This window comes from Sceloporus occidentalis, unplaced genomic scaffold (assembly GCF_023333645.1).
Source record: "Sceloporus occidentalis isolate IW3139 unplaced genomic scaffold, rSceOcc1.0.p SCAF_15, whole genome shotgun sequence".
In the NCBI taxonomy this organism is placed as follows: Eukaryota; Metazoa; Chordata; class Lepidosauria; order Squamata; family Phrynosomatidae; genus Sceloporus; species Sceloporus occidentalis.
In genome coordinates, this window is record NW_028316995.1 from 6,006,820 (window position 1) to 6,078,908 (window position 72,089).

Below are 72,089 nucleotides of genomic sequence, written 5' to 3' on the forward strand. Positions count from 1 at the left end.
AGTACTAGATTCAGTTTTTGGTTTCTACCAAATCGATCTGTACTCAGAAGCCCTCCATAGACTTATCATTAAACTTCACCAAGTCTCTGCCCTGAGGGATCAAATACATGTTCTTTAGAGCAGTGACAATGAATCATGCAACCTGTCGCACTGACTCATACGGAGCACTGCGTAAGAACGTTGTACAGAAATAATTGGAATGGGTTTCTATACCCTACCTCAAAGCCTTATTATATAAAAGCAGATGTTTTTATTATTTTTTTTTAAAATGTAACTAACTAGCAATACCAAACCTTTTGAATACAAAATATAAAATTTGCAAATTTGGAATATATTTTTTACAGCTGTAGTACTAACAAAGCACAAACAAGAAATAAGAATAGCCCAAATGTTTAAAAACCACTTGTTAGCCTTTATTTAAGCATGATGGCAAAATCCAAACGGAACCCCCTTCTCCCACGCAACACACATATACCGACAGCATTTGTAATGACAGACCCCAGCAGGACCCTGTATGATCTCTCTCACATTTAATTTTGACACCAAAGGAAGGCAATGTCAGAAGCAATTTTTATACCAATTATTGCGTGAAAATTGTGTTTTATCATTCTAATTTCCATAACCAAGTAAAAAATGTGCAAGTGTAAAATGTACGTTTTACGTGTGAGATGATTAAAAATGGCAATACAAATGACACCAGTTTATAAGATATATTGATGAGCAGAATTATTGAACAGCGGTATAAATCCTGCTGTGTATTTCTACGTCTGTCTGTGCTTACTTTAAGTCTCTAAGCTGTCTTTTAAGGCCATCAGAAGTGATGCTGCAGAACATGTCATATTACTCAGGCTTAGGTATACATGACAAAAATCAGGTTATTAGTACAGGTTTTATGTTCTATCTTGGAATTATGAAACAGCTGTTGCTGTTCTATTGGATATGCTATATGTCATCTTAAACATCTGATCTCAGTAGGTTTCTACAGTTTGCTCAATAAGTTATTGCTCCTACCCTCTGTGCTGTGTTTAACACAATGCATATGGATGATCTGTGCATTGAGTAAAGAAAAACATAGGAATAATATGCAGATACAGTATGTTGTAGTGTAAATTCACGTATTTAGTCAACTTTTCAAAAATGCTTTTTGGTTAATGTAAGAAAATATGACTGATTTGGTTTAATACCCATGTGAAAATAGTGCTAGAACTGTTAATGTGTAGGATAAACACGTCTAGTCAACAAAGGGCCAGTGCTTGTGAATTGACTAAAATTGTGGGTTTGCAACAGTAAACTAGCAAGAATTTACTTAAATTTGTGTGTGTATTAGCCTTTCATAGGCTTCATCATATTATTAAATCCTCTATTTTCTTATCAACAAAGCAATTTCTTGTTATTATTTGAGCCAGGTAGATTTAAACAATTTACCCCTGGACTAAGGTGTGTCGGCACCTGGAAGCCCCTAATTTCCCCAAAATAGATGGACCCATTTCTGACCCCATACTCATCTTTGGCGATCATGGCAACCTAGGATACCTATGATCAGCGACAAAGTCTTTGTTTGTCTTTGCACATGGTCCTTATTTTTTTCCCATTTCCAGATGCAGATCACTTACCGTCCTTGCTCCAAAGGATGCCCTCCCTTCATGAAGGATCCACATTCCTTGCTTCATTATTTAGAAGCTATCCTTAGCTCAAAATTCCCTAAACTCATGCTTGTACCTCAACTATGATTCAAAGCCCAGGCCCTTGCATTCCCCTGACATCGTCTCGGATTTTGACTTTTTGTACCGCACTACTTGACTTGAATTATTTGCCCTTGTGCACCCACTAACTATCGTTGAAGTTGTTGCTATCTCCCACTATTCTACGTTTGCATGCGTTGTTATTCTTGTTGTTTTCCTTTTGCCATGTATCTCAGCATCCCTACAATGAAACAATCTCTTACTTTAAAACTTACTGTATCCAAAACAATTGTACAACCTATATGCATATTTTACAAATTCAAGTATGCTTATTACTGCTTTTGCAGTTTATAGCTGTACAGCGGCTGTGGATTTAAGCGGCTTTCTGAAAAATTTAGTGGTTGTCAGTCGAAGAATTCTGTTTATCGAAATAAATAAATAAGTAATTGAGCTAGCTAAATAAATAAATGGATAATGCTGCAAACATTTCCATACTTTTGTGATTTTGCTGGAGCAGAATAAACCAAACAGTTTTTCTAAATATTTAACATCAATAAATATTAATGTAAAATAGTTGAACTGAGAAATGAATACATACAACGCAATCAATAATAAGTAAACAAAACAATCACTAGTGACGTGTGGTATCGGGACAGAGGCTGATAAAATGCCATATGTACCAATTACAATACTTAAAATATCGTGCAAGGCAAAAAATATGAAAATGAATTTATAAACTAAAATATGCCGATCCAAAGGATACGTGGTAGTAAAACCGATTGTTAAGATGCAGAATATATTTAATAGGGCAGATATCGCCAGGCAGGGACTATTAATAGGGACAAAAGTCGACTTGTGCCCACAGATCAAAATGATTTAAATGTATTATATACATATATATAATTTTTTTTCAGTTTGGACAAAATTCTGAGGGCTTTTCATATTCATAAATGAAAATTCCAGTTTAACGATATATGAGCATCGCTTCTGCTTTTTCATTGGTATTGCGGAGTTGAGATCTCTGCTTGATCACAGGTGCCTTAACTATGATTACCTTCACCTCTCAGGAAGAAGGAGTGTTTAGTCCAAGTTAATATTGTATAGCAAACAGAAACTGCATTATTGTTCCATCTGGGGAAGAGACCACTGAGGTCCCTACAGCTGAGGTGACTTTTAATTTTTTTTCTTTGGCGGCACAAAAAATGAGCCAACTTTGACTAAAGACGGCTATTTCTATATTCCTCTTCTTAGGAAACAATGGTTTTCGTAAGGGTTCATAACTTGAACCATTTGGTTGGTATTTGAAGAGTCCTAGGATCAGCACACTTGAAATGTTTCCATGTATGTAGACTGTCTTTATAATTGGCAGCTTTTATCAGTAAATCATGAGCCATTGGAAGGTTTATACATAATATAGACTAGTAAGGACCAACAACCTAGCCTTTAATAAAGGTTATCATTACTATACCAGCTGCCAGAGACTAAGGGTTCATACATTTCCATGTTATATTCAACTGTACCAGGGAAGACAAGATTTGAAAATTTCACAGTATTAAAAAATGTTGGCACTTTATAAGTAAAGCAAAATAATGACAGTAATACCGAAAAATTTCAATGTGTCTATTTCATTTTAAAAGTAAAGTCCACTGTGAGTTTATTTCTCATATAGATTACAATTCTCAGTATTTCTATTTTTCATATAGAATAAAATTCTCATTCTGTGTAATTCTCACATAAGATAAGGCTTTTGATCTGTGTTCTTTTCATAAAGTACAAAGCTTTTTATCAGTCTATTTCTTATATAAAATAAATCCCCGGATCTATCTTCCTTGTATAGAATAAGGCCTTCAATCAAAGCACTTCCTGCCTTAATCAGTTCAGTAACTACTTTCTGTGGTTTCTTAACAGACGAGAAGGATGGTTACCCAAGCTTTTCCATACACTATTTTATTTCATTTGTTTTGCTTTTGTACAAACATATTTTTTTTAGCATGGGTATTTGTGTTTTTTCTTTATGTTGGACAATCATAACTGTAGTTCGGTAGTAGTAGTTTAGGTATTATTTTGCTAATGGTTTTCAATGGCCAACCCAGTAATCATGGTCTAAGATGGCCAATAGAGTTAAATTGGTGACATGACTTTTATGACACCTACCCACATTAACTGAGCATTATGAGGGGCTCATTGAGAAACTCACTGAGATTGGAAGCCCGGTTTAAGAAATACTCCCCCAACTAACATATTCATAAAGTTTGAGGAAAGATTAAAACCCTTAAACATTCCATTTCAAATAAGTCGCATACGAGTCTACCCCCTTTTGAAAGATCATCACTTACCTTTCCTGGGTCCATCCAGCGATGATCAGTGAAGCTATTGATCCTCATTTTCAGAAAGAACGCGGACATCCAAAAAAATAAAATAAAAAAAATGAATAAAAAAAGGATGCACAAAATCACATTAAAGTAATATATCTATGCCCTCCTGTTCACCGGTGGCCCCACTGTTTCAATGATGCGTTGCACCTTCCATAGACTCGAGTGGCTCCCTGTTATTAGTTATGACCTTGAACTTAGTAATATGTATTGTTAAATTAGAACAATGCCCTATAAACCATGACCTTTGTTGAAAATATGGAAACCTCAACTGTATTGCACTCAACTGTATTGAATTTAAAACTGTCTATTTTATCTTTCCATCTAAATTTTATCATAGTATCTAACAGTAAGATACTTTTGAACATTTTACATTGTACATTGTACATAAATGCACATTCTATCTGTTCTGCTATGAAGGCACAACTCTTTAGGGGAAGGCACTAGAATTGTTGAATGGTTTTCTCTAAATGAAATCATTAATTTGTTTTTTTTACTTTTAATGCAATACTTCATTTGTTGATAATAGCTTATAATGTATTTTCAGTATTTAGTTTTAAAAACATATAAATATAGTTCTTCCTTTGCTTGTTTAATATGTTTTGTATCTAATGTTTTATGATGATCCGGGTTCACAGAACCTGGTTCACATGTTTTCTTATTTTACTAAGCATGGTTGTCTGCAATTTTGTATTGTCATTAAGTCATTAAGACATCTCATCATATACCTGTCAGTCACCTTCTTTAATATTAATTCTCGCATATGATTTTTCTAGGGTTTCATCTCAGCGGAGAGCCATGTACATCCAGATGTCAAGCTTATGCAAATCTAGCCAAAACTTTCATGTGTGAGATCTGAAAGCAACAAAGCTAGTATTGATACAAGTCAAAGGCAGGACCCACATACTGCTCCTTAGTAACAAGATGGAACTCTATATTTTCTGAGGAAAGTGACTATTTGTTCTGACATGCTTTCACCCAAGAGTATTTACATATTCAAAAAAACTCTTTGAAAAAAGTCATAGTTTGACAAGAACAAAAACTTGAATCTTGAGTGTGCAACAATGTGTTCTGGGTGAACAAACAAAGTAAGCCATCATATAATAGACTTGTGCATTCAGATCCGTATAAATTGCAAATTTGTTGAATTTTGGTAAATTTTGTGATTTGTACGAAGCCACAAAAACGAGGCCAGACCCACGATGTATTGAATGAAAACAAAGCTTTTTGCTCAGAATTTTCATCCGCAACACGTGGGCCCATTTTCACTCACGCTCTCACACACTCTGATTCTCTTACACTCTCTCGATTGGAGGATTGGGGAGAGGATGTCACTGGACGTGCCAATATGTTGTCCTGAGTTCAAGTTTGGGCAAATCTGATTGGAAGATGTGGTAACCTTCTCTCCCCTAAGTGCCACCATTTTGGCAGAAGATTCCGCTGGGTTATGTCACTTTTTCTGTGATAAATAGAGTATAATTAGTAATAACAGTATCATAACAAGAATAACCGAGTATGAAGGATATTCTTCACATTCTAACAAATCACCAAACAACAGAAAGGTTACATTTTATATTTAAACAGTGCAAACTTCATTTGAGAAAGCAAATTAATGCCAACTGACTTCAAGGTGAGATGAATATGTCATAAATGTGCTAAACAACAATGGAAGGCCTGTCATGGATTTTTAATGTACAGGATGTGAAGAAATATGTGAAAAACACAATTTGCAAGGTGTCCTAATTAGCTCAAATATTTTATTTTAGATTTTTAAAGGCTCAGCTATTATTCTAGCTTTTATAGAACACAGTGTTATTTTATTTTGTGTTTTATTTTTATATAGTACCTGTACTTGGAAATATAGACAGTTAAAACCCCGTATATCCTTCCCAGACCTCCACTGATAACAAGAAGTCACATATTATTATAGGACATTTTCACTTTAAGGGAACAGTAAGGTCATGGACACTTGTTCTATTAAGAATCAACTGAAACTGATTTTTGTTTTCAAGAAAGAAAATCCACTGCTTGATATTATACTTTAATATATGTTGATATTATGGACAAATCTGACTGCCAGTGGAGTAATATCCAACTTTCCCCTCCTCCTCCTTGTGGGCAAAAAGTGTCATGTGGTCAATTAGAGATATCTTGGAAAATGAACTCAAATGAATGATGTATTTTTACGAATATTAACTAGCTTACTAGTTACTTCCCCCGAAGGGAAGACCCAGACAAAATTCCTTCCCTGCCCCAAAGGGTGAGACTCCTTTATACTTCGGGTCGATCCTCGAAAGGAAGGACCCCTTTTTTTGATGGAGGGAAGGTCCATAAGGCTCCCTACACCTCCTCCAACTGAACAAGCTTCACTGCAAAAAAAAAGTGATCCAAAAAAACATGGTACCAAAATCATGATCAAAAGCAAAGTGGTGGCCTCGCTGTGGGTTTGATAACGTGAATTTCAGTCCAAATTAACAGGCACTCGTGCAAAAGTGAGTAAATATATTTACTTATTTTTGAGTGAATAAATAAATAAGGGCCAGCCATTTCTGGCCTGGCCAGATTAAAAAAAAATGTAGCTTCACCCTGAGCCCATAAGGGTCAGGGGGAAAAGCGTGCATATTAGCAAAGGAAAAACCGCCAAGTGAGATTGTGCGCTCACGATGCACAGTGGCGTGCAGGCTGTGCACGTCGGGACTCCGGCATTTAGCCGTGGCAAATAAACACCTCACGCTACTTGCTATCCCGGCCCTAAGGCCCAAGGATCAAACATTTCCCCCTCTACCCATAGGGTACTATACTTGATCTTAGCCAAAAAAACAAGAAGCAGCCAAGACTTGTGTTTAAGCAAAACTAGGGCAATACACGTTACAGCATGCCTTCAGTTACAGAAAGCTCTGCTGCTTTGGCCTTAATGGGACTCCTCAGCATGAAGTTGGGATACTGACTTAATAGTTGAGGCTTTGAGTCTTGGGGTAGTCAAGAAATACCATTATATAAGTTATGGTGGGTAAAGGTGATGGAAAGCCCTTCCCCTTATATTTAAGGGGTAGTAGAAGTATTATTAAACACTCGTCTACAGACACCAGACAAGCCAGAAGGCTGGTTTTTCCTCAGAAACCTCATGGTGCTGCCACAACCACAAGGGATCCATGTATAAAGTGGATATAGAGGCAAAGGTGATAATTGTTAACTTTATTTGCATGCACCTACCCAGAATCCCTTGTGGTTGTGGCAGCACTATGAGATTTCTGAGGGAAAATCAAGCCTTCTGGCTTGTCTGTTGTCTGTAGATGAGTGTTTAATAATACTTCTACTACCCCCTTAATTTTAAGTGGAAGGGTTTTCCATCACCTTTACCCGCCATAACTTATGTAAGGGTATTTCTCATGCTACCCCAAGCCTCAAGTATTAAGCTAGTATCATAACCTTGTAAGTGGTGATCTGGCTATTGTATTTTTTAACCTGAGTTTTGTTTAACGGTTACAGTGGGCAATTACTTTCAAGGGATCCGTGTATAAAGCAGATGGCTAATGTGGCTGTTGGTCTATCGGATGCTAAGATACTTTAATAAATGGTATGTGGCTAGGCAAAGGTACAGCACACCAAAGTTCCTTTGTTGAAACACCAAAACAGGAATTACCTTTATAGTTACAAATGCTTCTATCCCCATAATATAGTTTAAATTTTATTAATGGGCCAGCCCCTGTTGGTTTTGAATTTGTTCCTGACCGTGATATAGTGGAGAAAAGGTTTAGATATTTCCAAACTTATCAGAATTCTATTATGGAGGCAAAAACAGCAAATATGGATAATCATATATTTGTTTAATTCAAATACATTACAGCGGACACTTAACTATTCTGCAGAAAGAAAATTGAATATGTCAAATAACATGCAAATTAATATATTTCCTTTAATAAAATTAAAGTACATGAGAATAACTTTCATTTTAGAATAGTTTAATTAATTGTCAGATGTTTTCATACCTCCAAACCAACCTCTATGACAGCTCCCACATGGCCAAGGCACAACATATCAAAACTGGTCATCGAAAGGTGATAAGATGGGTAAAGTAGGCAACTGGTCCTTCTCTCAGCTCCGAAAACTAACCCTGCCCTGGTCCTATACGTCTCTCCCAACAAAGATATCCCAGTTTGGATAACTAAAATGCTAGTAGGTATGTGTTATGTTATTCATTGCAACAAATGGCAGATCATGTAGTGGATATAATCTTTTTGGTTGGTTTATTAAATATTCTTTTGAATTCTGTAGAATCAAATTTGGTTTCTATATAGACATATAGTTAAGAAATCGATCAAAATAATTTGGTATGCTGACAAAAAAAATCAAATTTTCTCTAACCTTAAAGGAGCCTTCTGTATAGCTGTACAATTTATGTATCCAAAAACCCCCGAAAGATATTGACCTTGACCCTATAATCTATAATATGTTTCTTATGAACTTGTGCTGAAACATCTACTGGAAATCCAAGGGAAGCATATTATGTCCCAATGCTTGCAGGATAATGCTGTGCAAGAGAAATGTTGGCAAGCAGGTCTATGCAAGCAGAGGCAAAAGATCTCACTCTAGCTCATGCCGACAGACTGGTATGAGGAATACTAATGATCACATCACCAAGTCCTTCAGAGACTTTAGACAGAATTATCAGCCCAAAGACAAATTAATATAAGAACCATATATCACAGACTTGGGAGCCAGCTTAACAATAATTGATACCTGTTTGCACAAAATATGAAAATTGGATTAATTATAAACAATAAAAAATATTCTATGTATATGAATAGCAAACGGTTATATGTTATATATTCACACTTCCCTTAAATAAAAAAAATGTATATAACATATGTTGTGTGAAAATCTTGATCGTTTGCTTTTACTTACCTAATGGCTCTTTGCAGCTTGTATAAACAAACATACTGGTCTAGAATCTGGTTTTCCCTTTGGATTCACTCCACACCTACTTGACAATGCAACATTTGTACACATACATATGGTTCTCTGCTCGGCACTGACAACTGGATAAGAGAAGGCACTTTTGAAAATTATACGATTCTAAAATTTTAATTAAAAGAAAGAGCGAGACACAAAATTAGCTTTATGATGAAAATGCAATATGGTGTAATAAGACAGCAAAAAAATGTGCTACATAAAAGTGCTACCCTCCTGGCATCAAGGGATCTTGGGGTGTAAAATTCATAAGTGTCTGAACACCATCTGCCAAGATATTAAAAATGTAGTTTCAGACATAAAAGGAAGCATAACAAATTAATGAACATTCTAAGCGTGAATATGAAAAATGCCTTTGCTTAAAAATCACACAAGGATACTTTGTGTGGTGTACAACCAATATTTTAAATAAGCTCATCACAGAACATTGGGCCAAGAGATCTATGAAGAACAAGAGCTAAGGATACTCTGTGCAAAGACAAAAGACAGAAATTCACTAAGCAGTGCTATTTTGTATTACTTAATCTTGAGTTCTAAAATGTGGAGTCACATTAGCTTTTCTCGTAGTCCACTAAAATGTATTCTAAGTGTCTTTGGGCTAATACAGCAATATCTGTTTTTGTGTACGATAACTAGAAGAAGCTGTATTCGACACCTAATTGGCATTGCAAAATGTTTTAGCTGTAATACCTGATGTATGGATGGTCCCCATTACCCCATTCTGTAACAGTTACAACCCAACAATGCCTTACATAACAAAGGAATATAGTCTGAAAATATATTTTAAAACAGATTAAAATAATTCTCAAAAGAGGGAGAAATTGTTTAAAAAAAATGATAAATCAAGATTCTGTAGAAACCTCAGCTGAATCCCAAATGTTAAGGGAATAGTTGGCAGTATTCAATCCAAAAGACAATCCAGCCAAAGGGTAACTTACATCAAACACCAAGCAATAGACAAGGAGACAATCAGGATCAAGATCTAATTCATATAAATAGTAATTTTGGAATGTCAATGACCTTAAAAAGGAATGTACCTGACACAGCATTAACATGCCTTAACAGAAATACCATTACATAAGTTATGGTGGGTAAAGGTGATGGAAAACCCTTCCACTTAAAATTAAGGGGGTAGTAGAAGTATTATTAAACATTCATCTACAGACACCAGACGGCTTGTTTTTCCCTCAGAAATCTCATGGTGCTGCCACAACCACAAGGGATTCTGGGTAGGCGCATGCAAATAAGGTCAACAACGATCACCTATATCCACTTTATACATGGATCCCTTGAAAGTAATTGTCTGCTGTACAAGACAGCCTTTAGACAAAACTCAGGAAGTGGTGCAGTAACCAGATCGACTGAAATCGTCGTTTGGAGAAGGGGGGCTGCTCAGAAGAGCTGCCTAACTGCCAGACCTTTAGGGAACCCGGCTCCACCATGGCTTTTCAGTGTTGTGTCCTGTATCAATAAACTTTTAATACAAAAAATATATCAAAAAGTAAAAACACACGTGCGCTGTGAAAAAAACAGCGCAATTACGTGACAAAACTATTTACAAAATGCTCCCAGTGGAAGCCCCAGCCTTACCAGCTGGTCTGAGAAGAAATTGTCTGTATGCACCGCACACCGAGCCAGAAGGCTGGGGCTAGTGCATACAAAAATAAAAGTGCATGTAGGGGTCCAAGGTGCTAAAGGTGCTTACCAGCATGCAACACATGAAAAGGTGTAATGTGCTTAACCTCACACTTACACCCAGTGTACAGCACCCAGTCCTGGACTGGGGACCTAAAAACAGCCCCAGGGCTTCATGCATTCCCAGCCCTAAGACCAAAGCACCTAGCTTTCCATAGACCGACTGTTTTTCTTTTCTTATTTTGCTTTATCAAATGAGATGATTTGTAAAATAAGTTAAAATCACTTTGTACATAAATTATAGGATGCACACCAAAATAAAAGTTTTTTTACTGTAGCAGAATCTGTACATAAATTATAGGACGCACACCAAAATAAAAGTTTTTTGTTTTTTTTTACTGTAGCAGAATCTGAGGTAATCTGTTACGCCAAGGTTTTTTTCATATTTCATGACAAACAGATTTGGTTTATTGCTTTAAAGTGATCAAATATGTTTTTTATGATATACTTTTGAAAAATGCTTCAGCACAGTAAATAAATCCAAGGTAACCTGTAATCAGGTTCCCCTTCTGTATCTATTTATCTCTAAAATAACTCTTTAAGGCAGAATTTAGTTTATATCATAATAAAAACTCTATTTTAAAACCCTTTATTTTTGCACTTTACACTTGAATACTTCTAAAATTGTAAATCCAGCCACAAACCGGATTATGCAAATCAAATTTATCTACAGTCTCTAAATACAAGCATTTTTGCTATGACTGCATTAAGGCTGTATTTTAATCAGTTAGGGATCTGTTAAGTAAACTAGTAATACCCTTACATAAGTTATGGTGGGTAAAGCTGATGGAAAACCCTTACACTTAAATTAAGGGGTATGTCGAAGCATTATTAAACACTAATCTACCACCAGACAAGCCAGAAGGCATGTTTTTTCCTCAGAAATCTCATGGTGCTGCCATAACCACAGGGGATTCTGGGTAGGCACATGCAAATAAGGTCAACAATTATATTTTGCCTCCATATCCATGTATAAAGTGGATGTAGAGGCAAAAGGTGATAATTGTCAACCTTATTTGCATGTGCCTACCCAGAATCCCTTGTGGTTGTGAAAGCACCATGAGATTTCTGAGGAAAAAACATGCCTTCTGGTTGTCTGGTGGTAGATTAGTGTTTAATAATACTTCGACAAATACCCCTTAATTGTTGTGGCAGCACCATGAGATTTCTGAGGGAAAAACAAGTGTTGTGGCTTGTCTGGTGTCTGTAGGTGAGTGTTTAATAATATTCCTATATACCGTATTTGCTCGATTATAAGACAAGGTTTTTTCCAGAGCAAATGCTAAGTACTAAGTACCGGGGACTCAGAAGTACCGGTAAGTTTGCCCAGAGGGAGGGGGAGGGAGTGTTAAACGGGGGGCATAAGGCATTTCTGGAGGCAGAGTGCTCTGTGAAATGCCTTTTAACCCCCTTAATGCCACTCTGCCTCCAGAAATGCCTTTTAACCCTCTATACGCCACTCTGCCTCCTGACATGCCTTATACCTCCCTATATGCCTTTTAACCCCCCTAAATGCCTGTAACGTTTCACCCTTCGCTGTCTGGAATTGTTTGAACTCTGTGCTGGTCATTTTCATTTGCCAACCACTAGTGGCCGCCCTTGTCACTCTGCAGCACTCAGACCTGATTGATAAGTCCAACTGCACTAAGACTTGATTGCCATGTCCAGGTGCACCTTATTTCCTGGATTACACAGACTTTATAAACCTGCCCAGCCCTTTAGTCTGGGCCTTGACATTAATGTTAGAAGGCTGCCTGTTTTGGTTCCTGACCTGCTCCTGTTTTGGTTCCTGACCTGCTCCTGTTTTGGTTCCTGACCTGCTCCTGTTTTGGTTCCTGACCTGCTCCTGTTTTGGTTCCTGACCTGCTCCTGTTTTGGTTCCTGACCTGCTCCTGTTTTGGTTCCTGACCTGCTCCTGTTTTGGTTCCTGTATTGTTCCTGAAGTTTGCCAGCGTCCCACTAGTGGACTCCTAAATTGAGTGCCTGCATCGTGACTCCCAGGATGAGTGCCCTGCAAGTGGGCAACCTGCCGTGTGCCCTGCAAGTGGGCTTCCTGCCGTGTGCCCTGCAAGTGGGCTTCCTGCCGTGTGCCCTGCAAGTGGGCTTCCTGCCGTGTGCGCCCCAATCCCGAGGGCTTCCTGCCGTGTGCGCCCCAATCCCGAGGGCTTCCTGCCGTGTGCGCCCCAATCCCGAGGGCTTCCTGCCGTGTGCGCCCCAATCCCGAGGGCTTCCTGCCGTGTGCGCCCCAATCCCGAGGGCTTCCTGCCGTGTGCGCCCCAATCCCGAGGGCTTCCTGCCGTGTGCGCCCCAATCCCGAGGGCTTCCTGCCGTGTGCGCCCCAATCCCGAGGGCTTCCAGCCATGAGACTTTCCTTGTTTATATGTTGTACCATCCTTTGCAATACAATTATTATCAGCATCATCTGTCTGTGGTTTATTTCCTGCGCCTGTCTGTACCAACCCCAAACCATCATGTATCGTGGGGTACAGACAGAGCCCTCGTATCCCCTGCACTTGGGCTCCTATTAGACCTGCTCACCCGGTCCGTGACAATGCCAGAGTGGCATATAGAGGGTTCAAAGGCGTATCATGGGGCACAGTGGCATTTAGAGGGTTAAAAGGCATATCATGGGGCACAGTGGGATATAGGGGGTATAAAGCATTTCTGGGGAAGAGTGGCAAGCCAGGGGGCAGATGTGCAAAACTGGGGGGGGGGCAGGTTGGAAAAAATGGAAATAAAACCAAAATATTTTTCTCAATCATAGGTTTTATTAAAAAAAAAAATTGTTTACATGAACATTTACTGGTAAAACGTTTTTCCTATAGGGTCGTCTTATATTCAGGCTTTTTCTTTTTTTCCTAAATTAATATTCTGATTTTGGGGGGTCGTCTTATAATCAGGGTCGTCATATAATTGAGCAAATACGGTGTATATGTGTGTGTGTGTGTGTGTGTGTATATATATATATATATATATATATACACCTGTGTGTGATCTCATGCACTTCAGGAACACACTATGAATGGCAGAGATAAAATGTAGTCACCCTATTAGAGTAACTTGTATTTTTCAATTGCTGTCAGTATTATTTATATATATATGGCGAGTGGTAAAAGAACCGTTTGGCTCATCTAGTCTGCCCATTTTACCTGTTGTAAAACTCTTAATAAATCCTTAATCTCATTTTAGATTCTGGATAGCTTTATGCCTATCCCATGCATTTTTTAATTCCCTTAATGTATTAGCTTCTACCATTTCTGATGAGGGGCTGTCCATGTATCTACTCTTGGTAAACTAAAACTACCCTACATTACATCTAAACCTTTCGCTCTCTGGTTTTAAACTATGAATTCCTTTTCGAACATTTCTCCTCCTTTGAAAAAAAGAAAAAAAAAAAACTTCCCTTCTTTACTTTGTTAGTTGCAGGTTTATCAAATCCTGCTTAATTACACAAGATTTCAGTATGATTATTTGAAGCTCCCAGCTTTTGGGTCTGGAGGTCACCATGGTCGGACATAACAGAGCACTTCTGGGGCTTCAGAGAATATTGAATTTGATGCAGGCAAATATTTTCTTTTTTTTTTTTTTTTTTAAATATTAGCAGCTGGGGTGATATGGGTATATACTGTGTCTATAAATGTTTCAAAAGTATAAAAAATCCAATTGCATGATTCTTCCTATACAGTTTGCAATAAAAAAATAGCAATAAACTTCAAACACGATAGCTAGATGGGCTATGCACATCGGCCCACAATAATCTTTTTCGTGGTATTTTACTCTGTGTGAGATCAGAAAGCATCATGATCATTTACAGGTGATTGTAAAGCAAGCTCGAATGTCTGGCACACTTCCAGTAAGTATATGTTTTTTATATTCATTTGTAAGCAATCTTTCTAGCAAACATGTAGCTAGAATTTTACACTTTAGCACAGATCCATAATTAATACCATGACAAGGCAATGTAGGCAAAGGCAATTCCATTTTATTGATAGAGTCACTTCATTGCATCATATTGTGGTCAAGAATGGACCAGACTAAAATGTATGGCTTCTTGACTGCACCTGATTGTTGCCTTTTGAAAAAGAAGAAAAAAAGAATATCAGGTCATTGGCTTGAAAACACTTGGGTTCAATAAAGAAATAACATAAATATATGCAAAATAAAAATATTTCAAGTTTTCTGTGAAAATCATATCAAAAAAAATCTCTGTATGTCTTTTTTAACTTGGTTTGTTAAAGATGTCTCCTTTGTATTTTGTGGCCCCCCTCTTCCAAGTTCAAATTTCTTAAAGATAACTTTATAATCGCATAAAGTAAATGCATTAAAACTCAAATATCCTGAAGCAAGGAAAATGATTGTAGAGATGACATGCTGCCCAATGAAGACACAATAATTATGTTGAAATTAATGAATTGTACCTCTCCTTATCCCCCTAACCACTCATGTTCATGGTGATTAACGACTTGCCACTTTGTTCTGTAAAATCAAAGGACATTATTCAAGTTATTGTTGAATGCTCCTAAATTGTGATTAACATCTTTAATTTGACTAACATTCATTAGGAATTCCCATATTTGTGCACAGCCTAATTTATTTGGATTAACTGCTGATGTTCCTTTTTATGAGGTTACTGCAGTTAATAGCATATCATTGTGGTATCACCAGCTGGAATGTTTCACCTCTGCCAGTGACTTTATGAGCTCATAAGCAGAGAAAGTTGCACCCATAAAGACATGTAATGCTTTGTTTTCCCTGTCTGTGGTTTAACTACCAGGAGGACCTGTTCAAAATGTAACAGATGATGTAATTTTCAAAGAAAAGGTCAACTAGGCCCAGGGCCAGGGCTGGACCAAAACACTGTGCTGCCTGGTGCCAAGGATGAATGCTGCCCACAACCACATCCACCAAAACCATGCCTACATCCATTATGTTATATGAGTAATAATTTTACTCTTCCATGCTCTCTCACATTCTCATGTTTTCTCTCGCACTCTCACACTGTCCCTTGGTGTCTTCCTTTTCTGGTGACTGTTTCCGGTCTCTGCCTTCATTCCTGCAGCTCTGCTTCTTCTTTTGCCTCTTCTTGTTCTTCTGTCTTTTCTCTTCTGTTTCTTCTTCTTTCATTCATGCTCACACATTCATGCTAATAATCAAACACATACACATCCCTGCTGACACATTTACCCACACACATTCATGCTCACACACCATTTACACAAACATGTTCATATGCACTTACCCATACACATCCCTGCTGACACATTTATCCATACACTTTTTTATAGATCACTAAAATATGAAACTAAGTCATGACATGTTTGATTTGTTAACACACATTTCATGATTGATTCCAATAACAAATTATTACAATTATTATTAAAATTATTCATTCTAGATCATATTATTATCAAATTATTTTGTATGCTGATTTGAATGCAATCCATGTAATTTATGTCCATTATCAAATTACAAGTGACCTGCAAAGTGCATCCTGAGAGCTCACATGGAGAACCTTGCTTCATTTCACTGTCCTTTGGAGATTTCATTTATTTCATTATATCTTATAGTTTCATGGTCGTTACGTTAGCAAATTCAATTAATTAAATATGATTAGGTAACTCATTTATTTTAATATATCTCATATTGAGATATTGTTATGTATTCTCACATATTTCCCACTAGAACAAGGAAAATAAAAGGAAATCATTTCTGACTGTGGTTATTTTCACATAACACCATGAGTCTGCTGATTATACAGACACATAATAATTAATGTCAAAACAGAACCACTTGTGCCCAGCATGGTACCACTAATAGGCTAGATTTCCAGTTTAGAACAGCAATTAAAATATATAAAATGCCAGGACGGTGGTCAGGTACCTTTTCTTGATGGCCATATGAGAAGGTAATACTAATTCAAATAATCAATGCAGCAACAATGAACGAATCCAAATAATATTCTCTATGATTCCCATTTTCCTTTTTTTTACATGCAAAATTAAACATTGCATTGTTTTCAATTATTTATTTAAGTATGTTATAACAGTAAGATTTTACATGATAGATAATAATTATAATAATTATAATATGCTATTTAAACTATTTGAATAATAGTATAATTACATGTTTTTATAAAACACAAGCTTATTTCACTGGACAGAATGAATACAGGGGGACATGACACTATTTATTTCTGTGCAAGGCAGTAGTAACCGTCAATAATAGAAGCCGGGGTATGATGTCCTATCTTGGTGGCACGGGGGAAGCTCTGTAGACCTGGCACAGTGCTCCATACTGTATATAGACTGGTTACAGGGGAGATCTCCAGTCACCCCATTCGGCCTTTGGAGTAGAGAAGCGCTGGGGAGCCTCATCACCCAATATGACAATCTGCCCTTGTAATGCAGCAGAAAACTTTGGCCTGGCACCCTATGCCTACCTAGGCCAGAATATACCATTGATGTTGTAAGGAGTGCAGATGAGGAGTGTGGTATGCAGAATATACCCAGTTCAGGAGGTGTAGGCAGGGTCTGATTCACTAAATACAGTGAAGTGCAGTAAGGTAGCCGGGGTAAGGGTCACGGTAGGCAACATAGTCCAATATACAATAGCTGAGGTCAGGGTCACAGAAGACAGTGTAGTAAGAGGATAATCTGGGGTTAGCAACAGGAATCAAATATCAAAGGCAATGAAGAGCTCTATAGGCACAATAACTGAGCGCTGAGTAGTACTAAGTGCCGGTTTTTAAACATGTCGTCAGGGGAAGCCCCGTCCCCATGCATGACATCATTGATGCGCCATCATTCTCCGCCATGTCCATTTGGCGATGGATGAAGGGTAGAGAGAGTACGTGAGCACGCGCACCAAGAGCCGGCCATGCCGCCAGTGAAAGAAGATGTGTACAATAAATGTGACAAATAGTCAGGTGTTCTGCATAAAGAGCTTGCAAACTAAATAATATAATAAGGCTGTTTGAGATTAGAGGTATGATGAGTATAACATGACGAACCTTTCCTCTAAAGAAAGCGGCTTGTAACTTTTTAAGAGCAAGATGACTTTCAAAATTCTTGGAGCATTGCAGAAATCATCTTCACTGGGAAAACATGGTTATAACCTAAAACTAGAGGGTCAGAGGAAGTTTTCCTTTCCTGAGAGCATGGTAGACAAACAAAACAGCCTCCCAACAGAAAAAGTAGATGATAAAACAGTAAATAATAATATAACATTAAAGTATTATTGCTTAAGGTCTATCTTTACATCAGGAAAAATGGACATACTAGATGGGCCAAACAGTTCTTCCCTGTTGTCAAATGTTTCTAAGAAGCCAGCTATTTTTTTCTATCATTTATTAGCACTTTATATGATAATGCAGCTACTCGGTATAAAACAAATAATAGTAAATCTATCTTTTCTTGGAATTGATCATTTATCTTATTTACAAGATGGTTGCAAAGGGCAGCATTTTTATTCTACTCATTCATTTTCCATGGACCTTAAAGTATCCAGAAATCTCAATGTAAACAAAGTTTAATCATGAGTGATCCCTGGGCTGACTGGGTATTGCTGCTGTGAATTGGGTTCAATTAAGGGTAAAGAAGGAAAATCTTTTATTTCTGAAACATTGAGGTTTCTGTAGTTATAACAGATCTATGGTGGCACGTTACTATTCTTCATGCGACCTATGCTTTTTCCAATTTTATAATAAAACAAGGGACATAGGAAGGGTCAGAACAGATTATCTAATAGGTGGTGCAAAAGACCCGCAATGTAAAATTGTAATTCATTGTAACAAGTGGTAATTTACACGTGCATTAATTAGTTGCTTACGTTCCATGAAATTCTTCTGAAAGCACATACTGCATCAACATTAATGCCTCATTAGCTCATCATGACTAATGGTATTGTAATGAACAACAAATTAATTAGGCTTGTGTCCTATATTAAATTGGTACCTTTCTCTTCAATAAAACAAATTAACATTGGAATTCATGGGGAGAATTTTAATTAGTTCCATTCTGCATTTGCATATTTAGAGTGCATCAATGATACAGTCTTTCATTTTAAATAGAACATGCTGATTGTCTGTTAAATTGCTTGAGCATTAGACATTCAATTTTCAATAAAATTCTCATTATCAACCAATTTCTCAAAAAAGAAAAAAAACAGATTAACTGTGTGTGTGGGCTGTAGTTATTTAATCTAAACGAAAGAATATGCACGTTGTCAATCTTATTTTTTTCTTTATGGGAGCTGTTATAGACAGTGGAGACAGTGGTGTATTTGGGTGGTGTGCTGTCGTACTCCCAACAACATGTGCATGGAGAGCCGGGTGCAAGGTTTTAATCTAAAGTATAATACCAGAGTATAAATTTGTTTATGTTGCATGACCGCTCCATGAGAGAAAATGTGCACTGTTAACCCTTCTTTATGGGGATCAAGTCACAACCAATGCTGTGCTCTTAAAGATCACCAGCATTAAAAAGGTAAACAACTAGAAATAATAATAATAATAATAATAATAATAATAATATATCTTTCACAGCACTGACCTGGAACTCAAAAGGTGCTTCTCCAGGTCAGTTTCTGTCGGTTAAACTTTGCAGCAGATTACCGCCTCCCATCAGTGAGAGTCAGAGAGAGAGGGGTCATTCAAGTCATAAGGTTAAAAAAAACACACAAAAAACAAGCATTTTAATAAAAATAACTATTTTTTTTGTTGTTACATTTTTATCTGATTAATGATTAGTGAGATTTTAGGTCATTGGTTATTGGTCAGATTCACAGATCACTTTCAGTGGACTAAACCTGTCATTGCAAGTGATCTGATGTGCACACGAGAAGGTATGTTCAGTAAAGGGCATTGCTTATTAGCTTTATTTAATTTTTTAGACAGATGGGAGCAGGTAGCAGAATCACTCTTTATGGAACTCAACATTTTCTTCAACTTGTCCACATCATCATGAACTCAGGTTGTTAACACCCAGGGATATATCCAATCTGTTATTATGATGTTTAGATTTAGATTTATATGAGTTATAACTGAAGAAATTAATAAACGTGAGTTTGATCTACTGTTGTTAAGTCTATATTCTCGAGCATTAATATTTGAACTGCCTGTTATGTGCTAATGAACGCCCCTGCATCCCTGCACAAGATACTGATTTATCTATGTTAGTTCTACTGTGAAAAAGCAGTGCAACTGACGGTAATGGCTGCAAAAAGTCTCACAGAACTCTAAAAAGGGGAGATGTCAGATGCTCTCCCCATCTTCCTGCACGCGATGAAGTCATGGGGCTCATTAAAGTGAACAAGGCCCGACTTGTGAGTATTTTACTGGGTTGTCCTTAAGCCCATTAATGACAATGCATTGTGTCATGAAAGGGTTAATCTGCTTTTTGGACTCCAATGGGTTCTATGGTCACTTGAATCCAGTTCCCCGTGTGCTGTGTTGTCCTGGGCACGTTCCTGACACACCTGTGGTGATGTATCTTTAGGGACCTTTTATCAGGGCTTGTTTAGAGTTCTGTCTGCAACTCCTTTCTGATGGCTCCAAAGACAAAAACTAAGGCAGCAGCAGAGCTCTACCTCATGCCTGGAACTCTGGAGTCATCATCCTGACCTAATGCCCCAATCATGACAGAATGCACCAGCCATGCTCCAGAGACTCCAGGGACAGACTCTGCCAGACTCTGTCATTGTGCAGCCCATGGGAAATCTAGCCAAGGGACCCATTAATGCAGCCAGAAACTATATATTTCTGACACAATACACTCAGTGTCCAGTCCAATTGGGATGCCATAATTGGACAACATTACATGTATTTATATAGCACCAGCAGATTCTGTAACGCTGTTAGAATCAATAAAAAAAACTGCTAATCTTTGTAAGAAAAACATTTCTCACTGCTCTGCCGGGCTCTGTGCGGCTTCACTGCTGAGCGCCGGCATATTACGTCATATTCCGGCGCTCTGCCTGAAGCACCGGCATCAGGACAGAGGCCTCGCATTCCCACGACGGGGCAGCACTGAGGCAGGTGGCGGCAGGGAGCAGAGGAGACAGAGGGGTGCCGAGCGATTGTTAAAAAAGCTTTCATGAGTGACCGCTCAGCACCCGTCTCTCTCCTCCGCCTGGGTGCTGTATGGCGTTTCGATTGAGGGGAACTTACGGCCCTGGGGGGGGGGTTTCTTCATTATCGGCCACCCAGCATGATTTACTGGGGGGGGATCTGTCCCCGCCCGGTTCCAACACAGCAGGAAATGAAGGTTCAGGGGTGGATCAGATGCAATGAGATAGCCATACCTGTAAGAGAGGCAGATGATTGAGATTAATACAGATTGCTGTGAGAAATTGGACAAAAGCATGAAGACCAGGGATGGCTGTCCAGTATAACTCTTATTTGTCTGCTTATAAAGAGTCCCCTATGGATGAGGCCATGGCAGCAACATTGGCTAACATGGTACAACTTTATAGATTTAGGGAACAAGTCACCTTTCTGACTAACTATATGCAGATACAGCTATGGACCTCTATCATCATGACATCTCATGCAGCTACCAAACTCACTGTCAATCCCACAAAGGATTTAGAGCTATAGTTAAACTCTTTAACTAGCACCTCTCTGTTCTTTACGCTTGCACATCAGCAGGTCCATTAAATGCCTGTCTTCATGTTGAAGGCATACTTTTTGAAACTCTTGAACTTTTGGAATTACTTTGTGGCTGTTTCCGTTGTATTACAAAACAAAAATGGTCTAAAGGCCTTCATGGTCAGTCTTCTTACAATGGAATCGTATGCCACAACTTGGACAAGTTTGTCCCTTCCTTCTCTGTCTGCAGTTTGGCATCAGTATCTTTGTTCCCATCTCATATTGAGCCCATTATTCATCAACCTCTGGACAGCTTTCTGACTTCCAGTTGGACCATAATATGGAGAGAGTACCAAGCGATCTACAAGCAAGAGATTAGTGCCCGCAAGAAGCCAGATATGTAAATGAAGATCTAACAGTGCTTTGTTTTTTGCATGTGTGTCACTTTTGTTTGGCAGTAGATTGAAAAAGTTATCTACTTTCCAGTTTTTCCAATAAAGCACATATAACAATGTTTACTGAAGCAGCAAATGATATAATTTAAAATGACATTTCATCTGTCTTGCATACAGGAAAGAAATATAAATTAAATATATACTGATGCTGGTTTATAAGCTCAACATTGCTTTTATCAAGCAAGTTAGACATCCCTAATATAATATGGATTTCTCCTTGTTCTTTTTTATGGATTTTTATGTTTTTGTTTATTTAATCTCTGTTAACATCAACAATGATCTTATTTTTCTTCCACAAGAAAAAATTATGTTTTTAAATATATATTTTTTTTCTTTCTTCAAGGAGCCACATCATTTGATGTTCACACTGCTTGCTATTTTAAGGTCTATTAGGTATTACTGGCAAGAAAACAACAGATTAAGATGTGTTTTTGGAAAACAAAAGAAACTCAGAGTTTACACAGACATGTGGGTTTAGTTCCATGTGAATTACACATTAGTAGGATTGAAATGTCTTTTTAGATATTGAGTATATTAAATAATTTAACATGCACCAAATCCACAGGGCTTTCACTTGATGATTTTCCAATTAAACAATTAGTATCCTGCCAAAGCACTAACACAGGATATATACAGAGAGCCATCCCATTTTAATATATCTGCCCACATATTAACTATTATTGTTTTTAACAACCAAAAAAAATATTTATGTTACCAAATGTAATGGCACAAAGCAAATCAAATTCATTGCAAACTGTGTATCACTCGGTAAACTAAATTACTATATACATGTATAAAGTGATACAATTTTTTTTAAATGGAACTCTGGATCCAGATTCTAAATGGGGTATTTTTAAACTATGCAATCACGATCATACTCAGGAAAACTAAGTTATGTGATAAAGGGTGGCAAAACCAGTATAACTAATCAATTTTCTGTCCTCTCCCTCCTCTATGTGCACAAAATGTTATGGGGTGATATTTTAGTGGACAGAAATAGTCACGCATATGTACACTTAAGGTGGCTCTTTAATTCATGCACATATATATATATATATATATATATATATATATATATATTGTTTATGTGAGCTTTGTGACATGGTGCATTATCCTGTTGGAAGTAGCCATCAGAAGATGAGTACACCGTGGTCATAAAGGGATGGACATGGCCTGCAACAATACTTAGGTAGGCTGTTGTTTAAACGATACTCAATTGATACTAAGGGGCCCAAAGTTTGCCAAAAAAATGTCCTCCACACCATTACACCACCACCACCAGCCTGAACGAAAGCAGGATGGATTCATGCTTTCATGTTGTTTATGCCAAAGCCTGACCCTGCCATCTGAATGTAACAGCTGGAATCGAGACTCATCAGACCAGGCAACTTTCTTCCAGTCTTCCATTGTCCAATTTTGGTGATCCTGTGCGAATTGTAGTCTCAGTTTTCTTGTTCTTAGCTGACAGGAGTGACATCCGGTGTGGTCTTCTGCTGCTGTAGCCCATCAGCTTCAAGGTTCGACGTGCGTTCAGAGATGTTTTTCCTTGGTTGAGTTACTTTTGCCTTTCTGACACCTCAAACCAGTCTGCCCATTCTCCTCTGACATCAACAAGGCATTTTCGTCCACACAACTGACGCTCGCTGGACAGTTCTCTGGACAGCAAGTTGTCTTGAGCCTAAATGAATTGAGTTGCTGAAATGTGATTGGCTGATTAGCTATTTGTGTTAACAAGCAATTGAACAGGTGTACTTAATAAAGTGGCCAGTGAGTGTATATAGTCTGTTCTGAAGAAACTGTTTAGTCACGTCAATCTGTGAGCCAGTAAATAGGAAAATAGTCAATCCAAATAGCAAAAGAACACTAAGGTATACAGAGTAGAACCAGCGGATACCTGAGCAAAGTATATAGGGAAGTCAGGGTTTACATACCTTTGAATTTGGCATTTTCACAAAAGATGCGTCACCATGGCTTGGATTGCGTTCCTCTCATTGCCAAGAAAAATATGTTGCCATATTAACCCTGCTACTCGGTTTTTGGTACTCTAAGGTGCTCCATGGTCTTGAAAAAATATTAATAGTTCTTACTCGGGACATCTGGATAGGATTGGGTCTCCAGAGAACCATGGATATAATACCAGTACATAACATACATATAAGTGCACCAATGGAACAATGGCACCACCATATAATTCACCCAACTTCAATTTTGTTCACGTAGACAGTATACAAAATCACTCTCCTATACGATTTTTTTTTTTACAATATATACTTCACACAGATATTGGACACAATGATTTATGGCCTATCTGCTGGAATTTATTAACTACATAAAGTGTGTTTTCCTATTATTTCTGAAAAATGATGCCAAATTTATTTTGACACTTTTTTTTTGTTTGTTTACTGTACTACAGTTTTACTCATATAGTTGGTGTTAAAAATAGCTTTTGCGCTTACATGTATATTGAATGAAGACCTTTTTTTATCCATTTTATATTTTTATGTAACTGAATCAGGTTTACTGTTAAATAATGAAAACTGGCAGGGCATGTTTTTAATTCAATCTCTCTGTTCTGCTGAATTTATTTTAATTGGTTCCAGATTCTGGAGAACTGTTACAATGAAAAATATGAAATTAACAATAACATTAAAATAAAACATCAATAACAAGAACACACATCAGACATAGCAGTACAGAAAGAGAAGAGGGTCAAGCTCACCCAAGCTTGCGGTCTACATGGAGGTTGAGGAGAATCAGACATAAGGTAAGAATATTCACTCTGCAAGTAAGGTGGGCATGGTCCACAACTCTTGCTCAACTTTTACCATTCACTTAGAAACATACTTTTTTTGGAATGTTTTGGAAAGAAAATGAAACTGTGTCCATTAAAATAACATCAAATGCATCTGAAATACAGCGTAGACGGTGTTAATGTTGTAAATGACTATTGTAGCTGGAAATGACGGATTTTTTATGGAATATCTTCATAGGTGTACAGAGGCTCTTTATCACTCCCATCACTCCTGTGTTCCAATGGCACATTGTGTTTGCTATTTCACCTTTAAGTTCAAACGGTTAATTATTAGAAACCCTTTTTGTAATTATGTTAGCACAGCAAGAAATGTCCTTGTTTTCAATGAAAACAGCTAAGTGACCCCAAACTTTTGAATGTAGTGTACACCCCAACACGTCAGGGGTTAATCAATGGCTCAGTTCTCTGTCTGCATTAGGCTTTTTGCTCTAGGACTCTTTGAATAGACTCCTGCACGTTATATTGTTTAAGTTAAATTCTGTTTATACCTAGTGCGCAGATCATTAGAGGGGATGCAAGGTAGATGTGTTCTTTTTATATGCCTTTTTATGTGGCTCATTAAAATATAGGTTAACATATGTTAAAACTATTTTTAAAATATGTAAATGTTTTTAGAAATTAAAACACAGTTTTGTACAGTATGTTCAAACAATTAATGTGTTTTTTTTAAGTTTAACAGTTCAATCATTTCACTTCCTAGGTAGACAATTTTTCATGACTTACTATGAATGGTAACATTTTCACTGAATATTAATCATTATCTTCATTTATTTAGAAACAATTCAGCTGAAAAGACGCCAGCCTGCGGTTCTTTTTTTTTATTGTAAATTGCTTTTTTTTAAATAAAATATGTATGACTTGTCTTGTTTAGTAAAACCTCTGTCTGATCTTGCATTTCCAGCGAGAGAAACTCGTATTGTAAAAACACCCTTGTGTGCTCCAAACTTTTAGTTTGAGATGCAAATTATCTTCGGGGCTTTTGCAGATTAAGAACTGAAGATTGCACAAATACGACGGAACACAATAGTTGTGAGGATCAATAATTATCCCAAGTGTAGCTGCTCCAGGGAAAAGAGCAATGAACAGACTGCTTTTTAAACACTATGGCTTTAACTTTACATTTTATGATCATGGCACCCTGCATTATTTGCTTCGGGTTTCATTATGTTGTATTTATAGCAAAAGTTTTGTATTTTTCTTTTGTTTTATAAAGACAAGATTTTGGTAGCAGATGAATGTGGGTTTCTCCAGTTGTAATTGTTTTTGAGACTCTCGTGTTGTGGTACTGAAAACCTGCCACATTTATTCAATCTTATTTAGAAGTGAATAGAAGCTTTATTAGGTATATAGGTCTTGAAGATAACCATTAAAAGTAAAGAAATTTGCCTGCAATTTGTAAACAAAATAACTATTTCATTGTGCTCACCGAGAGCTTATGGCAGGCAACCAGACGGTCTTGCGGATCTAAATAATTCCTGCAGATCCCATTATTTCAAACCCTAACATTTTAACCTTGACAATTATAATTTTACTGCCCTATGTTATCTCTGGTAACCAGATGGACTCTCTTTTAACCAAAATCATCATGCTCAAAGTGGAGCAGTAATAAACACCTGATAATGGCTCATAATAGACTTCATCTCCCTCGTACTAAACCAGTAAATTAAATGTTATAATTATTAACCAGTCTGAGGGACATAAACAGATGCTACTCATGTGTCTCATATTCCCAATTGCAATTAACACCTGTTATGGTTGTTTGATTCAATGTATTTGCAAACTGTACTGGAGTATTGCAAAAAAAAATGGGAAACTTGAACCCAAAAGTGCTACTCCCCTTCATTAAAAGTTGGCGACGAGAAAGGCGAGGACAGAAAGTTTAAATTTGGCTTGATAAATTATAATGCTATGCTCCATTACGTAGAAAAGACCTTAATAGATTTTGAAACGTGTAGGGTTTTATTCAATAAAGGGAGAGCTGTCAGGAGATTTTGCAGCTCCTTGACTTCACTAAACATTATGAAGGGCCAACACCAGTGAGCTCCTGCTCCAGGATGAGCATGACGTGCCCTGTATAATGTATACTTAAATCAGTAAGAGTTCTTGATCGTCTCTTTATGCATTAAATAAGAACTTATACAACAGCTATATGCTTGTAGTATTTACCACTGGTAAACTTATGATAATAATAAGTCATGGTAAAGGAACTGGTTACTGGTTTAGAATACAGCTCATGATGCCTCTTGTTTTGTTTGCTAACGGCACAAGATATATATATATATTGTTTAAATGTACTGCATTATCAGCACACAAAACATGCTGCTTATCCATGTTTTATTCACCTTGGGCTAGCCTGCTCACTGTTCATCTCTCACCACTGGGTCCAAAAGCTGGGAGAAGCTGCGGAAAGTTAATTCAATGTATTTTTTAAACTTGTAAGTACCTTTCTATACAGTGCATATACAGAGTACTGTAACATGTTCGGTCTTCATGCTATACAGTACCTTAAACTAATACTGTAGACCAATAGAAAGTTTTTTTATTTACTTCAAACCAATTGCCCAATTGTTTGTTTTAATATTTTTTTGTAAGGCTGTCCTGATAATGTTCAAAATGTAGCATCTTTAGCTAGATAATCTTTTTTTTGTGTGTTTTTCTATTTAAAGGCTGTGGTTACCATTTTTTTAATTTTAGCATAAACAGGAGTATACAATGCCCTCCACTAATATTGGCTCCCTTGGTAAATATGAGCAATGGCTGTGAAAAATTTCCTTTATTGTTTAGCTTTTTGATGTTTTTGTCAAAAAAACACACAAAAAACCCTGCTCTGATACATATCAAACAATTGCAAACCCAATACAGATTTATAAAAAAAAAAATAAACATTCTTAAATATATGTAAGCCACAATTATTGTCAGCCTTTTAGTCAATGCTTTGTGCTACCTCTCTTTGCCAAGATAACAGCTCTGCCTCTTCTCCTATGATGTATGATGAGGTTGGATAAAACATGGCAAGGGGTCCGAGACCATTCCTCCATAATCTCTCCAGATCCTTCAAATTTTGTAGTTGACACTGGTGGTCACTTCAACCCACAGGTTTTCTATGGGGTTCAAGTCAGGAGACTGGGATGGCCATGGTGATTTTATGGTCAGTAAACCATTTTTATGTTGATTAACAGTCAGGTTTTGATTAGGCAGTCAGGTGTTCATTTAATATCTGTTAATAATTGATAGAGCCCATGATGCCATGTATCCTTAAAAAATACGCAGAAAAACATATTTTTTGGCCACTCGAAGGATACTCTTCACGGTGCACAGAGACAACATAGACACTCATCCTTCTCCAGGTTAATTTATAACATTTCCAGTTGACTGAAACTTCTTAGTTATTGCCATGATTTTTGCTATTTTCTTATAGCCACTTCCCATTTTAACACACAACAACCTTTTGCCGCACAGCTATATTCCTTGGTCTTACCCATTGTGATGAATGACTAAGGGAATTTGGCCTATGTGTTACCTAATCTTGATACCCCTGGAAGTCACAGTCGAACAATTTCCTGTTCCTCGCCACCCAGGTGTACTAAGAAATGTAAAATATCACTGGGAATATACTTCAAATTGTCATAATAATAATGGCACACATATAAATCTTTTTTTTTTTTTTATAAACCTGTGTTTTGTTTGCAGTTGTTTGATATCCATGAGAGCAGAGTATTCTTGTGTATTGTTTAAAGAAAAGGTCAAAAGGTTACACAATAAAGACAAATTTTCCTAGCCTTCTTTGCTCATACTTACAAAGGATGCCAATATTTGTGGAGGGCACTGTATGTGTGTTAGGGCAGGAGTTCACAGAAGTATATGTGTGCTATGGCGTTCTCTAACATGTGTGCTTTGATGGCTGGTGGTGAAACATAAACAGCAACAAAATGTAATTAAGAAAAGTACTTTTAAGAAGTTTCTGGATTCATTTCTTATCAGTTTTATTCTGTGTATTTGCACAATTTTATTGTGTTAATTTTCACTTTTAGCAGTCAGCTTGGCATGGTTCTGTGGTCGTCATACCTGGGAACTGTCTAACAATGACACTCGCCCAGCCTTTTGTTTTACATAATACAAATGACAAAACACGTTTCAGAGTAACAGCCCCTTTCTCAATGTGCCTATACCTAGTTGTGGATCAATGTTTCAGGAATTCTCACATGCGCAGCCAGATATACAATTAAATAGAAAAAAAACAACTATATTCTCAAAAAGTTTATGAAATGTATGCACATATACATAAAAACAGGCTGACACTCTGTCAGTGTACGGATTTCCTTCAGACATTCAATATTGTGTAATATCAGTCGGTTGTAATCATCACTAATATTGTTCAGATTGCAGGTCAATCATTTTTGCGGCTCAGCAAAGATTTCATCTTCGAGATCTCTACGTGTTATGCCATACATTTGTAGAACTTCAGAATAGTGGAGAAACTCCTGAAGACAGGGAGGAAGCGGTAGCCGACTTATGCATTCATCGGACCGTAAATGTTCACTTTTTAGGAGGGAACGTATTTCTAGGCGACAGAGATGCACAAGTGTTGGAATGGATGCTATAATAAAATAAAAAAAAAGGTTACATTCAGAAATCATAATTTTAACTACTTCATGGGACTTACATATAGTTGTTCCTACCAAAAGCTCTTTTTGATTTGGATGGGGGGGGGGGTGAGAAGAAATTAGGTCAGTTAAGTAAAGATGAATATGGCCCAAATCTGTATATAGTGAATACAGTGTGTGAAATATATACTACATACAAACATACAAACTCACACTACAATACAGTAGGTATACTGACTCAGGATTTACAATAGTAAACCTGACAAGTTTTTATTTCCTTGTCCTGCAAAACTTTGGGCAACAACAACTTTGGGCCAAATACCACAAAACTCTGCTAATTAAAAAAGACCTAATTTGTCAAAATTAAAAGGTTTTTTTTTTAAATAAAAGTAGGTTTTCTTTGTTTTTAGACATTTTTTAAATAAAATATGTTTCAAAAAGTTAAACAGAGCCCCAGCCGCTTGGGATTGGTACATGATTGTTATTCAAGATAAAGGTCTATTTATCAAATAGCAATGCAGACTGAATATGGAATTATGCTGAAATATTAGATACAAATATGTCACAGATGTCTGGGGTCAAGGAAAGCCAGCATGTGGGTTAACATTTAGGGGGTTATTTGTCATCCATCCGTAATACTGCTTCGGGCGGTATGTAAAGGAAACCATAGCAATTCTTGCAGACAAAAGATTTTGCCTGCTGTCACATTAGTTGTGAAAGACCTGCTAAATGTAAGATGAAAGAAAACAAGCGTGTGTATGTGCGCATGGGAGAAGAAATGTTCATTTTAGAATGACTATAAATGAGGATGTTTCTCTGCCGGTAAAATGCAGAATGAAAAATTAATACTACTCATACAAACACAATGAGAATTTATTAATCCATCTCTTAACTATTCTCTGCATACGTATATTTAAAAAACAAAACCCTACATATGTAAAGCTGTGTAAGTGTTTTAATCATTCATTTTTCATTACAGCAGGTTGACTTGTGATGGATTTCTACGTTTTCCACTATCTTAGATATTATTAGACTAGATGGATTAGAATTTGAATATGTTTTTGGTTTTCAATTAGGCATCTGTTCTCATGGCTTAGTCTTAAAATAAGCCTCTACAAAATGTTCAGAATGCAATACAAGCTTAATGGTAGCCATACATATTGATTTTATAAAATCACAAAAACAAAATGCAAGCTTTTATACAGTCAGTGTCTGTTTTCCTGCAGACTACTTCTTAGCGCATGGTAGTGTAACTTCTAAGATTTTTTTTTTTAAGAGTCCCTGATTTTAGCTTATCTAAATGCTGACCGCCAAATGCTTAATTAAAAAACACCTGCATCGTCTAATTTTGTTAATGAGTTGCTTCACTCTATGGAGTTTTATAAATAAGTTGAGACACACATAATCATTTGAGTGGAGAGAAAATAAGATTCTGTTTTTGCAGGTAAGAGGAAAATGTGAAAACAGTTTGTATGTCATTTTGTCCTCGGTAAATGCCCCGAAGAGCTGTTTCAGAGCCTAATCAGTGTAAAACAACGCGCGCAGAATTTATCTGACACTTGTTTGCTTACCAAAATGCTCCGGTGGAATCCAGGTGGAACTGTGTGCGTGGGTGGACAATATCTGATCCACATCTGGAGGAAGCCTCTTCCAATTAGTGAACTCCAGAGTGAAATTAAGGATGTCATCACTTACAGCACAAACCCTGCACAAGAGAAATTATATCACGGTGTATTCAAATAGGTTTCAGCATAGTACACAATCCAAACAAGCTGCTGAATATGCTTTATTTAATTCTCTTTAACGGAGCAGGGCCAAAGGTTCATGAAGCAATTGGGAAGAATGATTTATTTAATTAATAGAAATAGAATATCCTAAGACACATCACAGCTCACAAAGTGCAAATTAAATAATATAAGGTATAAAATAATATTCTAAATCAGGGCTCGACAAACCTCAGGCGCCAGGTCGCCATGGTAACTAGAAACCACTTCCTGGTGCCCAAAGGTTTGCAGGACAAAGGGAATAAAAATGTGTCAGGTTTACCATTGTAAATCCGGCACCCTATGCTTTCCTGCGGGGATGCGGTCAAGCGGGTGTCATGAGGTCACATATACTAAATGAGTAGTGCCAGAGTCAGTATACCTACTGTATTGTAGTGCGAGTTTGTATGTTTGTATAGCGAGTGTGTGTGTGAGCGTATGATGTTACAGGTACATGCCCCAGTGTATAATGGATAAAGCAGTCATCAATAAAAAGAGCAGATAAAAGCCCTGGTGTCTCCAGTCATTGTTTTGTGCACGTGTGTTGGTAAATATTAGAGGGAAGGTCCTGCTAGCCATTTGGTTGGGGTTCAGTTTGATTTAGCATCATGTCTTTTCTTTATGAGCTTTCTGATAAAAAGCGATGGGTGCTTCATGGGAAGCAATGCAAAGCTGAAAAAAGTATAAATTAGTCATTGTTCTTTTTTTTTTTTTTTAAATAAACACTTTAGTAGCGGTTCTCTGTAAAGCGACACATCTTCTAACAGCTTCCACAGAAGGTTCTATAAAGACCTGAGAAAGATCTCTAAGCCCACGTGTTTAAAACACGGAAGAATGGGGGGAGGCGTGCCAAATACATTTCAATGTTTTACTTTATATTTTGGTGCCAATAAATAATATTTATCGGCGTTAATATGTTTTATATGAAACCTCAAAAGAATGTGATCTTTGAGAGGTAGACTAAAACACAAAAAAAAAAGAATAAAGATTAAACCTACAAGCTTGAGCATTTATGGTGTATAATACCCTTTGTCATGAAGGAGTTCACTGTGGTAATATACAAAGAGGGGCAGCAGTGAAGAAAGGTGTGTTTTATGTCTGCAAACATATCCTCTGCAGACCAGGGGATAATATATGAACATAAAACATGATTTTTTGGCTGGCTCCAACATCCAAACCAAATTTGTCACCCCCTGTTCTAAATATGCTACTAGAAAACACAAACAGATAAAACATATAATTTAGTGTATATGGAGCGAGAGCTAAGTGTTTAGATACAATGCCTGTGAATACAGGAGTCTCGAACAGTAAAGGGGAAGAAAAGTTTTAAGCAACTTGGCCTGGCGTGTACAAGCAGTGCCACTCGTATGCCGACTCCCTCAGCTAGTTAGTTTACAGTGAACTCTTTATGTATCCTACACATAATTTAAGTTGACTAAACATGAGAATTTTACTTTCATTGTTTCCAAAATAAAATTATCTTAACGAAATAAAATAGATAATAGAAATACCCTAGCATTCACCGCAAACAACTAACTTCCAATAGGGGTTGGGGCACCTCTGAGGGTTAACGATATGTGCATTTCCAACAACAATTTTAATATTTTACAGACTTAAATGATCAAAGTTTTGAAAATACCTTTGTTCCAGGCAGCTATACAATCAATAAAATGAGAAATAACCAAAACAGCTGTGCACATGGCATTTAATTTTGATTGTTCTCATTATTTTGAAACATGACAAAACCCGCACACAAAAGTAAAGTCTGAAGTCAGAGATTTCAGTACTGAAATAATTGCCTGTCACAAAATGGGTATTCTGAAAAGGCTTAAGTCAGTCATGATATATAAAATGTTTGCAAATACGGCAAAGTGAGTGTTATGATAAAATCCAAATGAAATTAAAGGTGCTTCAAAAGAAATAAAAAATGTTTACTAATTAAGCATAGTATTGCAATTGAAGTGTGTCACAATAATACTTCCAGAAACCATCGTGTCTGATTTACAAGTTTTTAAATATCTAGTTTTTGAAACTATTTAGCCTGTATTATAATTGGAGAAAGATTTTCCTAGGAATGCATGAGCTTACACAATTAAAATGTTTCTTTTAATTTCCTTTCAGCCGTTTAGAGCTTCTAAAAAAAACATGACAGCTAGCAATAACTTTTGGCCTGAAAGAACTGAAGTAGATCTGTAATGAAAAATTTAATGTGTGTAATTCATTCATTGAAAGATATTCTGTTTCGAAACCTACTGTTGCTACTACGGAAAATATACCCACAATGCATTGCTGGACTCAGTGTTACACCTACCTGTCCCACGGCGTTCCTCGCGCACGTCCCCCTCGTGTACTGACGTGCGCTCTACACGCACACGAGGGGGCGTGCGTATAGAGCAGGCACGCCTCCCGGTCACTGACAGCTCTGTTCGGGCTGCCGCAGCATATCAGCGGCGATCGGAGAGACGATCCGCCACTACATGCTCGCGGCACCCGACCAGTACCTCTTCTGCCTGTGTGGCGCTGCCGCGTCGCTCGCGGCGGCAACACAGGCAGAGAGGACCTCGTAGTTTACCGCCGCGGGCATGCCGGCGGCGATCAAGTGTTTGATCGCCGCTGCATGTCCACGGAGGTTGTTTTACCTCCCCTGCCTGTGTGGCTCCTCCGCGTCTTTCACGGAGGTAACACAGGCAGGAAGTTATGTTTGTTGTTGCCATGACGTCATCTTACCTGCTCTCCCGCCATTGGCTCTATTTAAACCTTCCTGGTTCCTTGTTTCCTTGCCCGTTCAACTAGTCCATGTTAATGTTCTCTGGGTGCTCTTGTGTATTGATTGATCTCCACGTGTACCAGACCTCGGCTTTGTTATTTGACCTTGACCCTGCGCTGCCCGTCCCGACCTCGGCTTTGTTATTTGACCACGCTCCTGTGTTGTCTATCGGATATTCTCGCCTATTCTGCATCGTGGGTCCATCACCTGTGGTGCCTGATCCGGCGTAACACTCAGAAGCATTTATTATGGTTGTGCATGCACATAATAAAGCAGCATCTCAGATCTACAGATTATCTAGACACTACAACATGTATAGGTCATTATTATTATTATTATATATATATTATATAATAATAATAATATATATAATATTATTATTATATAATGTATTATATATTATGTTTTACAAATAATACCTTGCATTGTTAAGCACCACTTTGTACTGAATTTTAAATTGTAGGATTTGGGAAAAGTGTCAATGTCTGGCTCAGTCTATAGTGATATGAGTTACGCTGTACTACCATCCATGTCTGGCTCAGTATATATTTTTCCATGTTTTTAAGTTTTTTCCCCCAGTTGAAATGCACTACAAATTTGTGAAATAGATATTCTTGCCAACAATATTTTTTTGTGGATGCCACATACATGATCCACCCTGGGTATGAAATACTCTAGGTATTCAATTAAAGGCTTGTATGTAACTCTAGTGTTCCATAAAAAAGTTTTGCTTCATAAGTTGTGGAGAGCTACAGCTAGCAAATTGAAGGGAACCTATGACTCCTTTAGGGGAATTGATGTTAAAGGAGCATAGAGTGAAAAGAGAGTTTGCAGGTATATGGTGTGATATCAGAGACGAAATACAGGAAGTGGATGTGAGCTTAAGAGTCTTGAACGTAAGAAGGAGGGATTTTTAATGTTGTGTCCTAGGAAACCAGAATATACATTTTTGGGAAGGGGCAAATGGTTTTCTCAAACAAAAAATGCTAGTAGAGAATGGATTGTAGAGAATACATATGAAAAACATGAAGCCAATGACCAAGAAGTTACATTAGTTGGAAGGAATTAGTGCATGCATATGTGTTTTGTTGTAGAGCGAAACAGGTAGCTACTAGCTACTTCTTTAATAAGGGTAGTGAGAGAAATAAATCCATAATTACCCACAGGCAACCTGTGCCAAAGGGTAAATGGTAGGGCCATCCACAGTCAGATTAAAGCAATCTATTAGGAGGCAGTTAGGAGGACAATCTTTGACATTTAAATTTTAATCAACGAACCACCAAGAGACAGATGCAAGGCATGCTACAAAGCCCTGCTGAATTTCAAGGGAAAGTAAGTTTGTAAAGATAAATATGACCACCATCAACAGAGAGGTAGTAGTAGTAGTTGAAATGAGATTATTTTCTAAATTGATGCAGGGAAAGGACTATACAGGGAGAGATAAAGGGAGCCCTGAAACAGAACCCTGAGGTACTCTGAATGAAAAGAGCAACAAGGTGACACGAAAAACAGACTTTTGAGAAAAACAGTAAACTAGACCATGGATACCAAGATAATGCAAAACCTGGAGTGTATGGTGACCAATCATGACTAGATGGAAATACAGTTTGCAGAGATCATTTGAGTAAGGGCAGGTTCTGTTGAGAAAATTGAGAACAAAAATAGAACACAACTGGATTAGGAAGTGGTGAGCCATTAGGAGGAGAGTAAGATGGAATCTTCAGAGTCTGTAAACATAGAGAATGAGTCACAACTGGAAGTTGGAAGGACTGGGAGCAGTTTTGGAGAGTGAATGGATGAGATTCCGTGTTAATCTTCTGTTTGAAGAATTCAGCAAAGGTTTGAGGGTGAGAGAGAAGTGAATGAAGCCAGAAGTCCAAGGAGAGAAAATAAGAGGGGTGTATTAGACTTGCATGCAATGATTAGTGAAGAATCATAGTGCTGTCTGTCAGGACGTGAGAAAGATGTAGTCTACATGAGAGAGACGTCCCCTTATAACCTTTTAGCCAAGTAGATACATAAGTGGGTGTTTGTGAATTAATCAACGGCAGTGGATTTAAGGGACATTTGTAATGAGGCTAGAGGGAAGCATACAGATTAAATGTGAAGGAAGGGAGGTTATTGTAGCATTGAGAAAGGCAGGTTGTGTAGGGGTGTTGAGTGATGCAATATGGGCACGCACTGTAGATTTTGTAACAGTTATGTTTAAAGAACAAAGATCAAAGGCATGGCAGGGTGTCTGTAGGAGAGGAAGTCCAAGGATGATGCAAAAAGGTTACAGAGGTGGTGGTCAGAAAGTAGGAAAGGGGATAAAGAGAGATCTAAAATTGAATACAGAGAGCCAAGTGATGACAAAGTTATGACAGTCACCATCTTTGAGTGTAAAACAATTTACATTTCCTGTATATGCTCTGAAATGTATAGCAACTGTTTACAGCAAATGCAATACTTTTATATGGTAAAGCATGGTTTGGCATGTTTTGCCTTTCATGGGCTCTGGAGCCCTGCTATCCTAATCACAGTATGCATGATCTACAGTTGTGGGGTCATCAGAGAACCCAACAGTCTCTACTACACGGAGGGATCTATTCTGTGTTGTCATTGCTGACATAGCAGGAAGGACATTAACGCGCTGTCAGTGTAACACTACAATTACTCTGTCAGTAAACAGCCAGCAACGCTGGTTTCCGCTGACAGACGGAAGACAAAAGACAGCCTGATCAGCCGTGCAGTAGATCTCAACACTCCTGCCAGCAGGGCTGGGGCTTCACAGTGTATCCCAGAGCCCGTGATGTCATTTCCAGCCGGGGAAACTATTTGTTGGGCATGCTGCATAGAACAGAATCATTCCTGCGCGTACCTGAACCAGAAATTTAATTAGATCCTCACAGCATGACCTCCTCCTTCCACATTTCTAGAGCATTGCAAAATTTAACTCAGACATTTGGGAATTCAATGGAAACAGAGAAAGAATGTCTTAGGCATGATGAGCATAGTACCTTAAGGTCATACAGACATTTTATTGTTTCCTTTAAGGAAAAGTGTTGTTATGGTTAAGCAGAAGAGGAACATGAAATGTAAAGGCAAATTAAGTTGGTGTACATAATAAAAGAAACAGTAAACATGAACAGTGAGATGCCAAGTCTGTGTTGGGTTAACACTGGAAAAGTTAACCTAACAAAATGTGTTGTAATTTTTTTTTTTTTAATACATTTAATGTTGTACTGGGCGTTACTGAAGTGTCCATCAACTTGAAACATAACTTGGTGAAGACAGCGTATTACTAGTTTGGTCTGCTAATCTTAATGATCGTTTCCAAACCAATACAAATTAACTAAGTCCTACTTGTCCCGATACAGCGAAAATGTGGATGCGACAAGCATCCACAGGTATAAAATTACTGGCGTCCTTAAGGGGTTAATGATATTAATTGTACATTTGTACATGTTATTAATTAACGTTTATACAGACGGACAGCTCTATATACAAATACAAAGGCAGTTTTTCTTTGTCTACACCACAGTAGTGATCTGGTGCTGTGTACTCTGTTTACATAAGTATTTTTTGTGATTTATCATTTATTGTTTTATGCGGCACCATTATATTCAGCAACGCCATACAATAGGCAAACATATCAAGTATTGTATCAACAGTTAAAGAGGCCCCTGCTCAAATGAGCTTACAATCTACAAACGATTATTAACTTTCCCCGAAGTATGGCCTCGGTAATTATTCTGGATAAAGTAATTTATTGCCCCCATTGACACGAGCCATGACCAACAGTTAAAGAAGTATACTAAAATCTCTTACCACTCACTGTCCAATAAATTTAGAGGACTGAACCCTGCCAGCAGTAAGTAGGGTAGCCATTCTTTGTAGTCACGCCCAGCTTTAGATGAATGCATCTTAAAAGCATTAAGCTCATCCTCTGATGGCAACGGGCAGTGTTTGTTTAAAAAATAGCGAAACAGTGGAAAATGGTCGCATTCCAGACATCTTGACAAATACAAGCTGGACAGCTTGAACCCATATTTCAGAAGCAATGGCGCCATTTTGAAGTTCCTAGGATAAATTACATACAATTGAGAAAATGTAATTTTGAAAGGCGGCTTACTTATTAGACAATAATGACTGCATTCTGTAACAAAAAAACAAAAACAAAAAAACCCAGATGCTTAATTCAGCAAGATATATATATATATATACACACACATACACACGCAGTTTTGCCTGGCACATGGAGACTGCAGAGTCTTCTTTTTTTTTTTTATTATTATTTTAAATAAAGGGCTGCTACACATAAAATACATCTTGGCAATTTAATACTTACCATATAAAACAAGTTGATTGTAATTATTAACTTTCAACCAAAACAATCACGATAAATTTAACTCAGTGACACTATGATTGATATTCAGTTCACATACTCATCTATGCCCCGCACGCCAAAATGCAACAAAGGACCTGACCGCTGCAGCCCGCAGACGCCGCGCGTGATTACAGCGAGGAATAACTGAAAATAACTCAGGGCATTCATTAGTATTACAGGAACAGGACCACAACATTTCAAAACCAACTGCAAAGAAGGCAATTAGTATGTTAGCAAGCTATTAAGACATAACAAGGATACAATGTAAGGTACACGCGATACCTAACGCGTAGCACACTTCACTAAAGATGAAAGCCTGAAGACGAATAACACTTATCTGTATTTATTAAGTCATATAATGCAGACAAAACAAAGCGAGCTAATGATGAACAGGGATTTCTGGAGGCATGCTCCAACTGATACACTGTAAAACGCCATACAATAAACCGTAATCGGAGCTTTATTGCTAGCTTCATCCATAATTTATAAGGGACCTGGCAGAGAACACGCTGGCTATTATCCAGGCCTACGTGTTCGCATGTGCAACTAAGGATTTGGATGAGTTCCTGCCTCAAGCAATTTAAAATCATCCAAAGCCTGACCACAGAAACGTTAAGGATAATGGGTATGTTATAATGCAAATGCTGTCATTAAGAGGACAATCCTACTTCCCTGGCTGCTTCAAGTACTCACTTTTGGGCAGAATGATCTATTCAACCTAAATAGATTTTTTTTTCCTTTTTTTTTTTTCTGGAAATCCAGTGCCAGGCTTCTATATTTTTTTTTAAATATATGTTGGCAAACTAAAATAACTAATTTTAAATGCACTTGGAGGTAATGAAGGTGGGATTAGACTGCGAACAGATATCATTCCAAGAAAAAGAAATGAAAACACTAAGTATATATTACTTTTTTTTTTTTTCATCAAAAATGCTTGTGTCTTGACGCACGCTTTATATAAAACAGCAGAAAGAAAAAAACAACCCCACAGCAAGTTACTGTCAAGCTATCAAATAAAATGCGAAAAACCCACAGCCCTCAAAAGCTGTGTCTAGAAAGCACAGGTAAGCAATTTTAACTGTAAATATTCACCGGACAGTCTGAGCGCTGCGTGATTACAAAGTGTCAATTTTGCATCAGTTTCACTCAATTACAGCAACGTGTCAGGTTCCAAGAAGACAAGCAGAGTTGATATAACTGCTTGAGGAAGGAGTGGGAACCTGAAACCAATTATATGTTTCAAGTCTCACCAACCAAAGAACTTCCCAGAGGAATATTTACAAAGAGCATTCATCATATTTGAAACCCGATAACATTACTCTTAAAGGCCTCCCACAAAGAGTATGTATAGTTGTTTCTGGGGTTTTTTTCCAGTGTAAAACAAAAAAGGAGCCAAATAATGTGACTTCGTAAAATAAAACAAAAGTTGGGGCACTTCTATGTGTAATGTGTTGGGGGAGAGTATGCATAACTGTATCTAAAAAGTAGGCACGTCTCTCATTTTATGTATGTATATGCAAGGGGATCCTAACGGTATAACTGAGAGAGAACAGAGTTGGCAGTGTTCCCCCAATTAGGCTTCAGGCACCTGCCTTTTGGGTGCATAGGCCCAGAGCCCATTGAACCACAGAAAATGCAAGCAGCAGGCAGTGTACATTGTGCGTGCACTCATCTAGGGCTTCATACAAGCCAAACTGTTAGTTCAGTGGCCACTCACTCCTTAATGACATCCCTCTCTCTTTAAGCCTTGCTTTGCTCCCTGAATTCCAAAAATCCCAACGCATCATCCCTACTCTCGCTGAACCACACGGACTGAGGGGTAGAATTTATCTGACCTACAAAATACGAATGGGCAAAATTTGCCTACACATTTGTCTCATACAGGGTGACCAAAACACAATAATTTTAAGGCAGTACTATAGTTACCTTTTGTGAAAAACCATGCACATGGGTGTTTTACATACAAACAGTGCGCTCTCCTGAGCTTCAGGACAATACCCTTCCTTCAGTAACATCTCTAAGCACTCCTCCTGTTTTCCGTAAATCGCTGAGTAAATAGGGCTTATTTTGTCATTCCCAATGCCACATATTTTATCTGTGATTGGCAGTAGCATGGCCAAAATCCTGAAAAAGTGAAAAAAAAAGAAATGCACATTATTCATCTATCTTCCTTTCGGATCATAGCTCTATAAGACAGCCTAGACAGCCCTTTTTCATAGTTTCTCTTAATAATATATTTTGCCATAAGATAAAAGAAGGCATCAGCTATGTCACGGTACGGTTTATCTTTCTTATTTTGTCCTGGTTAGGCAATTTAAACTGTGCTGCAAGAAAAGGGATGTTCCATATTTCCCCATGCCAAAACCTAAATTATAATTCCACCAATATTAAACACCTATTAGTATATCACAAAACAAGTGCACGTTCTATTTCCCCATGTGTATTAAACTTATTAAAATGTGGTTAGTCTCAATGAAGGGAAATTCTAATTTTGCAAAAACAGAAAAAAAAATATATAAACAAATCATTTTTCTAATTACCTTATGTGATTACTAAACTCCTTAATTAAACCCAAATATCAGATAACTTACTTGCGTCGGCCCATTTGAGCAGCTGCATGAATTGGCAGCTGCCAGCTCTCATCATTGCAGTAAAGGTTTGGATCGGCTCCCTTGGACAGTAACAGCTCTACACACTTTGCATGGCCTTCCTGAGCCGCGATAAATAATGGCGTCGCCTTGTCCTTGGCCTGGCAGTTGAAATTAGCACCTGACACATGATAAAGCTCTTAATAGAAACACATTTGCAAATCTTGCAAAACACACACACAAAAAAATAGGCTATTTGGTTACATCAAATTTATATTCATTTTAGGAAAATTTACTATGGTTTACTTAGTCAACAATAAGGCTTATAGCATTTATTCTAAGAAAAAAAAATTTTTTTTTAATGTTGACATTAAATTGCAACATAGTTTAAATAGTACCCAAGAGTGAAAGCCAAAAGGATGAATGCACCATGTTCACTGGAGATGCGTACCGCTCATAACGCAACCCGAGCTATCATGTCACAGATATATTACTTCAGCTCTGGTCACTCGTTTGATGAATAGGTTCCGGGTGTGCACAGTATGTGGAATGCATTTCTAGTACTGGAGATACTGTATTGATGGGAAAAAAAGGAGATCAAGCGATGCTATTCAGGGATAACATTGGTGTAGTGACATTCAGAGATCACCGTGTACAGGGCCAACATGTTTAGATGGCCGGGGCAGGCATCCTATGAAGCTGGCTAAGGTACTGACTGAGCCTATGGGCGCTTTGTCACAAGGTTTCAGAGGAGCAGGCTGCACATGAGAGTCTACACACACACACACAACACACATGTGGTAGGCCTCATTCAAAAAGCAATGCTGTGGGTTGGCTTTCTGGCACTAGTTGAAGCAGAAGAGGGTGTGGGAGGGATGTACCCAAGGGTGCAAGAAACTATTCTGGATTTTAGAGATCACTGTGGGCTCCATCAACTAGTTTGGATTTCAGGTAATAGAACATTATATTATAGATGCAGAACACACCAGAAAAAAACTAATCAGAAAATTAGATATTAGTTCTGAATTTCTTCATAACAATCACTTGAATGTCTAATGTCAAAAAAGCTAAACATCTGGGTGGGAGGCTAGCTCTATTTTATGGTATCGCTCTAGAAAGAACCCAATGTTCATACCTGAAATCTATACAGATTTACTTCTGAGCGGAGGGGGGGTATTATTATTAAAAAAAATAGGGGCTGTAAGGAATCATGATTCTTGGATCAATTCAAATTACGGTCTTTACTTCACATAATGGATTTTTATTTTTATTATTATGACCATCACAAGAACCACATGGCTGCCCCCAAGCAAGTCAGTTAAACAGAAACTTTGACATTAACTAGTAAAGGTTCATTAATTCTCTTAATAAAGAGTCGGAGAGTCTGCTCATTTTGTTACCATGCCAGCCAGTCATTACTTTGAGATTTCCAGGAATGTGTTTGTAAGGGATCTAAGGTAGGACTAGACATTTAAGCAATGATGATCAATAAAACTTATAGCACATCTTATGTCTATATAATAAGCCTATGAAAATGTAGTCACATGAAACCTGCCAAACCCTTTACAAACGACCAGAGGTTTGGCTTTAACACAGTGGTGTATGTCCTCCATGTTATCAGCATTTGTTAATTACATCCAGCCAGCTGGATTTAAGAAATGGGATCATTTCCCAGTAAAGCCGAACATGGCTTCAACATGGACAGCATTCAAACTAATTCAACTTCCTTATGCTTATTTTTTTGTGTAATTACATTTTATATTCAAAGCATAATAAATGATAAACACGGCAATCAGTGTTATATATAAAGTGTCTGGAAGGAACCTATGTTGCATAAATTGTAATATAATCACACATACAGTCGTGTGAAAAAGAAAGTACACCCTCTTTGAATTCTATGGTTTTACATATCAGGACATAATAACAATCTGTTCCTTAACAGGTCTAAAAATTAGGTAAGTACAACCTCAGATGAACAACAGCACATGACATATTACAACGTTTCATGATTTATTCAACAAAAATAAAGCCAAAGTGGAGAAGCCATGTGTGAAAAATAAGTACACCTTATGATTCAATAGCTTGTAGAACCTTCTTTAGCAGCAATAACCTGAAGTAATTGCTTTCTGTATGACTATAACATCGTTGTGGAGGAATTTTGGCCCTCTCTTTTTTACAACGTAGCTTCAGTCCATTGTATTAATACACACACTCTAAAACTATACGCTGACATAGACACTCATTCTAATACCATACATAAACACCACCACCACACTCCTATACACATAAACACACTATACATATTAAATTACACACTATGGACACATACACAATAAATCTGGCACTACAAAACAGCAGACAAACTGACTCTAGCACTATACATGTACACACTGATACTATATATGTACACATGGACTCTGACACTACAGTATACACACACTCACATACACTACTCCACCCCCTCCCTCTCACCATCGTGAATCCGGCATCCCATGCTTTCCTGTGGAGAGCGGCTTCCCAGTGGGCTCACATAACATGCATTACATGAACCATGCATTCCACTACACCTCGTCTGCAGGAAAGCATAGGGTGCTGGATTCATGATTGCAGTCCTGCAAAGCCCTGGGCGCCAGGTGGTGTTTCCAGTCGCCAAGGCAACCTGGTGCCTGGGGTGTCAAGCACTTTTATATACCGTATTTGCTCGATTATAAGACGACCCTGATTATAAGATGACCCCCAAAATCTGAATATTAATTTAGGAAACAAAGAAAAAGCCTGAATATAAGACGAACCTATAGGAAAAAAGTTTTACCAGTAAATGTTAATTCATGTAAACTATCACATTTTTTAATAAAAGCTATGATTGAGAAAAATATTTTTTTCTTTTTATTTCCTTGTATTTTCCAACCTGCCCCCCAGTTACGCACATCTGCCCCCAGGCTTGCCACTCCAATATGGCACTGTGGCCCATGATATGCCTTTTAACCCTCTATATGCCACTGTGCCCCATGATATGCCTTTTAACCCCCTATGTGCCACTCTTCCTCCAGAAATGCCTTATACCCCTATATGCCACTCTGGCATTTAGGGGGTTAAAAGGCATATTATGGGGCAGAGTGGCATATAGGGAGGTATAAGGCATTTCAGGAGGCAGAGTGGCGTTCAGGGGGTTAAAAGGCATTTCATAGAGCACTCTGCCTCCAGAAATGCCCTATGCCCCCATTTAACACCCCCCACACACACTTACCGGGGCTTCCAATTTCCTTCTGTCTCCCCCCCATTTAACACTCCCCCCCACCCCACACACACTTACCGGTGCTTCCAATTTCCTGCTGTATACCGGGGCAGCAGTCTTTCTTCTGTCTCCCCCGCCATTTAACACCCCACCCCACACACACTTACCGGTGCTTCCAATTTCCTGCTGTATACCGGGGCAGCAGTCTTTCTTCTGTCTCCCCCGCCATTTAACACCCCACCCCACACACTTACCGGTGCTTCCAATTTCCTGCTGTATACCGGGGCAGCGGGTTGACGTCCACGCGATCCGCGTAGACAACTTACGCTGCAGCCAGAAGGAGGTGCAGACTTTCCCAGGCTGTCAGAGATCAGAGTACCCGGCACCGCTGCGGGGAACTCTGATCTCTGACAGTCGGGGAAGGTCTGCACGGGGGGGGGGGGGTTGAGACAGAAGGATCCAGGTCCCCTGCAGCGGTGCGGGGGATCTGGATCTTAGTCTCATAGTCAGACCTCTATTTGATTAGAAGACGAGGGGTATTTTTCAGAGCATTTGCTCGTCTTATAATCGAGCAAATACGGTATGTATGGATGAAAATACTTCAGCTCCCTGGAAATCCCATGTGAGCCAACGCTGGAGCTGGGTGGAGGGAAGTACCTTGTGCACTGCTGAGCAGAAGATGTACTTAGATGACCCTCCTGTAATACAAAAGAGCTGGGGGCAGGAAAATTAGATAAAATGTGCAGAATAGATTCTGAGAATTCCCTTCTATACTTCTGGATTATAAACCTTGTGCAGCTAAAAGACACGGGACTGTTCATTATTATGTCATTCTGGAAAAGGGATAAATGGGCAGCAAACATCAAAATCCAAAATGTGACATCTGCTGTGGCAAGGCTACGCACCTAATTCAAAACATTAAAACTAAATGGCAGGGAGTAACTTGCAGCTGCGAAAAGAAGCAAGTAATTTGTGTGGACGAACACGTACATGAATGATGCATGAATGAGCCTGAAATATTCATAGAAGGGGGAAAGAATCTCGTACGTGGCAAGTTTTTAAAGAAATTCAAGCAGTCGATCTGCACAAATATGGAGGATATGTATCACACATACATTAAAGAAAATGAATTAGCTTCATTGTTTTAACAGGGCATAAGTACATAAAAAGAAACATTGGCGGAAATGTAAACTCACTGGCCACTTTATTAGGTACACCTGTTCAATTGCTTGTTAACACAAATAGCTAATCAGCCAATCACATGGCAGCAAACTGACAATGAGTTCCCTGTACTCCAATGGCCTCCACAGTCACCAGATCTCAATCCAATAGAGCACCTTTGGGATGTGGTGGAACGGGAGATTCGCATCATGGATGTGCAGCCGACAAATCTGCAGCAACTGCGTGATGCCATCACGTCCTATAGACCAAAATCTCTGAGGAATGTTTCCAGCACCTTGTAGAAAGTCTGCCACAAAGAATGAAGGCAGTTCTGAAGGTAAAAGGGGGGTCCAACCCGGGCCAGTAAGTGTATATGGATTGATTTTGTAGAGAAATTAGAAAGAAAATGGTCCAGTTCATTGTTCCCCAATTAGAACTTTATACATTACGCTCATGGTTCCTAGAGGTTGATAGATTTATGGTGGATGCTGCCCAAAATTCCATAATTCAACAGAAGAAAAAAGGTATTAGTGCAAGAGAACAGTACATGCATAGATTGTGTAATTTAACACAGCACTCACCGTGCAGTATAAGCATGTTTAAGCTCTCAAATTTCCCATATTGAGCTGCAATAAACACTGGCGTTATCCCAAAGTCATCCTCACATTCCTTGTCAACGCCACTCTCCAGAAGTAATTGCAGGATATCAGTGCGTTCCTAAAACCATTAAGAGGGGAAATAATTACGAAAAATGTCTTAGCTATAATATTGCATGTTGCGTGTATTCTTCTACACGCAATGATTATCTGAATAATGCTGGTTTTGGACAAATGTACAATTATCATTTTTATTTTTATTTTGCATCATTATATCTCCATGGCCCCAATGGGCAAAATGATTAGGATGCCGCCATCACAGGATACATGCTATACAGAAAGGACAGAACATATCTTAATGGTAAGGTTTATCTTACGGAAAGATGATACAAAGGTCTGCAACAGGATAGACCTTCTGAGTGGAGCAGGTCTAATGGCAAATGATTTAAGTAAATTAGAAGAATGGCCAGGAGTACGGCAGCTTTATGTGCAGATCACAGAGGCATGCTTATTTTAAATAAGAGACTTGCCATAGTCTATGGATGTTTTGATTGCTGTTGGTTTCTTCTGTTTTCTATATCTAAGTATTGTAATAATTTATGTCTACAATAATTACATTTGGAAACGAAAAAAAGATTGCGGCAGCTGCAGTTTAATGATGATAAATGTAAAATAATAGATACTGCTTTGAATGGATGGAGAATATAACTGTCTTTAAATTATTTGTTTGAGAAGCTACGGCGCCTTGCAAAACTATTTATCCCTCTTGGCATTTTTCCTATTTTGTTGCATTTCAACCTGGAATTAAAATGCATTTGTTGGGGGTTTGTATCATTGGATTTACACAACATGCCTACAACTTCATATTAAATATTTTTTATTGTGAAACAAACAAGAAAAAAAAAAACCAAAACCCCCAAAAGTCAATACTTTGCAGAGCCACCATTTTCAGCGATTTCAGCTGCAAGTCTCTTGGGGTAAGTCTCTGTAAGCTCGGTACATCTAGCCACTCGGGTTTTTGACCATTCTTCAAGGCAAAACTGCTCCAGCTCCTTCAAGTTGGATGGGTTCCGTTGGTATACAGCAATCTTTAAGTCATACCGCAGATTCTATATCAGATTGAGGTCTGTGGTTTGACTAGGCCATTCAAAGACATTTAAATGTTTCCCCTTAAACCACTAAAGTGTTAGGGTCACTGTATATTAATTATATATATATATATATATATAGGGATCGTGTGACCCTTAGATTGCACATGGGTGGACTTTATTTAATGAATTATGTGACTTTTGAAGGTAATTGGTTGCACCAGATCTTATTTAGGGGCTTCTTAGCAAATGGCAGTGAATACATATCCACAAACCACTTTTCTGTTTTTTATTTTTTAGACCTTAACAAAAAACACCTTAACAAAAGGTATTTTCTTAATTTCACCAATTTGGACAGTTTTGTGTCCAATACATGAAATCCAAATAAGAATCTATTTTAACCCCTTAACGACAAAGCCCGTACATGTACGAGCTTGCAGCGCAACGTGATAACGACAAAGCCCATACATGTACGGGGTGCTGTTAAAAAGCTGCATCCTCCCCGCAAGAAAAATGGCCGCCGCCGCACCGATCATCAAAGAACGCGCCTTGCTAAAATCGCTTCCTAAGCATAAACGGTGTTGCTGACATGCCTCGATATCGAAGCATGTAGCAACACAACCCCCTACCCCGATCGCCTTGTGATTGCTCCGAAGAGCAACCACAAGTGCCATTGTGCAAATGACGTTGCCGTCGTTCACAAGATGGCATCTACAATAGAAAAAAAATAATGGAGTTCACAGAGGGTCTATCCAGACTCTCGAGCTCCTCCTGCAGGTTGAATATAGGTACTTGATACACGTGGTAGATCTTACATGCCTATGCATTATACAGGGCCAGTTCAGGCCTTGCACTTGTGGGAGAAATTCATCAGTATACAGTAAAATGAATGTGAAACCACAGCTCTGCTGCCAACACTCATTTTAGTAAATTAACCCCTATGACATCATATCTGCATGTGTCACTAAAGCTGAAGTCATCAGAACTTTGACCAACATCGAAGGAGCTTGAAGATGTGTGTGTTCCTAGAGTCTCATTTTCACAATGTATATATGAGAGTATTCCAGTAACCAAATATCCCATGGATTGTCGCTTCCATTATTCAATTAAACTAACCTAAAATAGCTAAAGTTTTCTGAAAAGAATTAAATATGTACTGGGTAGCTCAAAATATATTTATGTACACAAGCAAAAAGACTGCAATGTTCTTAATATTTCTTGGTTTTGGCTTTTTCGAGATACCTTTCCATTAACTAGAAAACCAACCAAAATGTGTATAGAAGGATTTCATTTCAGTATCTATATTTGTCTTCTCGATGAGACTGGTCGTAGTATGCATAAATGCATAATGCACTTTAGGTAAAATACACATCACCCTAATATATTATTTGAATCAATAAATACCAATTAAAAGCTATGTTTTAACGCAACTATATATCAGAGGATATCTAATGTAACTTTCTTTGGACTGCATAGGCCACACTAGTGATTTACTTACCATAAAAGCTGCTTGATGCAAAGGATTCCATCCTGAACATGAATGGGGCCCATTAACGTTGGCTTTATTTTTGATCAACAACTTCACAATGTCGATATATCCACCTTCAACAGCTTAAACAGCAAAGAAAAAAGACAAATTATGTTATATACCAATTTAAATCAACTGCAAACCAGCTCAGAGAAAACCATTTAGAAGCATAGTCTTGTCAAAAGGAGCCCTTTATTGTACAGGGCAAGCAAAATAAAATACACTTATGCCAATATAAGTGTAAGAACGACACCTATAAACACAGGGTATGTCACTTTTTGATTCCCTACTCATGGTTAATTGGGTTCCCTCATTATCATATGCAAGTAGCGCAACTTTTATTGTCCATATTTACAAAAGTGTACTTTATTTTGCTTACTGGTTTACTAAAAATCCTGCTTGGTTACTTACTCAGCAGCAGCCTTTTGACATTAGGCAAGCATCTATGGATGCCGGGTGTCTGCGCGTTCATATAATAAGACGAGTGTCGGGCGTCTGTGTGTGTGTGTCGATATAATAAGACGAGTGTCGGGTATCTGTGTGCGCGTCCATTTAATAAGACGAGCGTCGGGCGTCTGCACTCGCGTCCATATAATAAGACGAGTGTCGGGCGTCTGTGTGTGTGTGTCCATATAACAAGAAGAGTGTCGGTTGTCTGTGTGCGCGCCCATATAATAAAACGAGCGTCGGGAGTCTGCACTCGCGTCCATATAATAAGATGAGCGTCGGGAGTCTGCACTCGCGTCCATATAATAAAACGAGCGTCGGGAGTCTGCACTCGCGTCCATATAATAAGATGAGTGTCGGGCGTCTGCGCGCCCATATAATAAGACGAGTGTCGGGTGTCTGTGTGGGCGTCCATAAGATAAGACCAGCCTCTGGGCGTCTGCGCGCCCATATAATAAGACGAGTGTCGGGTGTCTGTGTGGGCGTCCATAAGATAAGACGAGCCTCTGGGCGTCTGCGCGCCCATATAATAAGACGAGTGTCGGGTGTTTGCGCTTCCGTGCACGTAGTAGGTAACAAGGAAGCGAATGGTAGGTATAAACAGAATTATATGTTCGAAGCACCGGGAACACGGTTAAGTGATTGATAAAAACATTCTAAACAATTTAAAATGAATATTAACATAACAGGATTCCTTTCATTCATCAGTGAAAAGTACCTTAAATTCCATGGTCCTCTCAGGGGAGATTAAAAACACGCAAACACATTTGATTTTTGTAACATACAGTAGTAAATCCCAGATATTTCCTGTGAATATTGTTCACCATAAAACACAATAAGCATTTGTTTCATTATACTGTGTTATATATTAAAGCAAATGTTACACAACATAGATTTTTTTTATATTATTTTTATAGCTAGATTGTTTGTGACAATCTATGGGACATACACCAGATTTGAGAAGAAAGCTTCTGACGGGCACAGGAGAATGCTTGTTTTAAAAACATGATGACAATTCTTTTCTTTTATTTTTACAGGAAACAAGCTATCGGATAGAGAAAAAAAACATGGTGGCAGAAACACATGCAGTGATCTGACTGGGAGGAAATGTATATATATAATGTATGAAGTATCCAGCAATGACTTTATATACCAAACTAAGGTCACTAGAATAAACAACACCAGCGTGTGTTGTCTATTGCAATGCAGGACATTCTTTCAGCTGCCATACAGTGAAAAATATCTGGAAGATCAACCGAGCAAAAAATAATGTACCTATCCTTTTTTATTTCTACGTTTTCTAAATGAAATGTGGCTATATAGAGAGAACGCGCAAGCTTCCAGGAGGCATAGGCCACTTTCTAACCAAGTCCTGATTTCCTAAGTGCCACTAGAAAAGGAGTTAAACTGGTGTGGCTGGTCCAACACAAAGAGTGCCACTATTACCTCTTGTCTAACTCCTTCTAGATTGACACCTTTGAGTAGGGTCCTCCTTACCTTTCGTTTCAGTCCAAATTATGCCCCGATACCCATTGTACAGCGCTGGGGAATCTGAGGATGCTATATAAGTCAATAGTAATAACAACAATAATGCAGTTAAGCTACAATTCAGTAGCTTGACACACGCAGAGGCTTTAGCACCAGGTTATCGTACTTGCGATACTGACGATGACTGCAACACTACTTAACCATAAATTTAAAAACAACCCTTGATGGGAATGCGCGGTCAAGTCTTCAGTCACCTCTGAAATGTGCCAAACCTAGCATTAATAATCAAAATATTGGAGAAGTACAAGGCTTAATGTGAATGTAGAAGTCATTAAGTTTCCTCCTAGACTTTTGTTTTGAAGCACTAGCTTCCCTTTCCTGATGTAAGTGGGATACTTAATTAAAACTAGAATCACAGAAGACTACTATAAGAAAAAGTTTACAGGTGTAGCTTTCTACAAAAATTAAAATTGATACATAACAGTCACCTTAATTCTTTTAAAAGGATACTAGGATTGTGACCTTTACACATTACGAACCATATCTTAAAAAAAAAGTAACTAAAGGAATTCTGGGCAAAGTGTTAAGTGACAGCTATCAACACAGAACGTATGGAACGTTTCTGCTGACCGCTCTAAATGCAACATGTCACATCACAACTGCTCTAGTTTTACTGATATACTCAAGGGTATTAACAACCACTGATTGTTTAGAGAGAGAAAAAAAAACAACATTTATTTAGCCAAGAACCGCAGAAATATAAGAAGAAAAAAATGATGTACAGTCTGGAAAATGAAAATATTTAATCAGCATTTCCTTTGCCAATAGCACCTAGGTAAAATTAAATTGAGTAAAGTATAGATCCCAGTCAAAAACACTGTGGAGTGCTGTTCCCCTGTGACATTTAAACACTGAATAAGAAATAAATAAAAAAATCAATATTCAGACTTTTATTTAACTGTGAATTTAAACTAACATCCAGAAAACTATAGAATAAAAGCATTTACTGTGTCAACATGCATACAGCAGAACAGAAAGAAAAAGATTGGTTTTATATATAATATTCCACAGTTTTACTGTTAAAGATATTAATATTAAGATGATAGGAAGAATGTTAGTGCTGCTGTGAGGTCGTCCTTCTAGAAAGAGCTGACATTCTAGTATGATATTGTGGTCTGGCTTTACACAGACATGCTTACCGGTGATTAATTGAGTAGTTGAATATGTGGAGCAATTCTGGGCACCGGTGTTTAGAAAGGACATTATGGAATTAGAAAAGGTGCAAAGGAGGGCTATAAAACTAATAAGGGGATTGAAGGATCTTGGTTACGAGGAGATATTTTAACATTGTATAAATATGTGAATGGTCAATATAAAGAGCTCTCCAGTGACCTGTTCATTAACAGAAATACACAAAACAAAAAAAATCCTGGAAGAGCAAAGATTTCATAAACAATAAAGGAAGGGATTCTTTACAGTGAGGGCAATAAAGGTATGGAATTCACTACCAAGGCAGGTGGTGTTATCAAATACAATGTATGCCTTGTATCTGATTCATTTGATTGAATAAACATTAATATTTTAGAGATTCTTGATCCAAGGAGAAACCTGATTGTCTATTGGAGTCCCGAAGGACTCCAATAATCCAAAAAAAGTTTATTGGGGGGTATTTTTTTGCCTTCTTTTGGATCAAAATCAGCAAGGACTTAAGTCTTTTTTTAACCTAAATTATTACGTTACTATGAATATCGTACTGCTTTCAAAAGATAGATAACATTTTTAGATATTTGATGCGAGCGTCTCTATGCATCAGGGCTTTCACCACAAACATTTACAGTTTAATATGTTAATAATTGCCAATGGCACATCTATAAATACCAAATGGAATTATGTGGCTTAACAACCAATAATACGTGAATTTTAAAAGTTTCGGTGAATGAGTTTTAAAGAACTTCAAGAAAATATTTAATAGCTATAGTTCATGGATTCAAAACTTCAGAGGAACACTGCAAGCTTGTAATAATAATAATAATAATAATCTGGGCATTTATTAAATGGTTTAATAGGATTGAGATTTGCTTATCAGCAGGAACATATGGCCTCAAAGGCAAGTAGATTTTCCTGCCTCGTGTAGAAGTGGAAATAGGCAAGAAAACAAAGAAATATATCAGTTCGCAAAATCGCCAATATAGGGAAAGATCAGCTTTCCGGTCTCAGAAGAAGTAAAATTTGTGCTCAAAGTGCTACAATTATCCAGGATCCTATGGGTTTGGGGCCATTTATTGCCTCCTTTTATATAAATACCATGCGAACATCAGTAAGAAATATTTTCCCTTCTGTAACATTACTATAAATTATACACTGTAAAGGTCATGTCAAAGTAAAATAAATCTGCCAACCACAAGCTGGAACAGACATGCAATCTCTCAAAACATTCATCATGTAAATTGGAAATGTTTATTTTTGCGGCAGCATAAAAAGCGCTGTAGTTGTGACTAGGATCCCATCAGTTCCTTGCTAGTATTTGAGGAGAAATTGAAAGTATGTGGAGCTACTGTATGTTAGCATGACATTTAATCGGTACACGGGTGCAAATGTTCCCCCCATGCTGCCCCAATAATAGGACAGTTCAGTTGTGTACAATCGCTTAATGAACGTCCTCTCCTCCATTTTAATCAGTGTTTAAAATTAAAATAGCATACAGGAAGCATTGTCATTTGTAAATTCTTTAATATGACATGCTAAGGGGTGTGTGGTTTTTTTTTTTGCAATGCACATTATATACACACATATATATATATATATATATATATAGATATATATATATATATATATACACACACACACATATATATATATATATATATACACACGTGTGTGTGTGTATGTAGACTGAAATGTTTACAATTCAATAGGAATTCTGTGCATCTAAATAAATATGGAGAAAAGGCACAAATCTGCATGACTACAAACGTTCAGTCAGCCTGCCTAACTTCCATTTCTTATTTATGCTGCTAAAATCGCTGGTTTGTGTGAGCTGAGGAGACACAAATGTCATTCTAAACGTCACTTTAAGGACAAGTCATTTGTGCTTCTTAATTAAGCAAGTCCTTAAAAAACAGCAAATCTCTAAACGCTTATCTTGTGCAAGCAAGCCTGCATTATTCCTACATCATTACAAGAAAATAAGTCTATACACACACATAAAAATTACAGAAGAAGGATGATCAATACAGTATATCTAGTTTTTAGATATGATTATAATATCATTGTGCAAGGATAATTGAATAAAATGAGGATGGTCTTAACAGCTTCACAGATGATCAATTTTCATTCACAGCCACAAAATAAAATGTTGGCAGAAATTTCGAACCTTCCAAATGAAGGCATGCATCAATGGATAAAAAATGTACAGACGCAGAAAACCAAATGAGATCCATATTAAATAATGCTCTAATTTACGGCATCAGGTTGTATGTCTCAAGGTGCATATTAATTGCTCCTTGTCTGGTTCTTCGCTACACTGCCATCTGGTGGATTGAAAACACATTAAACATGGATGGATTAGGAGATAATAAACTGCATTATCTCTATTGATGAAAACACTATTTATCAGTCTATATCATTAAATAAGCCAGATGAAACATATTGTAGGCAGTGCTAATACTTTCATATGACACACCTGTTTTGCTGTGCATAACAGGAAAAAGAAATCTAAAGAGGAAAGAAATGTCAAAATGCAGAATTCCATTAGGAAATGGGAACACGGTGAGAACCAAAATGAAATTAGACTCTATTTACATTTTCCCACCAATTCATTTATTATTCCTACACTTGAAGCACTCCATTTTGGATCATCGGATTATAATGCGATGCAACTTTTCAGGCAATCTCTGGGACTTGGTTATAGTGACACCTAGTGGTCACTTGGACACAGTGAAAAGCAAAACTAACATTTATGTTACATTCCGTCCTCAGTAACATGCTTTATCCCATGTATCTCCAACATATTTACAAGAAATATATAACGGGTTTCATCACCAGTTTATGTTGCATTAAATCACATGTTTTATACTGCAATGTATAAACCAGAAAGGTATAACTTTAACTGGAGATTAGGTTTATTTAACTGGAGATTAGTTATTAATCAAATTAACCATCAGTATCTAATGGAAAGAGGATATTATACCAAAATTAATAAACTTGCCAAATTTGACAATATCTGGCGACCTTGGAAACATGTTTGTGATATTGATTCTTAGAATGTTAGAGATTCTATTTGAAGATTAATCTTTTTACTTCCTTTTTTATATATATACATAAATTACTACCTAATATTTACCTACTTTTTTTTTTATTTTATTTTTTTTTTACCCCTGACCAACAGCTAGCCCCTATATGTCTCTCATCTCCTCCCAAGTATGACTGATGTATGAATGATATGGTATTTGTGACTGACCTTTGGCTGTTACACTTACAGCTTATACTAAATATCCTGTAATTTACTTTTTTTGTTGTTTTTCTTTCATTCGGTGGGGCCAGAATTATAGTGTTTGATTGCTCATAATTTGTCCTTAAACAAATATACAATTTATTGTAGTACTAAATATAGTAACGAATAACGACTGGATATTTTGTTTTGTTTTGATTAAGCGTTTATATCTATTTAAGTTTATATACTTTTTTGTTGGCAAGAAAGAATTGACATTGAAATGCCCTACCGATGTATTTTACATTTGTGTCAAACTGTTTGAAAATTTAAATAAATTTAAATATCAAAAAAAAAAAAAAAGGTATAACACTGGCACAGGAAAGTAATCGGTACATGGATGTAGAGAGCAGGGAAGAATTAACTGGCCCATCTAATCTACCAATTTAGTGAGCGCAAAATAACAAAAAAAAAATTAAAAAACAACCAAAAAGCTCTAGAAGACGTGCCCTTTAATTAGCAAAAGGTCACAAACCCAACTATACCTAAGATAATGTATCACCTACTGTATAAATGGTGACGCTACAGAAAGGCAACAATTCAGTTACTGCACAGGTAAAAAGCCACTACTTCAATGCCTTCATAAGAGCTATATATTTTTTTATTTTTTTTTTTAGGATCCAAATTAGGTATAAGAGGAGTATTTTATGGGTTATGACAAATGAATGATTGCAGGCAGCTATCTGGTAGACAACATATTTGAGACTAAGATGATTAAAGTACATTTTCATTATGTGCCGTGAGACTGAGGGCACTCTATGCTCAGATGGGGGAAAAAAAACTGATTAAATTCTAAAATGACCTAAGGAAAGTAGTTATATGACGTGCGTCATATATTGTGTGTATCTCAACACTTAACAAAGAAATATTAACACTGTAGGCCTAACTATATATTAAGGATTGTATGAATATTATCTTGTATATACAAATGATCACTGATACTACGTTAACAAAATTTGGAATTGCATTACCATTAAAATGACTGATGAGCGAAGTAACAGAATTTAATGATTGAAAAAACCATTTGGCCATTTTTCCTGATGTAAGAGGTTTAAACCCCTATCAGCCCACAATGCTTCTGTTGGGAGACTGCGCCATTTATTTACTACCCTCTCACTAAAGTAGAACTTCCTTACATTATTTAAGCCTCTGACCCTATAGTTTTAGACCATATTCTCTTGTTCTAACGTTGTTTCTCCTTTCAAATACGCTTGCCTCCTACTTTTTTAAATCCCTTCAAGTACAACTTTCTATTGCATCCCCCTCTCTCTATTTCCTCCAAGTAATGTATATTAAGATCCTTTAATCATTCCTGATGATTTCCGTCCTGAATACCACTTACCAATTTTGTAGCTCTTCTCTGAAGTTTCTTCAATGTTTCAATATCCTTCTGGAGATGGGGTCTCCAGAAAGTTACACAATAGTCTAGAACCCCCTCCCTCCTCCGGCTACTAATGCCTGTCCCTATGCAACCCAGCACCCTGCTTGCTTTTTCAGATGCTTTATTGCATTGTCTGCTTCCCTTTAAGTTCTTAGAAATAATTACTCCGAAGTCCCTCTCTTGCGCTGTCACTGACAGAACAGCGTCCACAATGCTATATTCTGCTTTTTTCGTCCCAAGTGCGTTATTTTACATTTATCAACATTAAACTGCAACTGTCACACTCTCGACTATTCTTCTAATTTACTTAAATCATTTGTCATGTGTCTACCCTGTTGCAGACCTTTGTATCATCTGAAAATAAAACATTCCATACCATTAAGACCTGTAACACTACTAATACAATACTAATACAATACGTACACCATTACCTACAACTTTTGGCCTCCTTATCAATCGACCATCGCATTATCCATTTATCTATTTTTAATTCCAAACCTAAATCCAAAAGTACTAAAATCTAGATTAGCTACTCCCTGGTCTATTATCTTACTTCAAGTCCCAGTCAAAAAATAAACTAAAAAAATAAGTTAATTTAATAGGAGCTGTTTCTGTTCATGCAAACCATCTACTTTCAGATATTTTGTATGGTTTCCATTAATTTGCCAACTACTGACATAATGCTTACTGGACTGTTGTTGGTTGACTCCCTACTACCCTTTTTATCCATTACAAAATGGCCGTGCTTCTGGTGACATCCTCTCCTTGATTCTCCAATCAGGGGAGGGAATATTTTCAAAAGCTCCATCACCAAGTTCACACAAGGTTATTGAAGCGCAAAGCGGTGGAGCTCCTGGTAAAATCCCAGGCTGTTATGCCTACCTTCTCCGCCGGGCTCCCACGTCGTCCGGTCACTGGTGGGCGGCTCCCTCCCTCGACCTCGGCTTGTTTAGTTATTGTGCCTTTGCCTCTGGCCTTGATTTGTCCTGTTGCCTTGGATCTTGCCGTCCACCTGCGAGTACGCCTCCGCTCACTGGTTCCAGGAGGCCATCAAAGCCTTTAAGTCGTTAAAGGCTGCTTTTGCCGTAGCTCCCATTTTGGCACATTCGAACTTCTGTTCATACTTGAGCTCAATGCGCCTGAGACAGAAGTAGGCACCCTTCTGTCTCAATCTCCTACTCCTGAGAGCCAGTTGCACCCATGTGAATATTTCTCCAAAAACTCCTGCATAATGCAGTTATAAAATTGGTCACCATGAGTTGCTCTTGATAATACTCTCTCACAAAGAATTGAGTAATTTGCTCCAGGGAACTTCCCTACCGATCCTGATCCTCACGGATCATAAAAATCCCACTTACCTGTCCGAGGCTATTCTTAAATACCTTTACAGTATTAGTCTCTATCACCTCAAACATAGTGAAAGCTTTGTTACAGTAATGGAGGAAAAAAACACAACAGTGGCACTATTAATAATTAAATTCACGATTTACCTAAACACAATAAACCCATAGAGATCATACACCTCTAAAGTACTGCATTCTTGGCAAATCATCGGTATTAATTCAATACCTGACTGAAATTCGGATCAGCACTTAAAGCTTTGCAGTCATTTGTGGTTGTAAGCTAAATTTTCTTGCTAAGTTTAGCATTAAGTGACACACGAGGTTTAAAGAATATTGTACATAGACAGCGAACTCCTGCAGCTCAGTGCAAATTGGAAACAAAGCCAGACATTTCTAATGAATTACATGTTATAAAGAAGTCAGCAAAACCCTCTCATTAGAACTGACACACAACAATTATAAGAGAGAAAACTACACTAGCTGTTTCAGAGAAAAGAAAATATAGGGAGAAAACGTTTTGGGGGGGAAATTCCAGGGACGCTTTGCAGCACAGCTATAAATTATTTACTCGAAACTGTACTATACCCACAACCCCAAAGCTCTACCCACTGTGGCCAATCCCATCTCTCCTCCTCATTTTCTCTACCTTTTTCCCCCCTCTATCTATAGGTATCGTAGGGATGCACTGAAATTAAATATCACCACACTTTTAGTAAAATTAAGTAACACACCAAAATTGGACAAAAACAATCAATATCAATATATATAAAATGTATAATTGCTAAACAATAAGTCAAGTAATAAACTCAAACAGCAGTTGTCAGCAGCTCTAGGCTTAAACAAGTTACACGATAAAAGTTTAATGTAAACAATAGGCAAATATCACAGAATGGCAAAGGGCCTCTATTCTGTGATACACACACCAGGACACATTCTGCCAAACCGACACAAATAGGACAGGCTCTGCCACACTGACACCCAAGCACACACACACACACACACACACACCAGGAGACATTCTGCCAAACCGACACACAAACACCAGGACAGGCTCTGCCACACTGACACACACACACCAGGAGACATTCTGCCAAACCGACACACAAACACCAAGACAGGCACTGCCACACCAACACCCAAACACACACACACACCAGGACAGGCTCAGCCACACCGACACTATAAAAAAAATAAACGTCATTTACTTATCTAAAAAAACTAATGAAAAGCCTGTTAAATCGATTCTAATATTTGTCCTGAGTTTAGAAATAGTCTAAGCTTTTTTGTTGCAAGTTTTAGAGCGATAAATACAATAAGCAAATTGTTATTACTAAATAGAAATGTTTCAAATGTTCTTCAAAATTAGCAATGGTGACATTGTAACACTAACATCTGTCCACATTTGAGAGACGCACATTTCAGTTTGGAGTGTCTTCCAGCGCCCACGTCCTATTTGGGACATATTTGAAGCCAGCCAGTTCAATTAACCCACATGAAACTATATATTTTTAAATACTAGACAACCCACAGTATTTCAAAACCTGGCACTTTCCATGCACTAATTCTATCATCAGCCTTTGTTAAAGTTGTATGCAAAGCAAACATGCGAGGAGCATGAGTTGATAGATTACCCTACTTCTGTGAAGTAACATTTCTCAGAGAGGGCGGAACTGCTCACTGAAATAAAATAGTAAGGTTATTTACAAAAGCCAGCTTCATGTCTCCACTTACCTAAAAACAGTGCCGTTGTCTCTTCATTGGTGACTTCATCGGGATCTGCTCCAGCTTGCAGCAGAAGCTGTGCACACCTAAGACTGCCCGATTTAGCAGCAAGATGTAGAGCAGTTTCACTCTCAAATGTCTTGGATTTGATGTATGACCTGGAAGGAGCTGGCAAAGTCAGAAAAATATGTGTTCATATTTGTTGTTTGTGAATTCACATAAAATGGCAGAAATTAAAACATTATAATTTATTCAGCTCATATACAGTACACAGGTCTAAATAACAGTTATGGAAGTTATAGTCTTGTGAAACTTGTGATTTATAACAGTAACAATTATTTTTAGTCTAGTTGTATCCCAGTCAAAACACATCTCTTGTACCCAGTTCACCCAAAGCAATAATTGTCAAAGCAGACAGGTTCCACAATATTTACATAAATATACTTCTATTGGTGTGCTATATGTTCTAAAAACGCCATCATATTTTAATTGCCTTTCCAATGACTAAAGCACTGGGATACCAACTTCATTGTAACATGCAGGTCTCAATTATGTGTCCATATCACTAAAGAACATCCACCGTGTATTAGAAAGCGTAATTGTAGTTTTACACCAGTGTGAGTTTTGTGATTGAGGCAATTTATTCTACAACAACAGCTGTACCACAGGGAAAAACTACTCAGAATCTTCATGAGCCAGAATTCTCCATATACATTTGCATTGGTGGTTGGTAAATGCACCAGAATCTATGTAAAAGCAACTTCAATATGTATTTAACATAAAAAAAGAGGACTATGGGTGGCTATGGATAAAAGGAGGATAGGGCCATGGTTAGAGGAGGGGCCAATAGCAGGATCATGTATTTTACCACCTCGCAACATATTAAGACAAATGCAAAGATATGAAATTGCATTGTGGCGCTCGTTATCAATGAGTCACAAGGAGGCCATGTGGGAGCTGTGATTGAGGGCTGTGATTAATTAATTTCACATCTCAGTGGGCCGACCATCTGATCTCCCTTACTGGCTGCAAAAGCGGGGCAGCTCGCTGATACAGTGTCTCAAAAAACGGGACTGTTCAGCGGAAAAGAAGAAGGTTGGAAGGTATTGCTAAATCAGTGACTTCCTTTTAATCCAAATGTCTTCAAAACAATCACACTCATTTTAAAAGGAAGTACATTCTCTAGGTACCTTTCATAAATTATTTACGCTAAAAGCTGTGAGGTGACAGCGTCTTTTTACAGATAGAATAAGAAGAGAATAAGCAATTTTACGATAAAAAACCCCAAACTGTGGAATAAAATAAGGACATAGAGGAGTACTGTAATAAACATATCAGTCTGTTGCTTTTACCTGTATTAATTAGCAGTTGTAAGCAGCCGCTGGCATTAGAAGAAGCTGCTTCATGAATTGGCATCCATCCTCTGTTATCAGGCACATCCACACTACAACCTTTTTTAATTAGTGTCTTCAAGGATTTTATATCACCCCTTCTAGCCGCATGTCCAATGGAGGAACATCTATCAGTATATGCCTCAGAAAAATCCATTTCCACCTGTACCAGACAAGAGTTCAATAATAGAAATGTTACAAAAGAAAAGCCTTGAAACTATTTCTAAGTTCCCAAAAACAGAGACAGAGCAAGACAGGGAAGCTGTTGCTAGGCTGGAATCATTCGCTAATCCACAATATTACCAATATTTTATGTTTGTCGATCACACATAAATTGAGGAAATCTTTCCTAACATACCTCAAGGTATTTTAGCGCCATGCTATCAAAATATAGTATTATTATTTATGGCGGCCTCTAGCTTTGTACAACCCTCCTGCTACTGCTGTAATATGAACTTTACGCAACAGATGGAACCCGGATAGAAAATGTGCAAAATGCGATTATGCTGCAATGCTTGAAAAGTTATTACCATAGCAACCAATGGAATAGTCTAGTTATAAAGTAACATACCATCAACTTATACGGTGTGAGACACTTTACATGGAGGTGTTTTGTTGTGTTTTAATGCAAATTATACGTATGGGTCCCTGAAGTGGAGCATTTGGAGAGCAGGGTGGGCTCTCCAAATTATTATTGTAGCAGACTGAATGACCAAGCTGGGATGGCAGGATCCTCACAATCAAAGAGACTGTTGTGGGGAGACGAAGTTCCCCTGTACCCCCAGGGTAAAGGCCGGTTTAAAGGAAGATCCCCAAGCCAAGTGTGGCAAACCTGTCTGGACCCATGTGTACTGCCCGGCCAGCAAAGTATAGCCAGAGGGCCGTGCTTAAGATCCCTAAAAGTGACATTTATGGCCATCATGCTACAGGGTTTGTCACAGTTGATAACACCGATTACACTTAAATGTGTTTAAATGCCCTAGCCTTGGTTCTGGTATTCTTAGGGTTGTGGCGTCAATCCTAAAATATTAAATGTTTTAAACTTATGAAAGCAAATAACGCAGTGTGTAAGGGAGACCATGTTGGCTTTTCCAAAACATAGAAAATACGTGGAGTATTAGTGTACAAGTTAGTTTTTCTATTTAGCGGTGCCACTTAAGTGAAGGAATTTGTAAGCATAATTGAAGGTTTCCTTTCACCTTTAACAAGCTCTAGGTCAGATGAAAGTATACATACATTTATTGCTACCCTGTAACACTGAATACGCTAATATTTAACTAGGGAATTCTTCTGTGTTTTTACTGGGTCTATTTGCTCATTTTAAACTCGGTTACTTTAATGTCTAGTAATCACCGGTGTGATTATTAGGAAGCTGTTTGGAAAACACAAGTACAACTCTGACATTAGAAGAAATGGAATCAAGTACCTCTTAAATGGACTCTGCGTGATCCATTATACATAAACCGAATCTTGTAGATGTCATCTTGAACAAGAAATAAAACAGCGGCTCTGGGTTAGTGTTAGTTCTGTATTGGGGAAGTTCAGGAACGTTAACAGCTCAAGGACTCAAGACTTACATCTTTAACGTACATGGTTAAAAACACAATGGACATGATGTGAATACACAACAACTTCATTGAGTGTGCAATTCATAAAACACAGTAGCTACTGCTTCATCACTGCTCTTAACTCTACAAACTCTCCCTCTTAACCAAAAGAAAATCTAAAATACAAATTTGCAATAGCCCATCGGAGCTTGGCTTCTATCATTCTCCACCACTCTTCACTGACACAACTAAACCCAAAGGAAACATATCCTGTCTTTGTATAGTTACTCTCTTTTAAAGCAGGCCCAATCAAGCTGATGTGCATGTGTTGGGACTTCCCAGGGTCTACGGGAGTGATATTGTGAAGGGGCTGGGCCAGTCATGTGTAGGGGTCAGTGCAGTTTTGCATAGGGGAAGGGCATGGGCGTAGGAACCCCTAAAAATCTGGGGGGACAGCATTTTCCCCCATCAGATCCCCACTTTCTCACACTATCTACCCCCTACTCACACTTTCTTACTATCTACCCCCCTCCCTACCCTCCCTTCTCACACTATCTACCCTCTCCCTACCGCCCCCTTCTCACTAGCTACCCTCTCCCTACCCTCCCTTCTCACTAGCTACCCTCTCCCTATCGCCCCCTTCTTACTAGCTACCCTCTCCCTACCACCCCCTTCACACTAGCTACCCTCTCTCCCTACCCCCCTTCTCACTAGCTACCCTCTCCCTACCCCCTTCTCACTAGCTACCCTCTCCCTACCCCCCCTTCTCACTAGCTACCCTCTCCCTACCCCCCCTTCTCACTGTCTACCCCAGGGGTGTCAGAATTGTATCCGTGCGAGGGCCGCACTCATTTTTCACTGTGAGAAAATATGGCCTTTAATAAAATATGCAGATTAAAATTAAGTAAATGACACAAAACCTTTACTTTTCCTCTCACTGATTTCTGGGCCTAGAAAGTTTTGTGACTACAAATTCAGGACTCAGGATAATTAAAAATGAAACAGTTCTATTTATTCTAGGGATGCACCAAAATGAAAATTCTGGACCAAAACATTGACGGTTCACTTAGCCAAAACCGAAAATGACCCCCCACCTTTAAAAATAATAATAAAAACTCACATTTTTAATAAAAATAGGTAAGGTAACACACCAAGGTAACATACAAAAGTAGGTGACACACCACAATTGGACAAAAAACATTAGCAATATGACTTGGCATGATAGGAGTGTGATTGCTAACAGCAATCACAGTCCCATCATGCCTAGGTTCCAGCACTTACACATCCAACCAGTAAATGCTGTAACCTAGGCATGATGGGACTGTGATTGCTGTTAGCAATCACACTCCTATCATGCCAAGTCAGCCAGTACATGCTGGTACAGGGTGGCTGTAAGTGATGTGCAGACCCCATACTGCTGGCAGCATCAATACACAAGGGGGGCAGCTAGCTAGGTTTCAGCATGTACTGGCTGACTTGGCATGATAGGAGTGTGATTGCTAACAGCAATCACAGTCCCATCATGCCTAGGTTCCAGCACTTACACATCCATACTATCACACACACACACATTCATTCATATACTCATTCATTCACAGATTCATTCCCTCAATCACTCATTTCACGCATACTCATTCAAACACCCTCCCCACCCCCTTACCTGCACTGCAGCTCCTCGATGCCGCTCACAGGCTTCAGCAGAGGGCGCGGCCTCCCTCTGCGTTCTCTGGTACTGCACAGAGGAAGCAGTATGTGATGTAATGTCACGTGAACTCTGCCGGGCTCCGGTTCCTCTGTGCAGTACAGAAGACCCTCCCACAGGTAAGTAGCAGGGCTCTTGTTGTAGCAAGGCTCGAGGTGCGGACCGCGTAAGATCAGTTGCCCTGGCTGCCGATCTTACGCAAGCCGCACCTCGAGGTTTTGCGGGCCGCATTTGCGGCGTTTCTATTGGGGGGGGTCCTACGGCCCTGGGGGGGGATTTCTTAATTATCGGTCCCCCCCGCATGAGTTACTGGGGGGGGGGATCTGTCCCCCCCGGTTCCTACGCCCATGCTTACGCGGGCCGCACCTCAAGGTCTCGCGGGCCGCATTTGCGGCGTTTCTATTGGGGGGGGTCCTACGGCCCTGGGGGGGGATTTCTTAATTATCGGTCCCCCCTCGCATGAGTTACTGGGGGGGGAACTGTACCTCCCGGTTCCTACGCCCATGGGGAAGGGCTAGCCCCAGACCGCTTTTAATGGGAGAGAACTGGATGGAGCAGACAGAAAACGAGCAGGGAGTGGACGTGGCTAAATGCTCCTATGCCAAGACAAAAAGAGAAATTACTGCATGTGGCTTCAACTGGAGACTTAAACCTGATGTGTTATTATTTATTGTTTAATATAGCCCCATAATATTCTGTAGTGCTGTGTAATGGGTAGACAGGGCATAACAAGTAGTATATAACATAACGATTTGACTTAAAGAAACAACAGATTGAGTGGGCCCTACTCAAAAGATCTTACAATCTAGCAGGAGTTAGGGCGTATTACGCAATAGGTAAAAGCACCGTTGTTAGGGATGGAGCAGCCACAATACTATAAGTATTGCAGGAGAGGGATTGGGAAAGGTGAGCTAAAGGAATATGGGAGGGCGTTCACGTGTAATGTTGTAAGGATCATTAGAGAAGGGGGTCTTGCGGTATTTTTTTAATGACCGAAGGCAGGGGGAAAGACAGATAGGCATTCCAGAGGATAGGGGCAGCCCTAGAGAAATTTTTTAAGCGTGCATGAGAGCTAGAAATCAGAGGAGATGATAGAAGATCATTGGATGAGCGGAGAGACCGGTTAGGAGTGTATTTAGAGATGAGTGAGGAGATTGTAAGTAGGGGAAGTGCTGTGAAGGGCTATAAAAGAGTCAGGATTTCAAAATGAAACCTGAAGCGCACAGGCAGCCAGTGAAGAGAGTGACAGTGGGGAGAGGTGTTGGTAAAGTGATGGGAGTGGAAGATACGTCTGGGAGCAGCATTCATGGTGGATTGTAGAGGGGCGAGACGAGTAAGAGTGAGAACAGCTGAGACAGAGTTACAATAATAATAAATAAATGATTAGGGAGTCTTAGCGTAGGAGAGAGGAAAGATGAGAAGTTCCGTTTCGGAGAGATTGCGTTTTCGGAAACGTGCAGACATCCAGGTAAAGACAGAAGTAAGGCAGTTAGTTCCACGATCTAAGACAGAAGGAGAGAGATCAGGAGAGGATAGGTAGATCTGGGTGTTATCAGCATGCAGGTGGTATTGAAACAACATTGAAGGTGCCAAGTTACAGTTGTGGGCCAGGGTTGAAAACGTGCACATTGTGAAGAATGAGTAGTAGCTGGGGCTACATCCTCAAGAGCAGATGAGCGGGTGGAGTTATAGAGAGAGGTAGCATTATTAGGGCACGACAAGTGTAAAGGAGATTGGAAATTCGGTAAGAATTTCTGAAGGTTAATAGAGCTAAGGTCTCTGGTTACGTGAGGTAAGGGTGCAAGAGAACCAGTAGGAGGCAAGGTCAGAGAGCACGATAGGAAGTGGTGGTCAGATAGGGGAAAGAGGAATAAGATAAGTCAGTGAGAGAGCATATACTAGAAAGAATAAGGTCCAGGGCGTGACCATCATGAGTAGGGGAGTTTATATGTTGTGTGAGATCAAAAGAGGTGAAGCTGAAAAGAGCATAGGCTGTAGGAGCGAAGAAAGTAATAATTTCTGAGGTATAAAACTCATTCATAACTTTCTCAACATAGTTTATAACTGCAACTCATAGCAGGGTCATTATGTTGGTTTCCATATCTGTCTGCATTAAGGGAGATGTATAAACTTCATTAAGTAATGTATTATTTTACTCACAGTGGTGTATTTAGTGCTGGTGCTGAGCAAGAGCAGCTGCCACAAACAGCACACGAATGCATTAAAAGGTTCTGCGTGATTTAAGACACAAAGCACCAGGATAGGACGTCAAATTCCGAAATGCCGTTTCCTACATACCGTATGGGAATAAAAGAGTCAGGAACAAGAGAAAACCAATGTGGATAAATAAAAATGTAAAGGGGGCAATAAATGGCAAAAAAGGCATTTAAGCTACTAAAACAGGAAGGCAGTGAGGAAGCACTAAAAAGCTATCGGGAAAAAAATAAAATATGTAAAAATCAGATAAAAGCAGCAAAATTGGAGACAGAAAGACTCATTGCCAAAGAGAGTAAAACAAACCCCAAAATGTTCTTTAACTATATAAATAGTAAAAAGGTTAAAAATGAAAGTGTTGGCCCCTTAAAAAGTAATGAGGGAGAAGTTATAGACGGGGATCAGGAAAAAGCTAATCTATTAAATATATTCTTCTCTGCTGTATTCACAGAGGAAAATGAAATGCCAGGTAATAAACAGCAGGATGAGATAAATGCCCCAGTACATGTCGCCTGTCTAACGCAGGAAGAAGTGCAGTGCCGCCTAAAAAAAATCAAAATAGACAAATCACCAGGTCCAGATGGCATTCACCCCCGCGTTCTAAGGGAGTTAAGTAATGTAATAGACAGACCCCTATTTCTAATATTCAAGGACTCTATAGTGACAGGGTCTGTTCCCCAGGACTGGCGCATAGCAAATGTTGTGCCAATATTCAAAAAGGGGACAAAAAGTCACCCGGGGAATTATAGGCCTGTTAGTTTAACTTCTTTTGTGTGTAAACTGTTTGAGGGTTTCCTAAGAGATGCTATTTTGGAGTATCTCAATGAAAATAAGTGTATGACTCCATATCAGCATTGGGTTTACAAGGGATCGGTCCTGTCAAACTAACCTGATCAGCTTTTATGAGGAGGTGAGCTCAAGACTGGATCGGGGTGAATCGCTGGATGTCGTATATCTTGATTTTTCCAAAGCATTTGATACGGTGCCACATAAAAGGCTGGTACATAAAATGAGAATGCTTGGGCTGGGGGAGAATGTGTGTATGTGGGTAAGTAACTGGCTCAGTGATAGGAAACAGAGGGTGGTTATTAATGGTACATACTCTGAGTGGGTGACTGTTGCTAGTGGGGTACCACAGGGGTCAGTTTTGGGTCCTATTCTTTTTAATATATTTATTAATGACCTTGTAGAGGGATTGTATAGTAAAGTATCAATCTTTGCAGACGATACTAAGCTCTGTAACGTGGTTAACACAATAGAGGACAGCGCACGATTACAAATGGATCTGCATAGGTTGGAGGCTTGGGCTGGGATGTGGCAGATGAGGTTCAACACAGATAAATGTAAGGTTATGCACATGGGGAAGAAAAATCCAGGCTGGGAATATGTATTAAATGGGAAAACACTGGGGACGACTGACATGGAAAAGGACTTAGGAGTTTTAGTTAACAGTAAATTTACCTGTAGCGACCAGTGTCAGGCAGCTGCTGCTAAGGCAAATAAAATCATGGGGTGCATCAAAAGGGGCATAGATGCCCACGACAAGGAAATAATTCTACCCCTGTACAAGTCACTAGTCAGACCACACATGGAATACTGTGTACAGTACTGGGCACCAGTGTACAAGAAAGATATAGTGGAGCTGGAGAGGGTTCAAAGACGGGCAACCAGAGTAATAAGGGGAATGGGAGGACTACAGTACCCAGAAAGATTATCAGAATTGGGGTTATTTAGTTTGGAAAAAAGACGGCTTAGGGGGGACTTAATAACTATGTATAAATATATAAGGGGACAGTACAGAGATCACTCCCAGGACCTATTTATACCCAGGACTGTATCTATAACAAGGGGACATCCTCTACGGCTGGAGGAAAGAAGGTTTCTACACCAGCACAGACGGGGGTTCTTTACAGTAAGAGCGGTGAGATTATGGAACTCTCTGCCAGAGGAAGTGGTGATGGTAAACTCAATAAAAGAGTTCAAAAGGCGCCTGGACGTGTTTCTTGAAAGCAATAATATTACAAGTTATCGATATTAGATTAATAGGGACAGAACGTTGATCCAGGGATTTATTCTGATTGCCATATTTGGAGTCGGGAAGGAATTTTCCCCCTGGTATGGGGCAATTGGCATCTGCTTCATAAGGGTTTTTTGCCTTCCTCTGGATCAACACAGTAGGGACACAATATGTATATAGGTTGAACTTGATGGACTTTGGTCTTTTTTCAACCTTATGAACTATGTTACTATGTTACTAGAGTGCATTTTAATTCAGTCTATGGAGGCTGTGCTGACTCAACACAACCTTAATAGCATAAGTAGGCTTGTTAGGGAGTTCAAAGAATCTCCCCTGTAACCAGTTGTTCAGCAGGACCGCAAAAAATGTGTCCCGAAAATAGTTTCTGTGTGAAATCATAGGACAGTTGAACATTTTGGCCCTGTGTTATCCCTATGCTTTATGTCTGCTCAACATGTCTTTGCAGGAGAAGTTCATTGACAAGGCAGCAATCATTGCATGGAGCAGGAAGCCTACTATGGTTGTCTGCTGGCCTTCATGGAAAATAGTCCGGCAAGTTTCATTATATGCTTTGAAAGAATGGACTTTTGAGTAACTCTTGAGTTGTACATTTTGAGGAGTGACGGTGGATTTACTGAATGACAGTGAAGAAAAAAGGTGCATCGATCGGGTTTATGCTAAAGCATATAGGGAGGCTGTTTTAACATTCATTAATTGTAAATAGATAGCGAAAGCACTGCATCAAAGTGCCAATGTGTTGACTGGTTGTCTCAACAAATACATAATCCCATCCAATCCTGCAGAAGAGAGGCAAACGTTTCCTACATGACAGAAATACCAAAACAAAGCCAACCGAACACCATTTCACGTTAATCCGAAAACCGTGTAAACGTCTGCTAAATTATATTTGGATTCCCTACAGCCGCTGCATTTCCCTCTGAATGCCTAGATTACTTTCCACCCCATGTTATTCGACTCAGTCAATGATGTCAGCCAAATACCCCAGTCCTACCTCATGCATCCTCCCACGCTGTCAAGGGACACCTCCAATCACGTGATGCGGCGACCCACGCCCACAAACAACATTTAGATTATCTTCTATCGGTAGGAAATAACGTATTCTTTTCTAACAGGCTTATTGTAGCAAAAAAAACAACTGTCATTCAAGCTCGTAGTGATTTCGTTAAGAAAACCATAAGCGCTTCGCCGGCTTCCGCCATTTTGTTCTTTTACCATCGTGTTATATCTATATAAAGTTCGTTTGAGGAAAAAAAGTGACTTACGCAACGGGGTTAGAGGCAGAAATGTCACCGCTCATTTCCCGTGATGCTGCTTGGTGATCATTGGTCGGTGGCTTTTGTGGGCGTGGCGTAGTGACAGGTGAGATGGGTAGTCCTGCCCATTGCCGGCCGGCCGGCAAACAAGCTACGAAGTCAGCATTGGGAGGCTACTGGCTACCTGACGACTTTTACTGGGACCATGTGGGTTTTCGGCTATGGGTCCTTGATCTGGAAGGTGGACTTTCCATACGAGGAGAAGCTGGTGGGCTACATCACGTGTTACAGCAGGAGGTTCTGGCAGGGAAGCACCGACCACCGGGGGGTCCCGGGCAAGGTGAGTGCTGGGGGTAGTGGGAATGGGGCTGTGGGACTCGGCGATCTGGAGATGAGTCATTTACGGCTTATTCTTCCCCTATATTAGTAAATACCCCCGCATTTGTTGGTAACAGATTGGAGTCACCCGGGATAAAGCTCTGGCCAACAGCAGAATAGCTTTTGTAGTGAAAACTGTCATCCTGCAGATCGTAATCCTGGAATGTTCCAACCGGATGGGGAATTTTGTATGTCCATTTACTTCTCTAACTAATCTAAGACATGCATTCTAATTAGCATTTGACAAGTTACGTGAATAAAATAATCAATATATAATGATGTGATGAGTTTGTGACTAGTAAGTCGTATTCTTAATTGCTAGAGACTGGCTCCACTTTCATACCACCGCCAGCCGTGACACAGTGGGTCCAGCGGGGTACTCGGAACTCCATAGCACCTTGAGACTTAACAGTTCGGAGATCATGTGTTGCCTTATTGAGCAGGTTTTGATGACCGAAGCTAATGGGCTTCATGCTGCTGCAGTAATGAATTTGGCATTAAGGACACTTGATGGAGGAAGAAACATCATCATGAACGAAGCACAGAGATGTGCATGACTTCAGTTGTTAGCTAAACACCAGTTATTTGTCTATTCGCTAAAGGGAGAGTTTTCATTAATGTTGTGTTTCAGTTCCCCAACGTCATTATTCACCATGAAGGGCCAACATTGGCAGGTTCCTCCAGGAGGAAAGGATATGTCAGCCCCGAATAATGCTTAATTCAAGGATATTTTGAAGAAACGTCACTAGTTTGACTAATTCATTATACTGGGCCAGCCAAGCTCTTCCTACAGTAGGCTATAACTGGGGGCGTGCATAACGGCGTCTATTTACTAAAGAGAGAGTTTTTTGGTTTCAACGTCATTATTTATCATTAAGGGCCACACTGGCAGGTTTCTCCAACGAGAAGAGTTAAGATAGTCCTGTATAATGCATAGAATGGTTGAAGCCAGGTTGTAAGCGAGATGAAATCACAGCTCTCCTGCAAGCTCTCCTTTTTGTGAGTAGACTCGCATGTATAATGAAGTCAAGAAGCAGAAACTTTAGTGAATTTAACCAAGTGTTATTAACTTGTTTCATTTTCTTTCCGATTTTCTTACCAAATTTGTGAGCCAATATTTGATTATCACGGAGAGGTTAGATATAGAGTATAGTATTAATGCTGCTGTACCATCTGTGATATTAGAGGCAATGACCTTGAGAGTTGTTATTGCTAAAGATCTAAAGGGACAGTCCCGTGTCCTTGAGCAGTGCTGTATGCAGGTTAGCATTGACAAAAACTGGTTTTATTTCCATTTGTTCAAATAAACTTCCTTTATCTGCAGACCTGGAGGTGGCCATTGTTATCAGTCATGTGATGTTCCCTGCTCAAACACCACACTGAGCTGATTCTTTATAGCTATAGTCATGGTGTCCGGCTGGGCCATAAGATGCCAGCACATATACATATGCACAGCTACAGTTGTTGGTAGTGCCATGCTAAGGCGCTGCACACGGGTGCCATGAGGGCCGGTTTTAATACCAGGCAGCTAATACCAGACAGTTGGGAAGATCATGGATCTCCTTCTAAAATCTCCACAAAATGAAGGGAGCATGAGGTCTGTCCCTCGGACCTCTGCTTTAGTGTTCACTACCACTGTTTGCCGACGATTGATGCCGCGAGCCAGGACATGACGTCATATACCAGCACTCAACAGTGAAGCAATGCACCCTGCAAAAGGAGCACTGAAGCAGGGTATACCAAGGATGCATGTTAGTGTTGGTGAAAACTTGGTTACATAATCTTCTCCCTAAAAACTAGGCAGGGCAAATATGTTCTAATTATGCGAGTAATTGATAGCTGTACATAAGAATGTATTTCTAGGAATAGAAGATGCAATGGAGTGGTAGGAAGGTCAATTAAACAAGTTGTGGAGATGATCAAGGAATGGCAAGAATGATCTAACGAGAAATGAAAGACAGATATCACCCACATCTTTTTGTACACAACGCAAGACTCATTACATTTTATTTATAGAGTGTTACAGAATCCAGGGGGTTGGAAATACATACGGTGGAGCCCTGAGAAGAAGTTATGCTCCATTGAGATCACTTCAAATCAAAATGCCAATTATTCAAATAGATTCTAGGAAATAAGTAAAATAAAACATATATATTGGGGAATGTGGTATTGTGCTGTGTACCATTCAAAGGGTTAAGGGACAAAACCGCAGAAGCCGCTGACTCAGTTACTGAAATATATGTGCTGTACAGTTGCAAGCATCACTGATAAAATACTAAATAGTACAACAAACGCTATATGGAGACAATAGATTACAGAAGCATCCAGCAGCATAGGGGTATGGAACGGACACTGATGTGTCACTGTATGTTTGCCTTGGTGCGGCTTTTTATAAATGTATTTTTTTTGCTTGGGCAATCCGCCA

At 38.6% G+C, this 72,089-nt stretch overlaps 2 protein-coding genes across 2 annotated transcripts in view; one reads left to right on the plus strand and one right to left on the minus strand.

Moving 5' to 3' along the window:
• Positions 1-28,539: 28,539 nt before the first annotated feature.
• Positions 28,540-60,689, minus strand: LOC149303178 (ankyrin repeat and SOCS box protein 3-like). Its single transcript, XM_089481612.1, is given in 10 exon segments — positions 28,540-28,596; positions 28,982-29,169; positions 30,748-30,881; positions 37,517-37,768; positions 40,002-40,199; positions 40,667-40,844; positions 45,641-45,776; positions 48,242-48,354; positions 59,151-59,309; positions 60,494-60,689. Coding segments are annotated over 10 exon segments (1,611 nt in total).
• An 8,802-nt stretch (positions 60,690-69,491) lies between these two features.
• Positions 69,492-72,089, plus strand: part of LOC149303179 (putative glutathione-specific gamma-glutamylcyclotransferase 2) — a 6,863-nt gene continuing 4,265 nt past the window's right edge. The window contains exon 1 of the mRNA XM_089481642.1: positions 69,492-69,626. Coding sequence (XP_089337768.1) covers positions 69,492-69,626 — 135 coding nt within the window. The remainder of the gene's footprint in view (positions 69,627-72,089) is intronic.